The 71213-nt window shown below is 39.6% G+C and overlaps 6 protein-coding genes and 1 non-coding gene across 12 annotated transcripts; 4 read left to right on the top strand and 3 right to left on the bottom strand.

Annotated features, from left to right (window-relative positions):
• Positions 1-11173: 11173 nt before the first annotated feature.
• Positions 11174-27480, bottom strand: LOC110798958 (uncharacterized). Of its 4 annotated transcripts, none has more exons than XM_056840227.1 (8): positions 27170-27480; positions 14061-25980; positions 12721-13560; positions 12479-12637; positions 12086-12403; positions 11871-12011; positions 11693-11800; positions 11174-11606 (listed from the first exon to the last, which is right to left on the bottom strand). In XM_056840227.1, the coding sequence occupies exons 3-8, from the start codon at positions 12871-12873 to the stop codon at positions 11526-11528; spliced, it is 960 nt and encodes a 319-aa protein (XP_056696205.1). In that variant the 5' UTR covers positions 12874-13560; positions 14061-25980; positions 27170-27480; the 3' UTR covers positions 11174-11525. The 4 variants fall into 4 exon arrangements, with proteins under 4 accessions (XP_056696205.1, XP_056696203.1, XP_056696204.1 ...); XM_056840225.1 differs by having other exon boundaries at positions 14061-24559; XM_056840226.1 differs by having other exon boundaries at positions 24304-24559.
• Positions 27481-29918: 2438 nt separating this feature from the next.
• LOC110802208 (uncharacterized) lies at positions 29919-35684 on the top strand. The gene is made up of 5 exons (XM_022007647.2): positions 29919-31830; positions 33527-34217; positions 34308-34849; positions 34970-35062; positions 35145-35684. Exons 1-5 carry the CDS (start codon positions 30091-30093, stop codon positions 35205-35207), a joined length of 3129 nt encoding a protein of 1042 aa, XP_021863339.2. The 5' UTR covers positions 29919-30090; the 3' UTR covers positions 35208-35684.
• A 4156-nt stretch (positions 35685-39840) lies between these two features.
• Positions 39841-41795, top strand: LOC130469658 (protein FAR1-RELATED SEQUENCE 5-like). Its single transcript, XM_056839068.1, has 2 exons — positions 39841-39978; positions 40668-41795. The coding sequence occupies exons 1-2, from the start codon at positions 39940-39942 to the stop codon at positions 41793-41795; spliced, it is 1167 nt and encodes a 388-aa protein (XP_056695046.1). The 5' UTR covers positions 39841-39939.
• A 37-nt stretch (positions 41796-41832) lies between these two features.
• Positions 41833-43545, top strand: LOC130469657 (uncharacterized). Its single transcript, XM_056839067.1, has 2 exons — positions 41833-42592; positions 42929-43545. Exons 1-2 carry the CDS (start codon positions 41908-41910, stop codon positions 43543-43545), a joined length of 1302 nt encoding a protein of 433 aa, XP_056695045.1. The 5' UTR covers positions 41833-41907.
• A 297-nt stretch (positions 43546-43842) lies between these two features.
• Positions 43843-59749, bottom strand: LOC130469656 (uncharacterized). Its single transcript, XM_056839066.1, has 6 exons — positions 59633-59749; positions 59454-59528; positions 57528-58493; positions 44568-44903; positions 44071-44478; positions 43843-43974 (listed from the first exon to the last, which is right to left on the bottom strand). Exons 1-6 carry the CDS (start codon positions 59747-59749, stop codon positions 43843-43845), a joined length of 2034 nt encoding a protein of 677 aa, XP_056695044.1.
• LOC130470909 (small nucleolar RNA R71) lies at positions 55244-55350 on the top strand. The gene has a single exon (XR_008931625.1). It is a non-coding gene; the product is annotated as a small nucleolar RNA R71 (small nucleolar RNA).
• A 2481-nt stretch (positions 59750-62230) lies between the features above and the next one.
• LOC110778049 (WUSCHEL-related homeobox 4) lies at positions 62231-64258 on the bottom strand. Of its 3 annotated transcripts, none has more exons than XM_021982611.2 (3): positions 63567-64258; positions 62799-63110; positions 62231-62670 (listed from the first exon to the last, which is right to left on the bottom strand). In XM_021982611.2, the coding sequence occupies exons 1-3, from the start codon at positions 63810-63812 to the stop codon at positions 62521-62523; spliced, it is 708 nt and encodes a 235-aa protein (XP_021838303.2). In that variant the 5' UTR covers positions 63813-64258; the 3' UTR covers positions 62231-62520. The 3 variants fall into 3 exon arrangements, with proteins under 3 accessions (XP_021838303.2, XP_021838300.2, XP_021838301.2); XM_021982608.2 differs by having other exon boundaries at positions 62799-63122; positions 63567-64252; XM_021982609.2 differs by having other exon boundaries at positions 62231-62658; positions 62799-63122; positions 63567-64248.
• Between the last annotated feature and the right edge of the window lie 6955 nt (positions 64259-71213).

Genomic DNA, 71213 nt, shown 5'->3' with positions numbered 1-71213 from the left:
TCGATTTATGGATCGATTGCGACAGAACGCGTGATCAGTTTTGCAGCGTGAGGCTTAGGCTTAGGGGTTTAGAGTCAATACTCAGAATATAATTGTGTGTTGTTGTGTTTTTTTCACGTCGAACTTAGGGGTCTATTTATAGGAAAGAGTGGCGTAGAAAGATAGATTTTTAGGAATTTGAATACGAAACGGATGAGGAAAAGAATCCGTCCCAGGTATTTTCGGCGCCCAGCTCTGGGCGTCAAAGATTTCGGCGCCCAGGGCTGGGCGTTGAAAATAGGGTCTGGCAAAATTCTTTGTCAGATTGGACTCTAGAGTACGGAGTTCATTAAGAGACTTAATCCGAGTTATTTGGTGCGTATCAATTTACGACGGAATGCGTCTGGGCCCTTTACGAACTCTAGGTTCGTTATGAGTTTAATTAATACGTTAACTCTTTTATCGAACTGCGATAGGAATAGAATTCCTTTTACAATTTCTATCTCTTTTAGGATTTATGTTGGAGTGAAACACCTAATTCTGACAGGTTTCTATCTTTTTATTCTTACTACTTTTAGCAACTACCCTTTACGGCAGTTACTATTTTTAGCAAGTTTCCATAAATAGCAGGCTTCGGGTGAAATGAAAAGGGTGATTGAGATTCGTTATTTTATAGGAGATGCGTTGCCAAGTGGAGATTTACGTTTTCATCATCGAACCTTCCCTTTCGGGAATGGGGACAAAAGTAGGTGTCTACAGTTAGCCCCCACTTTGACTGAGTCTTGGAGTAGACGATGGTCAAAGTACTAGACGGAGTGCTCCACACAAGCCATGGTGACCTATTTTTGCGAGGGTCTCACGAGCCCCCGAGTGATAACATTTGACTTAAGGGTCATCACTTGAAGTGTCGACATATCCCTCACGTGTCATTGGGATTTTTCAACGGATAGTATAGAAACTCCCTCACTTTGTCATTGGAAGTATCTAAAGAGGCGTAGAAACTCCCTCACTTTGTCATTGGGAGTAGCTACAGATGTTTTCGAAATCAAAGCTATAAAGTGTAATTGGGCCTGGCCAAGCCCAACCACGAGGTAAAAATGTTTTTAAAGATTCTCATTTTCAAGGCTAGTTAAACGAGAAAACCCCCTTGTTTTTATGGGACGTAAAACGAAGGAAAATCCAGCACATCGTTCTTTTTTGGAAAAACGGAAAACCAATCCTTTAATTTTTGGAAAAAAGGGAAAACCAATCTCATCGTTCTTTTTTGGAAAAACGGAAAACCAATCCTTTAATTTTTGGAAAAAAAGGAAAACCAATCACATCGTTCTTTTTTGGAAAAACGGAAAACCAATCCTTTAATTTTTGGAAAAAAGGGAAAATCGGTCCTTTAATTTTTGGAAAAAGGGAAAACCGATCCTTTAATTTTTGGAAAAAGGGAAAACCGATCCTTTAATTTTTGAAAAAAGGGAAAACCGATCCTTTAATTTTTGGAAAAAGGGAAAACCGTTAAAGGTTATCGCTGCAGCGACTAAGGACCTGCGCGGCTAGTGGCGCAGACCCCGCCGGCTAAAGATGGCGAGCCTGTCCGCTAAGGGTGGACACCCCGTCCGATAGAAGTGGACGAATCTGTTTTTGAAATTTGAGAATAAGGACCTACGCGGTTTGTGACGTAGACCCCGCCGGCTGAAGATGGCGAACCTGTCCGCTAAGGGTGGACACCCCGTCCGATAGAAGTGGACGAATCTGTTTTGAAATTTATTTTGTGTTTATTTTTTGAAAATAAGGACCTACGTGGTTTGCGCCGTAGACCCCGCCGGCTGAAGATGGCGAGCCTATTTCATTTTGTTTTTTGAAGATTCTATTTTTCGAAAACTGAGGATCTGCGCGGCTAGTGACGCAGACCCCGCCCGCTGAAGGTGGGCGAGCCGTGTCCGCTGAGGGTGGACGTCCCTGAATTCGTTTTTTCGTTTTGGAACTCGCGTGGTTCGGTCTTGCCTTGATTGAGGTGGACAAGTCCCTATTTCATTTTTTTTCTTGTGATTTCTCTTGGGGATTTCTTTTTATTCATTCTTGTAGGAGCGAATTCTTTCGAGGGATGCTCGGATTTAGTTGCAACCTGAATGTGGGTTGACAACGTTCTTAGACGGCCCATTGTCTTGTGGTCAACATCTTTCCATGGTTTTGAGCTAGTTTTTACGGCTCAATTTTTCCACTACCTGGGTCCTTGATTGGGGGACCATGTATAAGTATCAACGGCGACCTTTGTCTTGAGGTCGTAAACCGGTTCTTTTTCTTTTGAGATTGTCCAAACACGGGACTTTGTACAGCGTAGTCTGAGAATATTGTTTTAACTTTGCATACTTTCTTTTGAAATATATATTTTCTTTCGAGCCACCAAGCACTCGTGCTTGACAGTCATTTCTTGTCAAAGGGGTTCCTTGGGGATACACAATTTGTGATGTCCTTGATCATGTTTGGGATTGTGCTCGTAAGTGCGAGCGATCTTTGTAGTGTTGTGCTACTCTTGACAATGTCGTGAGGTGCGACTTTCAGTAAGGAAATCGGCAATTTTCGAGTCGAATGGATGCGGCAGGGCCCTATAGAAGTCAGAGCTGTGTTTTGGGCCTGGGCTCATTTTCGGCGCCCAGGCCAGGGCGTCAGAAATGATTTACGCCCAGGTGGGGCGTTGAAAATGTTGTTTGGGCCGGTCTTTTGATGACAAAGTTGGCCTCTTGTTTTTTCGTTTATTTCACTTGGAAGTTCTATGTATTCTCTTTTCTTTTGTTTTTTTCTTTGTTTTTAGAACGTGATGATTTTCTTGAGAAGTCGTAGCCGATTGGTGGACTACGGTGCTTGTCGCTTTGGGGCGATTATTTTAAGGAACTGTTGCTCTTAAGGCGTACAGTTATTGCGACAGTTGGGCGAGTCTATACGGCCCGAGAAACATACCTTGAGGCGTAAGACTTTGACCGCTCTTGTTGTTGTATATTCCTTTTGAACACGTTCGTGAATGTTCGATACTTAGAATGATGATATGTATGTGCGAACGAGCGTTCATAGAATGGCCGTTGTTTGCGGTCCATTAATCAGTTTGCTTGAATCACTTTTTTTGAGCAATGACTGATTTTGAATAGTTTGCTTAGAAGCTTGATAGGGTTCAGGCCCATTCATGAAGTGGGCTCAAGCATCGTGCCCTTCTTGATCGTTAAAACATTTGCTTCGAGTTTTTTTATTTTGCTATGGTCGTTCCGTAGCTTGGAGTCCCCAAGTATGCATGTTGGGATGCTTCCTTTTGGCGTACGATTTTTGTAGGTTCTTTCGAGGAAGCTGCCTTGGTGTTCCGCTCGTGTAGGTGCGAGCTATCCCTTCCGTGGTAGGTAATATTTTGCTACCTTTAATCCTTAGTGTAGGAGTCGTGTGGCTTGCATTTTGAGTTTGGGCGATAAGTAGTCTTTGCCTCTTTTACACATGCTCTTTGGTCGTGCCCGCATTAGTGCAATATGCCTTACTCTTTTTTTTTTAGACTTGTACCGTGGGATGGTTGAACTTACGGTGCGACGTAGGCTTGTGTGGCCTAACCGCATGTATTAGAACATTTCTCCAGGTGTTGGAATATCATCATTATTTTTTGCATTGGAGTACTTCATCACGCCTCGTTCAGGTGCTCGAACAAGTGTAGCACCTTCTGCGTGGGTTTGCATGGCTTATTACTTCGTTCGATGCGAGGATTCATAGGTGTTTCTTTCTTATTTTTATATCTGGGCAAAACATGGCTAGCAGAAAGATTCAGCGCCCAGGCTGGGGCGTCAAAGATATCGGCGCCCAGCTCTGGGCGTTGAAAATGATTTCTGGGTATTGTAGACACCTACTTTTGTCCCCATTCCCGCAAGGGAAAGGTTCGATGATGAAAGCATAAAAACTCCACTTGACAACGCATCTCCTATAAAATAAACGAATCTCGATTCCCCATTTCATTTCACCCGAAACTTGCTATTTATGGAAACCTGCTAAAAATAGTAACCGCTGTAAAAGGTAGCTTCTAAAAGTGGCAAATCATAAAAGATAGAAACCTGTCAGAATTAGGTGTTGCATTCCAACATAAATCCTAAATGAGATAGAAAACTGCGAGAATCCTATTCCTAAAAGGATTCGGAAATAAGAGTTACGTATTAATTAAAATCCTAACGAGCCTAGAGTTCGTAACGGGCCCAGACGCATTCCGTCACAAATTGATACGCGCTAAAAGACTCAAATTAATCTCAAACTCTACGGATTTTAGAATCCGAATCTGACTAAACAAAAAAACTGCCCAGACCCTATTTTCAACGCCTGGCTCTGGGCGCCGAAATCTTCGGCGCCCAGGCCTGGGCGCTGAAAATAACTGGGTACGTTTCTTTTCCTAATTCTTTGTGGATTAGAACTCTGCAATTCTATCTTTCCACGAACTCTTCCCTATAAATAGACCCCTAGTTTCGACGTGAAAACACACAACAACACATAATATATTCTGAGTATTGACTCTAAACCCCTTAGCCTAAGCCTCTCGCTGCGAAACTGTTCACGCGTTCTGTCGCAATCGATCCATAAATCGAACATAACGTATCCTGTCCCATAATCGAGATTCGTTAAATAAAAAGGAGAAATAGCAAAGTCAAAGTGGTTAGTTTTCTGAGAACCCTGACGCACCTCTCAAGGGTGCGTCGTAATGTATCCCTCTTCGATGATTTAACTGCTTTCCTCGCCCCTTTTATGAACTGTTAAACTAACCTAATATGATTGTTCTATCACGCCTAATAAATATAATATTTTTGGGAAATCGGATTATCATGCTAGGTCCCTTAATGCTATTTAAATCAGATAATCACGATCGAATTAGTATTATATGCTGCATGTTGCTAAAATCAATTCAGATTAGTTTAATAGTTAACGCATGCCCCTTCAATTATTTATGCTGAGCTAGTAAGGATATCCTGCCTCTGGAGTTATCGACGAGCAAATTACTCCTCTCGGTAGTTACAGTCCCCCGAACCCTCAATCTCTACCTTGCGGGTGTATATTGAGAGATCCCCACACCAAGGATCACAAGGGAACCTACGGCCGTCGTGGTCAAACATAATTGCACTCCCTTTATGTCACGATAACCGGGTTTTGTCAGTTTTTCTCATTGTCGTTAAAAACTGAATGGCGACTCCTATATTACTAGTCAATTGGGTGTATACTCACAGGAAATCCAATTACACTTGATTGAATAAAAAGAATCGTCACACCCACGAGGGACAGGTCACGCATTAGCCTCGCGCTTTTTCGACCCCCTCACAGTGGCGACTCCACTGGGGATAGTGAAGGAAATACTCGTGCTTGTAGGTAATCAAAATAGCCGAAGGGTGAAACGATCCTACCCCACGTTTATTTCCCCATCAAGTTGGGATGTCCTGAAAATCAGCATATTAATGTGAACAGGCAGAACATCATAACGAATCTCGGCTCCCTCGGGAGTTGGGACTAAGGATACCTTTTTCGCCAATAGGGGGGTTCATACGCCGCGCATGTTTCCCACTCGGTACTTGTGCAGGTAGTACACCTATCCCGAACCCAATCGCTCGCCCATTAGGTCCCTCTCGCCTGCATGCCCCCTTGGCTTGCACTTGCGAGTTGGCCTCTTGAGCGAAATTCGTCTGTTGAAGACACTACCTCGACCGGGGCATGTGTTGGATCTACGATAGAAGCGGTACCAAGCCAGGCGCAAATAAACTGCCCATAGAAGCCTATCATAAACTACGTGGCATATTTAATTTTCAAATCCATGTTTGTAATGTAGTTATGTGTAGCGAAATATGTGATTGTGTGACACACTATCCTAGAAACCCAATGACCTTAAAAATTGCCCAAACATTCATAGACTAATTTGCCAAAGAGTTATACCGAAGCACGTGTTCCGCAAACCCGAATGATCGCCACAAAACAAGCGACGCTCGGGATGGCCTGTAACGAATCCCACAAACGCTGTCACGCGTAAAGGACGTTATTAGGCAAGCACGCAAATCGAAGTCGCATAAACAGAAAACAGAAAACGAGAACCAGCCAGGGACGCATTTTAAACGCCCCTGGTTGGGCGCCAAAATTTCTCACGCCCACTGCTGGGCGCTGAAGTTGCTGCTTGACTTTCTAGTCAGGTGCAGCGGCCTCGGTGCCCAAGCAAAAAGAAAGTACGTAGCACAAAAAATATTCATCAAAAGAATTGCTACGAGGGCGTAAGAAAAGCACTCGATTTCAAAAAGCGACTCGCGAAAAATTAATAACTCTTTGCGTCATTGTTAGGCCTCCTACGATGGCAATGCTCGACACTAAAAGTCGACCATGCAAATAATCATGAATGTCACACGGGCAGAGATTTTCAAGAAACATAAAGAGTTCAAAGTGCACACATAACAGTCCAAATATACTAGTCCGACTTAAGGGTAGTCATAGAATGCCTAAAAACCGACTCACGAAACGAACTAATGTGTCTCCTACTCCACAACAATAATGCAGGGCCCCTGAGTACTTGCCCGTGATAGCCATCAAGAAACGCGATGGAGGAAGCATATCCCGAACATCTGTACCTAGAGGTCGCACAAACCCAAGAGATGCATGCTCTGGGACACGACCCTTTACGTTCTCAAAGGCCACTCGCCCCAAAGAACCATGTTATGCCAAAAACGCTCCCCAACCCACATGCTTTCGGGCTATTGTTTGGGTTAGAAAAGAAAAGAGCGAAGAAAGAAACAGAAATTATGGCACTAGCTCTCCAAGATGAAGTGTTTGATCCTACTAAGTTGATCGCTCCATCACCCGCAAAAGATGACCAAATCCAACGAGGGTGGCGCAAGACTTTCAAATGGACTAATGCTCGTGGGATAAAATTCAAGATATCTGCGGGAGAGGGTCCGGTGTACGAAGAATTAGAGTCTGAATCCGAGTCTGACTCCGAGGCCGAACCTAGCAAAATTGTAACCCCTCCCAAAAATAGTTTAGACCCGGAAATCTCTACTCCGGGAGATCTTTTTGATGTAATGCTTCATGACTTTAATAAGATAAACAAAACTCTTGAGTATATGCCGCTTAAAAATCAGAGTAATAATGCAGAATGTCTCGCCACTAATGAGCACGAAAAAGAGCCGGAAGAAGAATATACCGAACTAATAAAAGCTGTAAATGAACAAGAACTCAAAACTCCTATAATTGAGGACACAGAATCGGTAAATATTGGAACAGAAGAAAATCCTAAAATTATTAAAATTGGCCTCACCTTAACTCCCACTGAAAAGGCCGATCTAATCTCCACTTTGCGGGAATTCGAGGGTGTCTTTGCTTGGTCCTACAAAGACATGCCGGGAATAGATCGAGAAATCGCTGAGCATAAAATTCCGCTAGATCCCAAAATGACGCCAGTAAAACAAAAGCTACGGCGGCTCAAACCAGAGATAGCCTTGAAAATAAAAGAAGAAGTCACTAAACAATTAGACGCCGGCTTTATAAAAGTCTCCAACTACCCAGAATGGGTGGCCAATATTGTCCCCGTAGCTAAAAAAGATGGACGAGTGCGAATGTGCGTAGACTTTCGAGACCTCAATAAAGCCAGTACTAAAGACGACTTCCCTCTACCTCACATTGACATACTAGTAGACAACACCGCAGAACACGCGCTCCTCTCCTTTATGGACGGGTACGCCGGATATAAACAAATACTAATGGCAGAAGAAGACATGGAAAAAACAACTTTCATTACCCCTTGGGGAACATATTGTTACACTGTAATGCCTTTTGGTTTGAAAAACGCGGGGGCCACCTATCAAAGAACAGCCACCACGTTACTCCATGACATGATACATAAAGAAATCGAGGTCTACGTGGACGACATGATCGTCAAATCTAAAGACCGGCGTGGTCACCTCCCGGCACTTAAAAAATTCTTCACTCGAATCTTGAAATATAACATGAGACTAAATCCACAAAAATGTGTGTTCGGGGTAACCTCGGGAAAATTGCTAGGATATGTTGTTAAGTACGCGAGGAATCGAGATTGACCCATCTAAGATCAAAGCCATTACCGAAATGCCCCCACCAAAAACTGAAAAACAGATAAGGGGCTTCCTAGGAAAGCTGCAATACATTAGTAGGTTCATTTCCAAGCTTACTATGACTTGTGAGCCAATATTCAAAAAATTAAGAAAAGAGGAAAAGGCCGAATGGGATGAACAATGCCAAACTGCCTTCGATAAAATCAAAGAATACCTAAGCAAGCCACCCGTCCTCTCCCCACCTTTGCCTGGAATCCCTTTACGCCTATACTTTACCGTCACGGATACTGCAGCAGGAGCTATGCTCTCACATTGTGTACATGGATCCGAGCGAGCCATTTACTACTTGAGCAAGAAGTTCATACAGTACGAGACGAGATACACAGAACTTGAGAAAACCTGTCTCGCCCTCGTCTGGGCATCCAAAAAACTCAGACATTACCTATTGGCCCACACTGTTCATATAGTGTCACAACTAGATCCCTTAAAATACGTGTTCGAAAAACCCGCCCTTAGTGGTCGCCTGTCCAGGTGGCTAGTCATGCTCTCAGAATTCGACCTAAAATTCATGCCGGAAAAAACAATCAAAGGAAGAGCGGTAGCCGAATTCCTGGCCGAACATGCCACGAATGAGGAAACCCCGGAAGCTTACCTCCTCCCCGACGAGGAACTTCTGATGATACAAGACGACTATTGGACACTATACTTCGATGGCGCTTCCAACCAAAAAGGATGCGGCGTCGGAGTTCTCCTAATCAGTCCCGAAGGAGCCCATATACCAATTTCCGTCAAACTTGACTTCGAGGCCACAAACAATGCCGCCGAATACGAGGCCTGCATAGTTGGGCTAGAGGCCGCAGTTAGCCTCGGAGTCAAATACCTACAAGTCTTCGGGGATTCTTCCCTAATAATCAACCATATATCCAAAAGATGGAAGGTCCGAAGCACTAGTCTCTCAAAATATCAAGCTCACTTGGACCAAATAGTCGAGCGATTTGAAAAAATCGAGTATACGTACTTGCCAAGAGACGACAACCAATTCGCGGATGCACTAGCGAAGCTAGATTCAATGCTCAACATCCCGAATGAATGGGACGGAATGACGCTTCGGGTCGAGCGAAGGAAAGAGCCGGCTTATTGTTGTGCCATAGACTCCGAACCTGAAAACACCGAGGAAGAACCATGGTACACGGACATCCTTCGTTACAAAACAAGTGGGGAATTTCCCCCAAACACTTCCCCACGAGCACAAAAGGCCCTGCGCCTCCTCGCTTCACAATATAGCATAATTCTGGGAGAACTGTACAAATACACGCCGAATAAAATCAAGTTACTTTGTGTCCATCAAAACCAAGCCCAAAGACTAATGGAAGAGTACCATAACGACGTGTGCGGACCCCATATGAACGAAAAAATGCTATCCCGAAAAATATCCCGCTCAGGGTATTATTGGACCACTATGGAAACCGATTGCCATCACTTTGTAAAAACTTTCCCAAAATGCCAAATCTTCAGTAACCTTAACCATTTACCTCCCTCAGAACTATACACCTTCACTTCTCCATGGCCCTTTTCCACCTGGGGTATAGATATAATCGGCAAGGTAACACCAACAGGCGTAGGGGGACACGAGTACGTTTTAGTTGCAATTAATTACTTCACTAAATGGGTAGAGGCAGTCTCCTATGCAAAGTTAACAGCCAAACATGTCGCCCGATTCCTAGAAAAGAACATATTCTGTCGATACAGGGTTCCACATGAAATCATAAGTGACCAAGGTTCCCACTTCAGGGCCGAAGTCCAAGACTGCTCAAAAAATATCATGTCAAACACCATAAATCCTCTCCCTACAGGCCGCAAATGAACGGCGCGGTAGAGACGGCCAACAAAAATAATAAAGTCATAATCGAAAAAATGGCCGAAAATTATAAGGATTGGCCCAACAAATTACACTTCGCATTATGGGGCTATCGAACCTCAATCTGCACCTCCATTGGAGTAACACCCTACTCTTTGGTATACGGAATGGAAGCAGTCCAACCGGTCGAGTTGGAGATTCCCTCCCTCCGGATCGTCCTAGAAAGCAAGCTACCCGAAGCCGATTGGGTTCACGCTAGGTACGACGAACTCGTCCTTTTAGACGAACGGAGGTTGAGAGCTCTACATCACGTGCAAGTGTATCAAAAGCGCATGGCAAGGCAATTCAACAAAAGAGTCAAAACTCGAAACATCAAAGAAGGCGATTTGTATTAAAAGAAGTCCGCGCACCTACTACGGACCCTCGAGGAAAATTCCGGCCTAACTGGACAGGACCATATTTTGTAAAGACCATCCTACCTGGCGGAGCAGTCCAACTAGCCGACATAGATGGAGCGGAATTCGCTAACCTCACGAACTTAGACCAATTGAAAAAGTACTATATTTAATAAAATTCAGTCCGGAGTTAAGGCATCTAATAAAACACATTAAAACTCATAAGCAAACATTCTGCGCATTACTCTAAACAAACGGCATAAAGTAGAAGAAGAAGGACAAAACTTCAACGCCCAGGACTGGGCGCTGTTATTTCTAACGCCCAGGCCTGGGCGCCGATATTTCCTTCGCCCTAAATCGGGCGTTGTTCTCTCTTGCCACCTACCCTCCCGCTTCTACAAAGTGTTCGTACTCCTTTTTCTAACCCTCAAAAGAACCACGAACACTTGGCGGGGGGAAGCAGACGAGTAATGAACACCCTTTCAAAAAAGTTTTTTTTTCAAAAAAGCTAGAACTACGCGCGACCTAATTCTGACAAGATACGTAGGCAATCCTTCTCAAGGATTCGGTCCAATAGAAAATTATAAAATAATAAAGTCATGCAACACATCAAGAAGAAAAGATATCGCAAAGGGCACTCTACCCTAACCCATGCACGGGCAAGACCAAATAAAATAAAAAAAGCCACAAGAGTTTCCAGGAAAAAGCCCAACAAAGGAGTATGACGCGAGTCGGCAAAAAAACAAAAATAGTGAACATGCATATGTAATACCCCAAGTAGTCGGTTAGTCTAAAAATTTATGTGCACTCTTATATGAACTCATTATTTTTACGAAAGTCTTTTCCTTTTAAAAATTCGTCGTAGGTTTAGGAAGCTAATATTGCTATAATATGTTAAAACAAAGCCCACGGAAGGCTCAAAACATTCTTGCACCAAAAATCGCAAAAATTATATATATACATGCGGAACACAAGAATGAATATGCATAAAGCAAGGAGGTAAGCCTAAGACTCGTCATCGGCTCCATGTCTCCAAGCCTCGCCGGTCCACCCACTCCACTCCCCGTGGTATGAGGGACCCCAGCCAGAGTCACCCCAAAAATGAGGCTGCGACTGCAACTCGAGGCTAGGCTCTCGGGCCACCGACACGGAACGTCGCCGACGCTCCGGCTCGGACCTCTCCCCGGAAGAACTCGCCCCCGCGTCAGAACGGCGATGCCGTATGGGCGAGTGCTATGCTCTCTCTCTCGCGCGACGACCGTGTCCCCCGCCCGAGGGACCCGCGTCGTCGGCCCCAGCACGCCCAGTAGCCGTCTGCAAAAAGGGACAAAAAAAAGAGTGAATAACCGAAAGCCAAACCAAAGGTACAGATCAAAAGAAAAAAAAAGAGGGCACATTACCCGAGTAGAGTGGGGGCTCCTGCAAGAAAGTGCAGACCGAGTTCGAATCAACGCGGACTTTAACCGGTTGATCACTCCCACCATCGCATTGGCCGTATGGGCCGGAACCTAAAACAAGAATGTCAGTAAAAAAGAAAGAAAAAATATAAAGAAGAGTACACAAATGAAAGGTGCATACCGCCTCTACTCCCTCAGGGAGCGGAGCATGGAAAACCCGGTCTTCCGGAAAAGTCTCCACAATCTCGGATCCACTCTCTCCGGTATACGAGATCCGAGCATCGGGAAGCACCCATCCCCCCAACAAAGGGTCAGGACCCTCCTGCACAAAACACAGTAGGCATAAACACATGGGCACGAACATGAAAACACTAAAAAAGAGAGGAGGCAACTTACAGCGCCAGGCTCCGGGAGACGAAAAGAATCCTGGATAAACAGGTAATAGCTAGCTCCCTCTACCACCAACTCTGTCGCCGGCACACCAGTCCTCGAGTGGACCCTCCACGACTCGCCTATCGAGCGAGTAGACAGCATGGTCGCAGGCGGAGGCCTCGGCACCGAAAAAACCCCGACCGTCTGCATACGTACCCGCTTTCCTAGGTACCAGACAGGGTCCCGGCGGCCAACGAACAAGACCCGCATCTGGCTCAGGGCATAACTCTCCCTGACCGAAGCATGGGTACCCCTAAAAGAGAGCCATGGGGTCCAAACCACCTGTTTTCAAAACGCAGTCAGATCTCGTACATGAAAAGAATGACGAAATACGAGATAGAGGATAAGATTCTGTACATGCTTAGGGTTCCCGTCCCGGATAAGATCCCACACGGTATCGGGCGGCGGACGCACTGTCAGCTTCTTCTTCCAACCCCAACGGCGACCGGCAGGGAACTCCAAAGGCCTCTGCCCCTTTCGGGTAGCCAGCCAGGGTAAGTGCTCAAAGGCCCACAGCTGCAAAAGAAAAGGATAATAAAGTGTTAAAAAAAAGAGGCCGGATAAAAGCAAGAAAAACAAAAGAAAGTCTAGGCACATACCTCGATCAAACGCGGCACTCCCGCTAATGTAATCACAAAGTGACGTATACTCGGGTCCGTGACGCGCACCGACAAACTCATCTGGCCGACAAGTGTCGCATAGCCCAAATCGCCCCAGCGATAGTCACCCAGTGTAGACACGTCCTCCACCATGCCTATCCACCTCGGGTCAAAGGTGTCAGTCGGACCCGATAGAAAAGTGGAAGTGATAAAATGGAGGTAGAACAGCCGAGCTGTCTCGAAGGCGACTCCTCTACCCCGTGCTCCAAAGCCCACATCAGGTCAGCGAAAGGTATCCCACGGGGCTGGTACGAAGGTAACCTACTACCCATCCACGAGCCCAGGAGCCTGGTACCCTCAGCAACAGTCGGCGATGGGCCGTCCGACCTCAGACGAACGGGGTCCCCTGTAAAGGTCAAACCCGTCAAAGCTGTGTAGTTCTCAAGAGTGATCGTCATCTCGTCCCAAGGAAAATGGAAGGTGTTGGTGGTATCCCATCACCACCTCATGAACGACCGCAGAAAGGACAGGGAGATGTTGAGCCGCAGTATCTCCCAGAAGGTCTCAACCACCGGAAACAGTGAGCTCGCCATCACCAAGGCCTGGGCGTCCGAGCTCAGATAGCTGAAAATGGTCTCGCTCGTCGCGGCGCCATAACCGCGAACCGTAGTCTGTCTCCTCGCGTGAAGGCGGGAGGTCACATGGTGCTCTAGGTCGTAGTGTAGATCACGACCATCGTAAAACTCAGGGCCCACCCATAGGGGACCCGGGCCAGTCGACTGACGCGTCATGCCACGCACTTCGTGGCCGCCAGGAGGGGGTAACGACTCGTCAGACATGCTGATCAACAATACAACAAGGCATTATACCTTTGACAAAATCGGCACTCATACCGATCCCTAAAAAAGAGTGCATTTCACTCATGAAATGGAGTCATACAATTTTTTGTTCCCTAAAAAACATGATACGAAGTTCATACTTAGCAAAATTCCCTAAGTAAAAATTAACTCCAGCAAAATCAAAATTCTTCCATAATTTGTCATTCATGAATTATGAGGAACGCAAGCAATATACCAAGAACACCTACATTATAAGAAAATACTAGATTCGTAGGTATACTTGGGGGCTAGCACGAAAATGCCCAAATTCAACAAAAACCAACATACTTGCAAAAATTAACATGCACAAACTAATTAACATGTTATGTGGAACATTTCCAACTATCTAATTGAAGAAAAGAGGCACAAAATCAAAAACCCCCAAATCAATTTCATGCACAAAAATACTTGACAAAATACTGAAATTGACAAAAAAGCTCGAAATTATTGAAAATCACTTACATTGGGAAGGTTAGGAAGTGATTTGGAGTAGAACTCGTGAAGAAAAGTGAAAGAAACGAGCAAAGATCAGTAGAGAGAAGTGGAGAGCTTGAGCGAAAATGGCGGAAATGGGAAAGGAAGGAGACGGTCCGCGAATTTAAAGACCAGTCCCCCTTTCGCATTTCAACGCCCAGCTCTGGGCGTTAGAAATTCTCGCGCCCAGGCCTGGGCGCTGAAAATGCTTCCCAGACAGCGAATATTCGCTGTCGGGCACGCGTGCTCCCCTACTTTATGTAAAGATATCCGTTATCTTATTTCTATCCCAAAAAAGACAAAAAACGGTATTTTGAAAAAATAATAATAAATAAGAAATAATAAAATAAAATATCGTTAAACAAAAAATATACACAATGTGGACCCACTTATAGGACACATCTAATCAGGAAAAATTACGACCCACCAACAGGTTGTAATCACAAAAGCCCTTCTACATAGGCAAAATAAGAAATTCAAAATGGGCTCGCCCACCCTCACCGGGCGGGGTCTGCGTCACTAGCCGCGCAGGTCCTCTGTTTTCGAAAAATAAATTCTTCAAATTTAAAATAGGCTCGCCATCTTCAGCCGGAGGGGTCTACGGCGCAAACCACGTAGGTCCTTATTTTCAAAAAAAAACAAAACAAAATAAAATTTCAAAACAGATTCGTCCACTTCAGCGGACGGGGTGTCCACCCTCAGCGGACAAGGTTCGCCACCTTCAGCGGGCGGGGTCTACGTCACAAACCGCGTAGGTCCTTATTTTCAAAAAAAACAATTTCAAACAGATTCGTCCACTTCAGTGGACGGGGTGTCCACCCTCAGCGGACAAGGTTCGCCACCTTCAGCGGGCGGGGTCTACGTCACAAACCGCGTAGGTCCTTATTTTCAAAAACATCAAACAGATTCGTCCACTTCTATCGGACCGGGGGTCCCCCTCAGAGGACAGGCTCGCCCACCTTCAGCGGGCGGGGTCTGCGTCACTAACAGCGCAGGTCCTTAGTCGCTGCAGCGATAACTTTTACTGGATTTTCCTTCGTTTTACTTCCTATAAAAACAAGGGTACTGGATTTTCCTTCGTTTTACTTCCTATAAAAACAAGGGGGTTTTCTCGTTTAGCTAACCCTGAAAATGAGAATCTTTAGAAAACGTTTTACCTCGTGATTGGGCTTGGACAGGCCCAATTACACTTTAAAGCTTTAATTTCGAAAACATCTGTAGTTACTCCCAATGACAAAGTGAGGGAGTTTCTACGCATCTTTAGATCCTTCCAATGAAAAAGTGAGGGAGTTTCTATACTATCAGTTGACAAATCCCAATGACACGTGAGGGATATGTCGACACTTCAAGTGATGACCCTTAAGTCAAATGTTATCACTCGGGGGCTCGTGAGACCCTCGCAAAACAGGTCACATACACCATGACTTGTGTGACGCACTCCGTCTAATACTTTGACCATCGTCTTACTCCAAGACTCAATCAAAGTGGGGGCTAACTGTAGACACCTACTTTTGTCCCCATTCCCGCAAGGGAAAGGTTCGATGATGAAAGCATAAAAACTCCACTTGACAACGCATCTCCTATAAAATAAACGAATCTCGATTCCCCATTTCATTTCACCCGAAACTTGCTATTTATGAAAACCTGCTAAAAATAGTAACCGCTGTAAAAGGTAGCTTCTAAAAGTGGCAAATCATAAAAGATAGAAACCTGTCAGAATTAGGTGTTGCATTCCAACATAAATTCTAAATGAGATAGAAAACTGCGAGAATCCTATTCCTAAAAGGATTCGGAAATAAGAGTTACGTATTAATTAAAATCCTAACGAGCCTAGAGTTCGTAACGGGCCCAGACGCATTCCTTCACAAAATGATACGCGCTAAAAGACTCAAATTAATCTCAAACTCTACGGATTTTAGAATCCAAATCTGACTAAACAAAAAAACTGCCCAGACCCTATTTTCAACGCCTGGCTCTGGGCGCCGAAATCTTCGGCGCCCAGGCCTGGGCGCTGAAAATACCTGGGTACGTTTCTTTTCCTAATTCTTTGTGGATTAGAACTCTGCAATTCTATCTTTCCACGAACTCTTCCCTATAAATAGACCCCTAGTTTCGACGTGAAAACACACAACACATAATATATTCTAAGTATTGACTCTAAACCCCTTAGCCTAATCGAGATTCATAAATCGAACAGAACGTATCCTGTCCCATAATCGAGATTCGTTAAATAAAAAGGAGAAATAGCAAAGTCAAAGTGGTTAGTTTTCTGAGAACCCTGACGCACCTCTTAAGGGTGCGTCGTAATGTGTCCCTCTTCGATGATTTAACTGCTTTCCTCGCCCCTTTTTATGAACTGTTAAACTAACCTAATATGATTGTTCTATCACGCCTAATAAATATAATATTTTTGGGAAATCGGATTATCATGCTAGGTCCCTTAATGCTATTTAAATCAGATAATCATGATCGAATTAGTATTATATGCTGCATGTTGCTAAAATCAATTTAGATTAGTTTAATAGTTAACGCATGCCCCTTCAATTATTTATGCTGAGCTAGTAATGATATCATGCCTCTGGAGTTATCGACGAGCGAATTACTTCTCTCGGTAGTTACAGTCCCCCGAACCCTCAATCTCTACCTTGATGGTGTATATTGAGAGATCCCCACACCAGGGATCACAACGGAACCTACGACCGTCGTGGTCAAACATAATTGCACTCTCTTTATGTCACGATAACCGGGTTTTGTCAGTTTTTCTCATTGTCGTTAAAAATTGAATGGCGACTCCTATATTACTAGTCAATTGGGTGTATACTCACAGGAAATCCAATTACACTTGATTGAATAAAAAGAATCGTCACACCCACGAGGGACAGGTCACGCATTAGCCTCGCGCTTTTTCGACCCCCTCACAGGTATATTTTGACAGTTCTTATCCTTGATTTTTTTCTTTCGCTTTTGTTTTGGAACGAGATAGACTGTGTAACGGGCGCTTGTAGGGCGAACGTTATGTGCAGTAGTTTGATCGGAGTTTTGGTGACTCGCGATTTTCAGTTACCCTTGTTAGTGGGGTGACTTTATATATTATAAGTAGCGCTTAGAATTTGGGAGGGGTTGTAGCCACTCTAAGGTTCGTTTTACGCGATTAAAGCTTAGGATTGTGCCCCTATGACATATGTATAGCATTAATGTCGAGAATTTGCGATGAAATCGTCATTTCGAGCATTTTTAGAGTGTTTTTCTCAAGCCTCCAACTGTAGCTACGGGATTGGCTTGGTGCTATAATGCCTTGCATACGTTTTTATGCATTCATGGTGACATGGATCATGAATAGTTTGAACCAGACTCGTTTAGTGCGAGGTACGTTCGAGTAATGATCTGCTACTTCTCTTGTAAATGTCGTATTAGGCGACATTGCCATGGTCAAGGTAGTCACATGTTGAAGTATGCCTTGACCAAAAGCTAGGTGCCTTTCTTTACCCATAATCATATTTAGTAATCTTTTTGACTCACTTGCAATATCGAGATAAACACATACTTAGCTTTAAACCAACGACACTTTATTATGTTCGAAAAAGTCTTTGAAATTTATTTGAAACTTATTAAAAAATCCGAGTCCTACTATGTACAATCTGAGGTGTCCTAGGCAAGTTGACTTATAGAAGGGTTCGTACAGGATCACATGAGTGAATCAGAATACTGTTACGATTTTTGGAATGCTATCTAAGGATTTGCTGGAGGCCAGGGTGCAGGCGTCAAGATACACTTGTGCCCGTTTGGCATATGCTTTAGGCTTTTAGGGCCATTTTTTGCGGGAATATAAACCGTTTTCAAATCGACTTAGATTTACTTGGTGTATGTCTGCACAAAATGTCAAGGTATACCTAGTTCTTTCCCTAGATCTTTCATTTCAATTTTTTAGCCCCCAGTTGCTATTATGTCTTCCCATTAATGATATGCTTTTAGATTTTGATTTTAGATGTCCGTGCTACATGTCTGAGTAGGGTGAGCCTTGGTTAAGTGCCAAGTCCTATTGACAATGTCTGTTTCTTTTTCAAAGGGGATTCGCAAGCAATTGAATTACCATGAACGGGTGCCCTGAGTTCGAAGGAACGATGGGGCGATGCCGTAGAAAAATCCTCTTCTTTGCAAGCTTACTGCCTTTACTACTTGTTGGCGATTATGACTGTGTCTAGTGGGGAAAGAAGGTTTTTAAATTAGTTAGTTTGCTTTAGGGAGGGTCAAGTCGAGTATTTTAGAGGTCATGGACGCTTGCGCTAGCCCCATTCAATTGAGGCAAAGCGGTCTTTTGAGTCTTGGCTAAGTGCCTAGGAGTGTGAGTGCTCCTTCTGGCAAGGGTACGTGCCCTTATTATTTTTCGATGTGTGCTCGTTTTGGCATCTTGATGATTTGGATTCTTCCTTTGACTCAAATTTTTCTTTCGACTTGGGTTGCAAGTAATTAAATTTCAATAAGGGACTTCTATTTTTTATTCTTGTTTTTCTATAGGCTTTAATATTTTTGCAAATTGGTTGGACCGAATCATGGATTGCCTACGTATCCGCCTTAAATAGATTTAATTTGAAATCAGGTCTTGCGTAGTTCTTAGCCTAGAAAATGGTTTCTTAGAATGCCGAATTTGATAAGTATGTTCTGAGGTGGAAACATATTATTTGAAACGGTAGAATAAGTGAAGTTTTTTATTATTTAATCTGCTGCCTTGCCATAAACCAAAAATTTGTTTTATATTTTTTTGATTGAGTACATGTATTTATTTTTTTTTGGTGGTACGTATATCTGAATACGTGTTGTACCCCCCCAACTATTCGTTATTGTTCCGTGTATGTGCGGATAAAATGACTAGCACTTCTGGACAAATTTTAGCAGGCAGAAGATTCGGTGCCCCAGCAGGGGCGCTAAAGATTTCGGCGCCCAGCTCTGGGCGCTGAAAATGACTTCTGGGCGGATCTTTTTTTTGGTGCGCTAAATGCTTCTTTTCCTTTTTAGACTAACTTTAGGGGCGCTTTGCAAAGTTTGCTTTTATATTATTTACATTTTTTGTACTTTTCATTTGTCTTTTTTTTTTTTTTATATTCGTGACTCAAGACGGTTTGAAAGATGGGTTGAATGAGATAGGATAATTTGTATAGCTAGTGGTCAAGCATGAGGATTATATTTGCTAGGGCTCACAATTTGCAGCCTCGAACTAGTGTCATGAGTTTACATCAACCAAGGCCAATGAGTAGCATGGGGACGGCTCAAGGGAATATCAACAAGCTGTATTCAAACAAGTTATATGGTCATTAAGCTAACGGTGGTGTAATATTGGGTTTGGGCTTTGGAAATAACGGGTATGACGCACGTGTCAATGGTCGTGCGTGGTTTGCAAGAGTCGAGGTAATGGTTTCTTGGGTTATGGCAATGAGAACATGGATGGGTTAGATGAGCCGAACAGGGGCCGCAGAGCGAAGGCGTCTAAAAACATAAGGATTGGAAAGGGTAGATATCGTAGAATTTTATGATTTGGATTGGTTGACTCAATTCTTTTCCTTCGTTTACTTGGGTAGATTTCGCACTTTGGGAGGTACGGGCTAAGTATTTCCTGGCTCTTTTCGCTCTCCCTTTTCTCTTTCTCTTTTTTCTTTTTGCTTGGGATTTCTCCCCAACATAAATCCTTCAATCAATTTTTTTGTTTGGGCTAAAAGGTAGATGGTTGTGGTCTTTGAGTCACGAGGCGAGACTGAGTGAGCCTCGTTTGGTAGGCCTATAGTGGACCTTTAATTTTAGTAGGCCTAGGGTGGACCTTTAATTTTAGTTGGCCTAAGGTGGACCTTTAATTTTGTCTTACTTTGCAAGCGTATTTAGTCGTTTCTTAAAATGTGCAAATAGCGTAGATTCAAAATGTTGTTTTTACCTTATTGAAATTTAACGAAAGAATTACATCGAAAATAACTTTTTTGCTTCTTTTCAGATTCCAGTTTTCGGAATTTAATTGGAAGTTGTGATTTAGACTCGAACTTTCATTAATTTTTCTGATTGTAACCCGTGTATGAATATAAGGAGGTGGCCTAGACTCAAAATAATGACGTGGCATAAGCCTATAATACTTGACCAAGCGACTCTCAGACTTAGGCTAATTGGACCATAACTTTTGTTGGTTGACACTTTAGATTTTAACCCTTGGGTGTTCATTTGTCATGCGCCATTTTGCTTAATGTTGGCAAGGTGGTTAATTGGGGAGATCGAATTTTTATTTTTGCAAGACTAGAATCATTAGTGCGGCTTCTCTCTTAGTGTGTATTGCTTTACCCCAATGGTAGCCTTATGGTATGCCGATTTGGGTATTTTCGTGGTTGGTCATGTTGCATTCATGGAAAATCTTTTAGTCCGTACTTAGTAGTATTTCAAGGAGCGAGTGACTCGAGAGGACTATGATAGTCGTGACCCAATGTGATTATAAGCCTTGGGGCCATTAATTTTTTCTTTGACAATGGTAATAACACCTTAGGTTCACTTTGGGGGTTGTGCGACTATGGGGGAATGATTTTCAGAATGTGACCGTTTCCATTTTACAAATACTATAATATATTCTTTTTATCGGTGAGAGAGAGTATTGAGGCCGTAGACTCTTAGCAAGGGATGACAATTACATATGGGTGCTTATTGATTTAAATGTTAGGAAGGGAGACTCAATATGTTTTAACCTTTTTATTTGCAGAACGACACCAAGCATTAGGACCGATTCTATGGATAAGACAACTAAGACTTAGGATTTAGATTGTATTTTGGCATAGCCTAGTCTAGACTCTGATTTATTTTTTTTATTCGAACATTATTTTTCCTTGAAGACTCTATTTGAACATTATTTTTTGAATACTTTGCCCATGTGACATTCAAGGTCATTTAATTAGCATGCTCGATTTCGGAGCCGAGCATTGTCGTCGTAGGAGGCCTAACGACGACACAAAGAGTTATTTATTTTTATTTTTTTAGTCGCTTTTAGAACCGAGTGCCTTTTCATACGCCCTCGCAGCAAATTTTTTCGAAAAGTTTTTTTTTTTTGCTACGTATTTTCTTCACGTGTGGGCACCGAGGCTGCTGTGCCTGACCAAAAGGCCAGGCAGCAACTTCAGCGCCCAGCGTAGGGCGTGAGAAATTTGGGCGCCCAGCCAGGGGCGTTGAAAATGCGTCCCTGGCTGGTTCTCGTTTTCTGTTTGCGTCTACTTTTGTTTACGCGACTTCGATTTTGCGTGTTTGCCTAATAACGTCCTTTACGCGTTGTGCAGCGTTTGTGGGATTCGTTACAGGCCATCCTGAGCGTCACTTATTTTTGTGGCGATCGTTCGGGTTTGCGGAACACGTGTTTCGGCATAACTCTTTGGCAGATTGGTTTATGAATGTTTGGGCAATTTTTAAGGTCGTTGGTTTTTCTAGGACAGTTTGTCACACACAATCATATATTTTGCTACACATAACTAACATTCCATCATGAGGCAATAATAATATGTCATGTAGTTTATGATAGGCTTCTATGGGTAGTTATTTGCGCCTGGCTTGGTACCGCTTCTATCGTAGATCCAACACATGCCCCGGTCGAGGTAGTGTCTTCAGCAGAAGAATTCCGCTCAAGAGGCCAACCCGCAAGTGCAAGCCAAGGGGGCATGCAGGCGAGAGGGACCTAATGGGCGAGCGATTGGGTTTGGGACGGGTGTACTACTAGCGAAAGTGCTGAGTGGACAACATTCGAAGCGTATGCACCCCCCGGTTGGCGATGGGTATCCTTAGTCCCAACTCCCGAGATGAAACACCAAGAGAGCCAAGATTCGTTATGCGGTTCTGCCCGTTCACATTAATATGCTGATTTTCAGGTCGACCCAACTTGATTGGGAAATAAACGCGGGGTAGGATCGTTTCACCCTTCGGCTATTTTGATTACCTACAAGCACGAGTATTTCCTTTACTATCCCCAGTGGAGTCGCCACTGTGAGAGGGTTGAAAAAGCACGAGCCTAATGCGTGACCTCGTCCCTCGTGGGTGTGACGCTTCTTTTTTGTCAAATCAAGTGTAATTGGATTTCCTGTGAGTTTACACCCAATTGACTAGTAATATAGGAGTCGCCATTCAGTTTTTAACGACAATGAGAAAAACTGACAAAACCCGATTATCGTGACATAAAGGAAGTGCAATTATGTTTGACCACGACGGCCGTAGGTTCCCTTGTGATCCGTGGTGGTGGGGATCGCTCAACGTACACCCGCAGGGTAGAGATTGAGGATTCGGGGGACTGTAACTACCGAGAGGAGTACTCGCTCTTCGATAACTCCAGAGGCAGGATATCCTTACTAGCTCAGCATAAATAATTGAAGGGACATGCGTTAACTATTAAACTAATCTGAGTTGATTTTAACAATATGCAACATATAGTACTAGATCGAGCGCAATTATCTGATTTAGATTGTTTAAAGGGACCTAGCATGATAATCCAATTTCCCAAAAATATCATATTTATTAAGCGTAATCGAACAATCAGATTTTAGTTAGTTTAACAGTTCATAAAAGGGCGAGGAAAGCAATTAAACCATGGAAAAGGGACACATTACGACACACCCTTGAGAGGTGCGTCACGGTTCTCAGAAAACTAACCACTTTGACTTTGCTATTTCTCCTTTTATTTAACGAATCTCAAATTATGGGACGGGATACGTTCTGTTCGATTTATGGATCGATTGCGACAGAACGCGTGATCAGTTTTGCAGCGTGAGGCTTAGGCTTAGGGGTTTAGAGTCAATACTCAGAATATAATTGTGTGTTGTTGTGTTTTTTTCACGTCGAACTTAGGGGTCTATTTATAGGAAAGAGTGGCGTAGAAAGATAGATTTTTAGGAATTTGAATACGAAACGGATGAGGAAAAGAATCCGTCCCAGGTATTTTCGGCGCCCAGCTCTGGGCGTCAAAGACTTCGGCGCCCAGGGCTGGGCGTTGAAAATAGGGTCTGGCAGAATTCTTTGTCAGATTAGACTCTAGAGTACGGAGTTCATTAAGAGACTTAATCCGAGTTATTTGGTGCGTATCAATTTACGACGGAATGCGTCTGGGCCCTTTACGAACTCTAGGTTCGTTATGAGTTTAATTAATACGTTAACTCTTTTATCGAACTGCGATAGGAATAGAATTCCTTTTACAATTTCTATCTCTTTTAGGATTTATGTTGGAGTGCAACACCTAATTCTGACAGGTTTCTATCTTTTTATTCTTACTACTTTTAGCAACTACCCTTTACAGCAGTTACTATTTTTAGCAGGTTTCCATAAATAGCAGGCTTCTGGTGAAATGAAAAGGGTGATTGAAATTCGTTATTTTATAAGAGATGCGTTGTCAAGTGGAGATTTACGTTTTCATCATCGAACCTTCCCTTTCGGGAATGGGGACAAAAGTAGGTGTCTACAGTACCTTTGTACGAATAGTACTAGGCTTGGTGTTTTGTATTTGTTTGGAGGTTAAGGCATTATTTTGCGTCTAAAAACAAGTCTTTCTCGGGTTTTGAATTCCGGTTTTACGGGACGGGACCCGGCATGCTCGGTTTTGCGGGTCGGCGCCCAAACTTGACTTGCCTTATATGATTTTGAGTGGAAAAGGCCTAGTAAAACCAATTGGATGGTCTACTAGATGAGATTGTACTTGGATTTTGAAATTGGATTTTGAAAGTTGTGCTTTGTACCGAGAACCGAAAGGGGAACGGCCTCGAGAATTGGATTTTGAATTTTGGAAATGTTCTTAGCAATTGGGATTTCCGCCTGGAGTTATTCCAACCGCCTAGTAAGGATAATGGTATCGTCATCATCCCAGAGGGGAGACACAAGGTGTCTACAGAAAGTGAACCATATCTAACCCATAATACTCAAACAACAATGTATGTTAATAAAAAAAAATGGACTAGATTGCACTGAAGTAAAGTAGGCACTTGAGGTAATTGCTCGAAGGAGTCTTCGGCACGGGTTGTATCGGCTTAACCAAGGAATAAAGGGTGAAATTATATATATCAAGAAAATAAAAGAAAGTAGTATTGTTAGTTAAGGTCGGGTAATGTAGAGCTTATTGGTAAACAAAGAGAAAGTGCTCAACTATGAAATTATAGGGAGGCATATTACAACAGGTCAGCAATGCATGATAAGTACAATAAGTAACAGAAAGCCAATCAAGATCATAGTAAGGGAAAATGAATACCTTATTGAACCAATAAATATGCAAGCCAGATCTAGCCACAACTGCTAGCTCAGCTACCATAATCTTCCATGTATAAGATACCAATAATTAATCATATAAAACAATTAAGGAACTGTAACAGTGCATACACGTAACTTTACCATCCTGCCTTGAAGTATCAAAGTTAGTGTGCTTTTTCCCATGAACAATTGGTTTTAGATAACTCCTTTATAAATATAAAGTTAATCAGGCTTACCGGCTTTAGCGCATAAGATATCTACACATTTAAATTTCATCTAAGTGTTAGTACTTCAACAGTCACAAGAAATAACTCATCAAGCATCAAAGTTACCTTAAACAGTGAATTTTAACAACTTCAATCAACAATTTAGCAAAGCTGCTACAATAGATAAAATATTTTAAAACAGACCACTCATATCATTTATGTCATTTGCAATTCATGTCTAACAAAGAAAGACCAAACAATTGAGGTATTTTACTGTAAAATCTTAAAATATGGTAAAAAGGTTGATAGACGAGCTACAAATAGGGATCTTGAATGCTACCTCACTAACACAATGCCACAATCTTTTTTTACTCACAGTAATGTTTAGTTATCAGAATAAAGGCAATTATTCCAATACCGTAATCACAAAATCAATTGCAATAAAAAAATTTAGAATCAATAATATATAGAAATTGAATGGCTCAACATCATAAGTAACTCACATTACTTTGAATGTCCTTTGGACATGGTATTTCAGGTGTATCTTGGGAAACCAACATCATGAATTGGTACTTGAATTTCTACTCAGAAAGTCTAACAAGTAAATTTAAAGATCTATACTATCCACTGGCTAACAAGCTGAATGTTTAAAAATTTAAGCAACCAAAAGTAAGTCCTTTTATTCTTTCTAATAAACCTGGGGACCAAGCTATAAAACAAGCAGGCTTATGTAGTGTTCTCCATTGCAATGATGTTGATACATTTCACAGACTGTTGTATTATCTTATGGGACAAAATCTTGAACTACAAAAATATCATAATGCAACTACAACTAAGTTTAAGATTTGAGTAAGAAATACCATCACTACAAAAAAAATCTCGTATAGAGGCGGATTTATAACTGTTTCTAATTTAGAGACGGAATACTCATCATCCGTCTCTAAATTTATTTAGAGACAAATATTGTAAATCAGTCGCTACTTTTATCCAGCGATTTATAAATCCGTCTCTAAGTTAAGGACGGATATCAAAATCCATTTCTAATTTAGGGACGGATTTCAAAATCCGTCTCTAAGTTAGGGACGGATTTCAAAATCCGTCTTTAAGTTTGGGACGGATTTCAAAATCCGTCTCTAAGTTAGGGACGGATATCAAAATCCGTCTCTAAGTTAGGGGCAAATTAGAAACGGAATTTTAAAATCCGTTCCTAATGTGTTTTAGCAATTTCTCTAAATTACAGACGGAATTTTAAATCCGTCCCTAATTTAGAGACGAAATGTTAAATCCGTCCCTAGTTTAGAGACGGATTTTCTAGATCCGTTTCTAATATTTCTTTTCACTATTATCAATTTCACACATAGAAGTATAGAAGTTGTACTTGGTGTAGTTGGTTGGAGTTTCTCCTTGTGACTTTGAGGTCTCAAGTTCGATTCCCCTTATCCCTTCCCCTTGCAAAGCTGGACCGGGTTGACCTATGCGAGATTTAGAACCGGTAATGGGACCGATTTGAACCCACATCTAACAATAGGTAGCAATTATTTTTACTTGCTAAATTTAGAGACGAATTTTTGAATCCGTCCCTATATTTTAGAGATGGATTAAAAAATCCGTCTATAAATATTAGATACAGATTTTATGGAATCGGTCCTTAAATTGATTAGCGACAAGGTTTTTAATAACGGATGTAATCCGTCCCTAAATCCTTCCCTAAGCACATATAGCGACGGATTTGACCAATTTAGAGACGGATTTGACCAATTTAGAGACGGATTTGGTCCGTCGCTATATGAGCTTTTTTTGTAGTGCATGACAAAAAAGAAAACAATATAAATTAAAGGAACAAACACAGAAGATAACTTAAATCAGAAACTTGCTACAACTTAATTTCACAAAGAACACAAAAAGATGAAAATTTTGTCTACAACCCAATTGAAGAATAAGAACAAGCTAGAAATTGTCATGGCGGTATAAAATTTCAGAACTAAGATCATTCAAAATTATCCCATCATACACTTGATTGATATTATTGATTTCATACAAAGTAGTTCTCTAATTAAATCATACGAAAACAATCACTTAAAGCCCTTGACTGACAGTGTGGACTAAACTTAAAATTCCTTAATTAAATCATTCGAAGAAATTATTAGAATCATTAAGAACAATCTAATGTACTCCCTCCGTCCCATAATTATAGTCCAATTTGACCAAAAACACGGATTTTAAGAAAAATGTAATATAGTACATGAAAAAGTGGAATAAAGTACAAATGATGATTGAGTTGTATGGAAAAGTGGAATGAAGTGCATGTGAAAGAGAATATAGTACATATGAAAGTGGAATATAGTACATGGGTGGAGTTTTTAATACAAATTTAATTAATATAGTACATGAGAAAGTGGGGACCTTAGTAGCCAAAATTAGAAACATGACTATAATTTTGGGACGTCCGATTTAGAAAACAGGACAATAATTTTGGGACGGAGGGAGTAATTTGCATCAACGGTTCAACACGCATCTTAAAACATACAAATTCCCTAATGAAAAGAAAAACCCTAATTTAATCCTTAAACCACACAAAAATCTAATTACAATTGGAAACTTAAACTGCATCTTAAATTGTGAAACATAACACTAGCTTTGAAGAGAAAGCTATGAACAAACCTTGTTTTTCTCGCTAATTCCGAAACGCAAATTACCAACTTTTCTTATTGGCAATTCACAGACCCAATCTCCAGTGAAAGAGACCTAATCGCCAGTAAAAGAGACCCATTCTCCAATTCGCCTGCTTGAAAGAACGAAGATGAAGAGATCGAACGTAAGGGGATGAATGATAACGAAAAAAATGGTTGTTTAAGGGTTTAGGGAGATATTGAATTCTGAAAACTTGGAAGGGAAAAGCAATAGTCATTTTTCCATTTTATTTTTTATTTTACGATTTTTAGAAGCTTGACATAAAACGTTGCTATAAAAGTACTTTTAATTCATTCGTCCAAAATTATTGGTACAAGTTTTCTACAGCAACACTTGTCCAGATTCCAAATCTACTAAAAAGAATAATTATTTACAATTTCACTTGCATGGACCCGGTCCACCATAAGATTACCATGGATCAGGGTAATTAGGTAATTTTAACAGTGAGTAAATTATAGAAACTGTAGATTCTGTAAAGTAACTATATCTCCAGAATAATAACTATGAACATAATAATGATAAGAATAATTATTCTATCCAAAGAGTAACTGTATCATATAGAAAAGTAATTTTAACTGTAAAACAATTACTACTATATATTCATTCTTGCAGACAAAAAGAGTAAATTATATAAACTATAGGTTCTGTAAAGTAACTATATTTTCAGAATAGTAACTATGAAATAAATAATAATAATAATATAGTAATTTCGATGAGAACAATTATTCTATCCAAAGATTTACTATATTATATAGAAAAATAACTTTAGCTGTAAAACAATTACTATATTATAAAAATAAACAATATGATATAGATGGTTTAGAGGTCATATAGTAATTTTTTCTATTATATATCACATAATTACTGAAATATAAAAGAGTAATTGTATCAAAAGTAACAGTAATTATAACTCTTGAACAATAATAAAGAAAACATTAACTACTTGGTTAGTTGTTTTAGCTACGACATTCTAATTCTTTGCATCTATTAAATAAACCATGTTAAACTCAAATGTTTTTTGAACTAAAAAATACTAATCGACACGTCCACGTGGACCACGTCTCTTTTTTCCACCAACACATCATGTCCTCCCTCTGCCACGTTCTTGGTTTCCATTGTTGTCATGATTTTCTTCTTCTCCTCCAGCTTTTGTTTTCCTTGCAGAATTTATTCTTTGCACGATTTCAATTCTGGGTGCATCATCTTTGTATTTCTGAATCAAAAATATTTAAACTAAGTTAATAATTTAACATTTAAATATGAAAAAATAACATAGTAACTATGTAAAACGTGTAGTTTCTATTATGCATCATATAGTAACTATTACAATTGACGATGGTAAAATACTTGCAGAATTGCATATATAGTTATTGTTATTGTTATAGTCATATAGTTACTGTCAAAATAATATAGTCACTTTTATTAATAATAACATGGAGTACAAAGAAAGATCATAAAAAGAACATAATGATAAGATAATAACTATTAAAAATATATAGTTACTATTATACATGATATAGTAACTCTTAATATTAATGATAGTCATATACGAGCAAGGTTGTAGATATAGTTATTGTTATGATCATATAGTTGTTGTGATCATAACATAGTAACTCTTATTACTAATAACATAGAAGACAACAAAGAACATGAAAAGAACATTATAATATACATAAAAAACTATACCAAACATATAGTTACTATAATACAAGATATAATACCTATAAATATTATTGATGGTCATTTAGTCACAGAGTTGCAGACATAGTTGATGTGATAATAATATAGTAACTCTATCCATAATACAGTAACTATATCATTAAAAATATAGAATAACATAAAAACATGCACATAACATAATAAACTAACATAGTACCTTTTTTACATATGTACTATTAATCCCACCTTTGGCCGGTTTTCTTTAATTAATCCCACCTAAGCGATATTTTTTAATAATCCCACATTTAAGCCCTAACTACTTTAATTAGACCTAATTGACTGGCTACCGGCAAAAAAGTCAACGTCTATTTCGTTGACAACCAACACTTTGATTTCCCTCCTAAAATGCTTGACACGTCGGTAATTAATTGCCAACTATACTCTAGGTTTTCGAAATTTTTTTACCAAAAAAATTTACAACTCTCTCTCTTCTCTACTCTCCCGTACTTCTCTCTCCTCCATTACTGAACCTTCAACCACAACTGTACTTCATGACATCATCTGCGAGTAACCTGTCGAAATAGGCTTCTTCATCAACGCGCAATCAATTTTCGTCCCCACAATCGTACAATTGAGGTGTGACCTACAAACCCTAGCGTTTTTCTTCCCTGTTTTGGTAATTTTTTAATTCTTGGTTTTGCTTGGTTGTTTGTTCGTAAAAACCCTAATTTTTGCAATAATTTGGTAATTTAGTTGTGGGATGCTGGTAATTTTGGGTAATTGTGATAATTGGGGTAATTGTTGGTAATTGACGTTGAATTCGTTGAAAAGTGGAAACTTTTTGTTCTTGAATTTATTTGGGGTGGGTTAAGAAGTCTTGCTGAAAAGTGGAAACTTTTTGTTCTTGAATTTATTTGGGTAATTGTTGAATTGATTTGAAATCTTGCTGATTTTTCCTTATTTATTTGAAAATTGTTAGGATGGCTGAGGGTACTCTGAAAATTTGGCATGGAGGTGTGTTTAAAAAGGTTGCTAATGGTGAGACAATCTAGGAGGGAGGACGGGGTAGAACCTTTCCTGTTGATGTTGATGAGTTGTGTTGGTGGGATTTAGAAGTTTTAGCTAAGAAATGTGGGGGGTATGAGAATATCGATGGTCTTTTCTACTTGATTCCTGGGCTTAGCTTAGCAAATGGTTTGAGGAAAGTGTATGAAGATGTAGAGGTTTTGAAGATGGCTGAATTGGTGTTGAAGTACAGGTGTGTTGAGTTGTATGTATATCATGGTACTGAGTTACCAAACCAAGAAACCACAATCACATCACCACAAAATGATGTCATGTCATCACCCAAAAAAGGTCATGCCCTGTCATCAACATCTAAGACATATCCTGCCACCTCACAAGCTACCAAAAAAGATTATGCTACCTCATCAGCTGCAAAAAAAGATGCTGCCACCTCATCAATATTACCTACAGATACCCTAGCAAACAAAAAACAGGCCCATACACCTGGAAAATCTAAAAACCCAACCAAACCACAAAAAACAAAGTCCACTCCAAAAAAATCCAGAGAATCCATCAAATCCCCCCCTCAACCTACTGAAGAAGAAATCAGCATCCCCACCCTTGAAGCTAATGAAAATGATTTCTTAGAGAACTATGAATGGGAAGACCCCAGACCCGAGAGTCCATTGAAGTTCACAGATCTGTACTCTGACATAAGTGATGAAGATGATGATGTTGATCCGGACTTTGAGCTAGAACTTGCATCCTCTGATGGTGATGGTGATTATGTTGATAAATTGGAGAAGGAATTAGAGGATGAGGAGATTTTAGCTGATCAGAAACTGTCAGACACAGATGAAAGTGATGAGGAGTATATTGCATCTAGGGCAAAGACGAGGAGCTGTAACAACAAGCTTGTTGAACTAGCTGAACAACTTCAAAGGGAGGCAGCTGAGGGAAAGTTAGGTGGTGTTCAGTCAGAGGCTACAACAGGAGAGGGAACTAGTGCTGCAGGGGGTTATGTGAGTGAGTACGAGGATAGTGAGGATGATATACACACGCCCCCCGATAGTGGTGATGAGGATTTGAGTTTCGGGAGGAGGAGAAGGAGAGCTTTTTTGGTAGGTGAACACACTGACTTCTCTGTGTTCAGGTGGAAAGTTGGGCAAAGGTTTCCCAACAGGGCTGCTTTCAAAGATGCAGTTGCTAAGTATGCTGTTCTACAGGGGAGAAACGTTTTCATACAGTCTAGTAACATACGTAGGCAACAAAGGGTAGGGGTGAAGTGTGTTGAAGGTTGTCCGTTCTACTTGTATGCGTCTTGGGACTCTAGGAGAGCAGTACTTGTTGTGAAGAGGGTAGAGGGTGAGCATACTTGTCATAGAAATATGAAAAAGAATCGACAGTTAAAGTCCACTTGGGTTGCAAAACAGTTTCTCGAGGTGTTCAAGGCTAGACCCCATTGGCCAGCTAAGGAAATCATGGAGACTATAAGGAGGGCATTTAAGATTGTAGTAAAAAAGGAGTTTGCGTATAAGGTGAAGTATGCTGCACACACGTTATTACATGGTTCGATGCACGAGCATTACAAGAAAGTGGGAGGGTATGTGGCAGCCATAAAGAACAGTAGTCCTGGTACGATGGTGGAGCTAGTGACCGATGTCAGTAAACAAGCGTTTCCACCTGTTTTCCAGAGGTTTTACACATGTTTTGAAGGATTGCAGAGGGGCTGGAAGCAGGGTTGCAGGAAGGTGATAGCGGTTGATGCGTGTTTTCTGAAAACCTTCCTGGGTGGGCAGTTGATGAGTGCTATAGGTAGGGATGGCAATGACCAAATGTACCCTATTTCTTGGGCCGTAGTAGAGGGGGAGAATAACATGTCTTGGGAGTGGTTTTTTCTTCTGCTTCAGAGGTCCCTCGATCTAGGTGAAGGAGAGGGAATTGCTATCATCTCCGACGAGCACCAGGTTTGTTATCATCATCTTATCTAGTTGTCATTATTTGCATTTCTGATTTGGTATGTTTGTGATCTTTTATGTATGTACATCAGTCAATACAATATTACAGTGAGATGTGTTAGTATCTTGCATCTTGTTTCACCTATGATTGAACAAACAAACACTAAGCAAATGGCTATCTATTTCACCTGTCATTGAACAAACAAACAATATGCAATCTATGTGAGTTTTTGCTGCTTTGCTGCTATATTATGTCATGTAAATCAGTCAACACATCATTCCGATGAGTTGAAACGATCGTGGTCATATTTACCTAAGTTGACCTAAGTTGATTAAGAATTGCCCAATTTGCCTAACTTGATCAAAATTTGCCTAATTTGCCTAACTTTGACCAAATTTGCCTAATTAGACCTAAGTTGACCTAAGTTGATCATAATTTGCCTAATTTGCCTAAATTTGACTAAATTTGCCTAACTTTGACTAAATTTGACCAAAATTGACTTAATTTTACCTAAGTTCAAACGATCGTCCTAAGCGATATTTTAGTTGACCTAAGTTGATCATAATTTGCCTAATTTTACCTAATTAGACCTAAGTTGATCATAATTTCACTAATTTGCCTAATTTTGAGAAAATTTGCCTAATTTGCCTAACTTTTACCAAATTTGACCAAATTCGACCTATTTTTACCTAAGTTCAAACGATCGTGCTAATCTTTACCAAACTTGACCTAAGTTGATCATAATTTTCCTAATTTGACCTAATTAGACCTAATTTGCCTAATTTGACATAATTTGCCTAATTTTGACAAAATTTGCCTAATTTGCCTAACTTTTACCAAATTTGACCAAAATCGACCTATTTCTACCTAAGTTCAAACGATCGTGCTAATCTTTACCAAACTTGACCTAAGTTGATCATAATTTTCCTAATTTGACCTAATTAGACCTAATTTGCCTAATTTGACATAATTTGCCTAATTTGCCTAATTTTGACAAAATTTGCCTAATTTTTTACATAATTTGCCTAACTTTGACTAAATTTGACCAAAATTGACTTATTTTTACCTAAGTTCAAACGATCGTGCTAATCTAATCTTTACCTAATTTGCCTAATTTTGACATAATTTGCCTAATTTGCCTTATTTTGACATAATTTGCCTAATTTGCCTAACTTTGACATAATTAGACCTAAGTTGACATAATTTGCCTAATTTGGACCAAAGTTGACATCTTTACCTAACTTGATCAGAATTTGCCTAATTTTACCTAATTAGACCTAAGTTGACATAATTTGATCATAATTTGCCTAATTTGACATAATTTGCCATAATTTGCCTAATTTTGACATTATTTGCCTAATTTGGACCAAAGTTGACCAAATTTGCCTAAAGTTGACCAAATTTGCCTAATTTTGACATAATTTGCTTAATTTGACCAAAGTTGACCACATTTACTTGGGTGTTTGTGTTATGTTTTGAATCTGTTCTGATTTCAGTTTGAATCTGTTTTTAATCTGTTTTAATCCTTAATTATGTTCTACATGTACTTGGGTGTTTGTGTTATGTTTTGACTCCATTTTACATGTTTCTACTATGTTCTGAATATGTTTTCATTGATTATGTTGTAATCTTTATTAAGTTTTGAATCTGTTCAGTTCTAAACCTTTCCCCTTACCTAATTTATTATTGTTTCATATGTCCAAGGCTATATTAAATGCCGTTGCAGCAGTTCTCCCAAAGGCAGAGCATAGACACTGTGCGAGGCACATCTTTGCTCATTGGCACAAGACTTGGAAAGGTGATGAGATGAAGCTTTTATTCTGGAAAATTGCCAAGGCTTACAACCTTGCTGACTACAATGATGCCTTGGAGGAACTCACACAGTTGAATGTCGATGCTGCCACTGCGTTTAAGGGCTACAAACCAGAGGTTTTCTGTAGAGCTTTTCTAGATACAACAATGAAGACTGATGCCATAACATCCAACATAGCTGAAACATTCAATGGATACATCATTCAGGCAAGAACCAAACATCTGATCTTCATGTTAGAAGACATCAGAAACAACTTGATGCAAAGATTGGTGGTGAAAAGACAGCAAATGGAGAAGTCGACATCAATCCTTTGTCCAAGAATACAACAGAAGCTGGAAAAAGAGAAGGCAAAGGCTAGCAACTGTGACGTAATACCGTCAACGGATACATTGTTCAATGTCAATTATTATCTGGATCAATTGGTGGTGGATTTGGAAGCAAGGACATGTTCATGCAGAAAGTGGGACATGCTTGGCATTCCATGTTGTCATGCCATTGCGTGTATCTTTTTCCAAAACAAGGAGGCCGAGGAGTATGTTGATAAATGCTACTGGAGGCAAGAATACTTAAATGCATATTCAGGTAAAATTGTTGTTTCAATAGCTAAGTTGTGTGTATTCTGTGATTTGCGTGTAACATTCTGTTTGTGTATGTGTTTGTGTGTGTGTATAGGTTCAATTCCACCCATTGATGGAGAGAGGTATTGGCCAAGGATTGAATACCACTTGGATCCTCCTCCCATCAAAATAGGGCCAGGCAGACCGAGGAGAAATAGGATCAAGGATCCCTTTGAGAACCCGAAAAAGCCTGGTCACCTATCGAGGACCGGGATAGAAATGACTTGTAGTGTGTGTCAAGTCAAAGGGCATAATAAAAGACGATGTCCTAACAGAGAGAGTGCTGTTGTTGCAGAACCAGCCCCAAAAAAACCTAGGGGTAGACCAAGGAAGGATGGTCAGCCCCCTCACTCTCGTGCTCCGTCTGTTACTGCCCCATCTACCATAAGTCAAACGACTGATTCAAGAACAAACACACCCACCTCTGCAGTTGTATCTTCTCGATTCACTCGATCAACAAATGCTCAGCTTCACTCTACTTCATGCCAACCTAGCCAACTTGGCAGAGGCGGGAGGATGATCCTAGGTGGTAGGGGTTCTAGGGGTGGAAATACTGGAAGGGGAAGGGGAAACAATGGAGGGAGGGGTAAAGAGAAAGTAAGCTTTGATTCTACATTCTAATTCTCATTTACTCTCCCTTTTTTCTTTCTGCCTATGTTTGTGTGATGTTGTTTTCTGTTTGGCTTTTTTTTCATTCTCATTTACTTCATCAAACAGGTACCTATTGGTGTGGGAATGTATGTTGCCTCGGATGGGACTGCAAAAACAAGTGGAGGCAGAGGGAGAGGGAGAGGGAGGGGTAAAAATCAGGTATTATTTCATTAAGTTGTGGTTTGTTAACTTGCTGAAGCCTTAAGTGTCTTCACTCATTTGGTTTACTTTCGTCACATAGGTTGCAACATTTGTCGGAACACAGTCGAGCCAAGTTTCCAGTGCTCATCAACCAACTCAGTAGGACAAGTGAAGATGAATGAACCTACTGCCAGTAACTTGACCATTTTGTGCTGGAAATCAGAAGCTTACAGTAGCAGTAGCAGTTAGCTAACAGTAGCAGTGGCAGTCAGCTTAGCCTAATTAACTTTCAACTGTTTGGCCTTTTTTGTGTAGTTTAGAATTTAGGCCTTGAACCAAGCTTACAGTAGCAGCAGCAAGCTTACAGTAGCAGCAGCAAGCAACTCTAGAAGCCAACTCCAGTAGCGTCATTTCATGTTTTTGTGTAGTTCAGAACAAGCAATGGCTACTTATAAGTCAACTCTGCCTACATAAAAGTCAACTGTGAGATTTTTTGGGGTAGTTAAAAGTCAACGGTGGGATTTTTTTGGGTAGTTAAAAGTCAACTGTGGTAGTATTTTGTGTAGTTAATTGTGGCCTTCATGTTAGCAGATTTTGCAAACAACCAAGTCATATGCCATCTTTTGTGTAGTTCAGAACATGATATGGAAAATTTGTGACTTTAATTCATGCGCATTTCACAACTTACACTAGTATCATCTTCAATTTACGCAAATTATTTTAGTGGACCTATGTCGGTGCAACTAACATCCACTTATGTTCATCTAAAGTGAAATTGCACATTTTTTCATATCTTATGCTCCTATCAAACTTTGATATTAGCATTGTCGTTTCAAGTCCACTCTCGTTCGTTTCAAGTCAACTCTTGCTCGTTCGTTTCAAGTCAACTCTTGCTCGTTCATTTCAAGTCAACTCTTGCTCGCTCGTTTAAAGTCAACTCTTGCTCGTTCGTTTAAAGTCAACTAATTGTCATAAAATTAGTTATATAAGTACGACTACGCAAATGTGTCAAAATAACTCACACTTTAAAGTCAACAACCGAACCTTGATAATTTTATTCATGGTAACATTGTCATCTACTTCAACCAAAATACAACAAGGGAAAATATCAACTTATTGTCATCTACTTCAACCAAAATACAACAAGGGCAAAAATCACCCATGATAAATACAGAGCCATTGTACAATTCCTTTCGTTCCTTGAACTCTTCATCAACTCAATACGCATTTCGCAAAGTTCGTTCTTCATTTCATGTGCATCTTCCTCTAGATTTTCCTTTTTAATCTGCAATTTCCTTATCTTTTCCTCCAGCAACTTTTTCTCATACTCCATCTCAGCTATAGTCGTATTAGCTTCCAAAACATGAACTTGAAGGTTGTCAACTGCATTGCTATCAGGAAGAATCCACCTGAAAAATTCACACTTCGTATCCTACGATACGATTACAACAACCAAAATAATCGACCAAACCATCAGAATTTTATCAACAAAACCCAAATCAATCAAACCCACAACAAATCAATTAAACACAAATTCACCCCACAAAAATCAATTATACCCAAATTCGTTATAAAAATTGTACCTTAATTACCCTAATTACACCTAATTGCAAAGTTCATAGACTTACTCACCCTCTACCCTAAATTCGTCAATTTTAGGGGAAACAAAATTGAGGACATTCAGAGACCTTACCGGCCATAAAGGACAGCCATGAAACTTCATTCCAACATTAGGGCCGCGCTTAACAGTACGCACAACAGCTACATTTCCGCACTCACATATCAACGACGGTACAATTCCTCCCTTTGAATTTGATGAAGAACCAGATCCCACAGAAAATGTGTTTAACCCAGCCATTGTAGTGGGCGAACTCTTTTTTCCAAATCCCAAAATTACAGAACAATTGAGAAAAATGGTGGAGGAGAGAATTTGAAGATGCAAAAATGGTGGAGAAATGAACCAGAGGAGCGCGAAAAAATGAGAAGGAAAGAGAAAGAGAAACCTGTTAAAAAGATAAACAAAAAAAAAAATTTTAATTTTGCAACGGATATATGCCACGTAGGACATTTTACCGGATAAATCCGGTTTTTGACCTGCTAGGTTCAATAAAAGTCAATGGGTACTTAAGGTGGGATTATTAAAAAATATCGCTTAGGTGGGATTAATTAAAGAAAACCGGCCAAAGGTGGGATTATTATTTACAAATTTTCCATTTCAAAAATATAGTAACTATATAAAACGTACAATAACTATTAAAGAAAATAAACATATGGTAACAAGTCATGATAAAATAAACATAATATCTATTTCAAACATATAGTAACTATATAAATAATATAGTAACTATATAAATAATATAGTAACTATTGAAGAAAATAAACATATGGTAACACATCATGATAAAATAAACATTGTACCTATTTCAAACATATAGTAACTAATATAATAATATAGTAACTATTGTACACATATAGTAACCATTATAATCACACAACAACTAGCTTAATATATAGTGGCTATTATTATAATATAGTAACTATTGTACAAATACAGTAACCATTATAATCATAAGTCACTATCTAAGAAGCAGACAAAAATATACTCGAAATAACATATTACATAATGTAATCGTATAGTAACTATTATTTATCAAAGAATCACTATAAACTGTTCTTAACATAGTAACTATCTTAAACACATAGTTATTGTTTTAAATTTATAATAACTTTCTAAAAAATATAGTAACTATTTTAAACACATAGTTACTGTTTTAAAGTTATAGTAACTTTGTAAAAAATATAGTTACTCTAAAAACTACTACTAACATAAACACAATGAATATTCCAATGACTATTAAAAACATTATTTCGCAACATAAATTAAAGGTAACTATATCATTTATATACTAACTATATGAAACACTAACCCTAATTTCACCCAAACAACAAACACTATTTCTACCTCTTGTGCTTTGCTGCATCAATTCTTAAAGTTCACAGCCTTTGTCTCTTTTTTCTAAATTTAAGGCATTATTTCTTCTTATACAAATGATATTGTAAAGTATTTTTGGAGATTCGTCACTAGATAGTGCAACTTTAGGACTAATATCAAATATATAGTAACTATATAAACCATATAGTAACTATATAAAACATATAGTGACTATTATTAAAATATAGTAACTATTGAACACATATAGCAACCATTATAATCATAACATGTGATTGATACTTCGTATTATTTTCTTATACAAATATCAAATATATAGTAACTATATAAACCATATAGTAACTATATGAAACATATAGTGACTATTATTAAAATATAGTAACTATTGAACACATATAGCAACCATTATAATCATATAGTCACTATCTAAATAGCGGACAAATACATACTCTAAATAATATAGTACATAATGTAATCGTATAGTAACTATTATTTATCAAAAAGTCACTATAAACTGTTCATAACATAATAACTATCTTAAACACATAGTTACTGTTTTAAACTTATAATAACTTTCTAAAAAATATAGTGACTATTTTAAACACATAGTTACTGTTTTAAAATTATAGTAACTTTTAAAAAAAGTATAGTTACTCTAAAAACTACTACTAACATAAACACAACGAACATTCCAGTGACTATTAAAAACACTAATTCGCAACATAAATTAAAGGTGACTATATCATTTATATACTAACTATGTGAAACACTAACCCTAATTTCAACAAAACAACAAACATTTCGAATCACTCAACAAAATAATAACTATTGTACACATATAGTAACTGTTGTACACATATAGTAACCATTAAAATAATATAGTAACTATTGTACTATATTATTAATCATTAAAATTACATAGTACCTCTTTAAACCATATATATATATAGTATTCATTAAAATTACATAGTACCTCTTTAAACCATATAGTTACTGTATTACTCATATAGTTACTATTTAAATCGTGAAGTCACTGATCGAATTCGCGAAGTGAAAACGATACTTCGGTAAAACACAAACATTAATTTCTTCAAAACAACAAATATTTTCAATTTTAAATAAAAATAGACTTAAAATTCTTTAAAAAACAACAAACCGAGATGTGATCTCTAAAAATTCTTGCGAAGATTTGTAGGCGAGCGGAAATTCTTCGATTCGATTTCGGCAACGACGAACCTCCTTCTTGATCTACTACTTCCTCCAATTTTTCCTCATCAAATAGATCCAATCATATGAATTATAAGATAATTACGAAAAAAATCGAACAAAACCTATAAATTTGAGCTAAATTTTGAAAAGCATAGAGAGAAAATGAAGAGAGAGAAAATGAAAGAGAATGAACAGAATGTAGATCTGAAATTTTGAAAAATAAAAAAGTTTAAAACGTATATAAAGTGGGCTAGACACAAATCGCATTAAAATTCTTCAAAACACATAGTAACTCTTTAAAACACATAGTTACTGTAATACGCATATAATTACTATTTAAAATTACAAAATAACTGTCACGTGACAGTTACATATGTTACCCTTAAAAATTACTCTGTTTCCCTGGTCCACGCTAAGTTAGCATGGACCAGGTTTATATTAGTGTAAATAAATTATTTATGGGGCTTACTATTTACCGCCCCACATTACTCAAAACCGCCCTAATATTTTACCTATATAACCCTCTTTATTTACCCCTTTATTTTTAACATTTACCATTACCATTTTTAACATTAACATTTACCATTACCATCACTGCCGGAGCACCACCGCCGGAGCGCCGCCACCGGAGCACCACCGCCGCCACCGGAGCACCACCGCCGCCACCGGAGCACCACCGCCGCCGCCGGAGCACCACCTCCTGCCGGAGCACCACCGCCGGTGAAACAACTTTTACATGGCCGAGACTAACGGAGTAAATTCAAATTCACAAGAGGTATTTTTTTTTCCCGGAAAAAAATTTAATGGACTTATGCAATTCTAGCTCCAACCATGGTACAAACTTATGAGTTTTAAGTCTGTACCATGGTACAGACTTATGCAATTCTAGCTCCAACCATGGACGGAGCTAAAACTTCATAAGTCTATACCATGGATGGAACTAGAAATTCATAAGTCCGTTAAATTTCAAGTTTTTTATTTGTTGTTTAATTTGGTTAAATTTTTCCGAAAAAAAACATTAGTGACTTATGCATTTTAAGTTTGTACCATGGTACAGACTTATGAATTTTAAGCTCGTACCATGGCTGGGGCTTACAATGCATAAGTCTACACCATGGTGTGGGCTTACGATACATAAGTCTGTTAATTCACATGATTTTTTTTAAAATTTTTGTGTACTTAAAACAATTCATAAACTTATGCAATTCTAGCTCCGACCATGGTACAGACTTATGCATTTTAAGTTTGTACCATGGGACAGACTTATGTGTTTTAAGCTCATACCATGGCAGGAGCTTAAACTGCATAAGTCTACACCATGGTTTGAGCTTAAAATGCATAAGTCCCTACCATGGCATAAACTTAAACTGCATAAGTTTGTGTCATAAAAATAAAATTAGTATTTTTCTTATATATTGATTATAAAAATTACTTTGTTTAAAGTTTTTTTTTTTAAATGGGCAGGTTCCGTTACTAGATTTTGGAAGCGATGGTATTAATTATAATCCAAAATTCGTAACTTCTGAAATATTTTCGAGTGATGATGCTGCTGTTGAGTGGGCTAGAAACATTGCTATTAGCAATGGTTTTAAGCTTGTGAAGTCCTCATGGAAACGAGGAGAATTGTACTTGAGATGTAACCGCGGTGAAAGAAATAGAGGCAAAGGAAGAAATTTGGAAACTGCGGAACAACCAAACACGAAAACTCAAGCATGTGGTTGCAAGTTTTTGATTAAGGTGGCACCATGCAAAGATGGTGAAGGTTGGAATATTGTTTTGGGTCCTGAACAACATAGTATTCACAACCATGAATTAATTACATATCGAGAGTGCAATCGGCAGATGAGCAGCCTTAGTCTAGGCGCAAAGCAACTTGTTCGTGATATGTCTTCCGCTCAAGCAAGGCCAAATGTCATATTGGCGGCTATCCAAGAACAATTCCCTGAGGAGAACCCCAATAGAAGACACATCTACAATTTTAGAGATCGAATGAGGAGGAATGATGCAGAAGGAAGAGATAGTATAAGTCAATTTCTTCATCTTGCTAAAGAGAGTGATTACTTGCACTACATTAGGGAGGAGGCTCATGTCGTGACACATGCATTCATGGCACACCCTACATCGGTGAAATTGTTACGCACATATCCATGGGTCATTGGCATGGATTCTACGTACAAGACGAATATATACAAGATGCCATTCCTTGAAATTTGTGGGGTTACACCGTGTAACAAGAATTTTCTCATTGCATATGCATTCATGAAGGACGAGACTGCTGAAAGCTACGGGTGGGTGTTAGATAAACTAAGGTTGTTGCTTGGTAATGAGGTACATCCAACAGCAATTGTGACAGATCGTGAGTTAGGTCTTATGAGACCTATTCGCGAAATCTTTCCTCGCTCCAAACACTTACTTTGTTCGTGGCATATCAACAAGGATGTAGAGGCGGCTGTGGGGAATATATGTGGAAATAAAATCATGGGTGAGAGATTCAAGAATGGAAAATGGAAGAGAATAATGGAGGCTCCAACTAGTGTTGAGTATGATCTAGCTGTGTTGAACATGCAGGATTCCTGGCGGGAAGGTAATTGAGTATTTGAATGGTACATGGTTACCCCATGCGGAAAAATTTGTCTTAGCATGGAAAAATAATGTGCTTCACTTTGGCAACATCAACAATTGTAGAGTAGAGAGTGCACATTCGATGATGAAGAATTGGTTGTCATGTGCTAATGGGTCTTTTGACACCGTGTGGGGGAAGGTCAATGCAGCGATCAACTCACAACTCACAGAGATTAGAAACACCCTTGAGGCGTCGATGCGTACTCATGGTCAGATGTGGACCCGACTTCCGTTCCAGCATTTGAGTGGCCATGCGCCCCACTACTGTTTAAACCTTTTGGTGAAGGAGGAAACACGGATGAAGGCGTTAAGTCATGAGGTTCATGTACGTTTTGGATGTGCGTATAGGACAACACATGGTCTTCCTTGTGCGTGCCAGATTTTCGATGCAATTCACTCAGGCACATATTTCGCTCGGCAACAGATTCATTCATTTTGGAGGACACTTAAGATCAATGATGGAGATCACATAATTGAGTTGGCCGACATAGATCCCTGCGCACAGGATACTCAGTTTTTCCAGTCTCTTGTCGATGAAGTGTCTTCTAGCGATCCTGCAGTGATACGCCACATGTCCCGAATGATGCATAACTATCTACACCCAGATCAGGCCGGTTACATTCAACCCGAACCTAATATGTCAACAAGAGGTAGGCCAAATACTCGACGCAATTTCAGTGCATGGGAACACATGGGTCGTGGCCGAGGTCGTGGCCGAGGTCAAGGTCGTGGTCGTGGTCGTGGTCGTGGTCGTGGACGCGCTCGTGGTATGATTGTCATTTAGTACTTTATTTAATAATTTATTTACTACGTTTATTTTATTTACTACGTTTATTTATTATTTTATTTACTACGTTTATTATAATTTATTTACTACGTTTATTAATTCTTTATTTACTACGTTTAATAATTATTTTATTTACTATGTTTATTAATTCTTATTTATTACGTTTATTTATTACGTTTATTAATTCTTTATTTACTACGTTTATTTATTATGTTTATTAATTCTTTATTTACTACATTTATTAATTCTTATTTATTATGTTTATTTAGAACTTTTGCTTTGTTTATTTTATTTTATTTTATTTATGTGTCTGCAGATGGTCCTCAAAGGGACATATCGGAGTTTCGCTACCTAGACAGAATTCCGGGAATTATTGTGGATTTTGTAGAAGATTGGATCGATGTAATGGGTGATGGAAATTGTGGTTTTCGTTGTCTTGCTGATTTTTTCCTAGGTGATCAAGATAAATATGTGGAGGCGAGGAAGATAATTGCGAATGAGGTAGGGGCCAATAGATGGAAGTATCAACATATTCACCATGGTGGTGTCGACGAAGCTATGAGACGTATCAAATGGCCCGGAGGGCATTGCACATCAGATCATTATATGAAAGTGATGGAAGACTTGTTCCCTATTGCTCAATTCTGGAACTGTGCGGTGATTTTGTTAGGAGTGCAAGGCGGTTCCTTGTATCCATGTATGACAGTTTTGCCTTGGGATGCTGAGTGCAACGTGACACAACCTAGCAGAGAAATTTTTATTCTCCATCTAATAGAGTATAACCATTTCATTCGATTGGATCTTTTACCTGGTTGTCCTATTCCTCCTTTAGCTGACTTGTGGTTTATGGTTCGAGAGCCAAGTGTCATTGGTTGGGAGCAAATATTTCAACATCGGATAGCAGAATGGCAGCGTTTGGAGACTTTGGTGTAATTGAAGACATTGTACTTTTATTGAGTGTTATATCATCAACTCTTTTTCTTTTTTTAATTGAGTATATTGCTACAAATAATATCCAAATGAAATCAAAGTGTCTAAACATGAATCAAAGCCCACACACAATATATAAAAGTCCAAATGAAAAAAAAACATAAACGAATAATATCTAAGTGTCTAAACATGAAATCAAAGTCCACATAAGAAAAAGTAACTACACATAATCCAAATGAAAATAACATAATCGAACATCTAAAAGTCCAAATAAGAAAAAGTAACTAAACATGAAATACATCATTTAGCAAACATGTTCCAATCATAGATGATCTGCTCAACATCATCCACAGCTGCTCTAGACTCCTCAGACGGCATGACGTCTCTAGCATCCAACAAAGGCTGTATAGCCCTAAATAGCCTCTCCACCCACTGCAATATCAAATAATATGTTAGTGCAATATCAAATAACATAAAAACTTTCCTATATATGTGTTCAAATACTTAAATAAATATAAAGACACTCACATATGGTGCATTTGTCCGATCCGGAAATGCACCTGCATGATCCACGTTAGCTACACGAGGATGCGAATACCGAACTAACCAAGGAAGGTAGTCAGAGGAACATGTGGATGGATCAAACTCCGCTATCTGAAACTCGGCTAAAAATAGCCTGAATCCTCTCGGGAACATCTGCCAAGCCGACTCAGTGGAGGCAATGGAAAAGCGAACCTCATACAAATGGCTCTCTATCGGCCTATATGCAAACTCTGGTGTCAAAATAGGGGATGGAATGACCTGGACATACCCTAACTGACGTAAAACACGGTCCGGCGTATATGGCTCAATAATATCACGATATCGAAGCCAACCACAAAATGTAGTCCTCGGAACAGTCGATGCAGGATCAGGACCGTAAGGCAACCAAGTCACCTATAGTTACAATATTAATTGAAAATCAAAATCAGAAGTTATATTGCAATTAGTTGCAAACGTAATACATATGAAAATAAATTATTTACCTCTGCAGATGTCAACCGATCTATGGACCTACGAAAGGACTGTAATCGAACTAAACTCTTGCCCTCATTTCGGATGCTCCACATGACGGCACGAGCTCTACCAGGCTCACATGTAAGTCGAGAAGTGTGTGGCCGAAAAGTAGGGAAATACTCATATATCCATGCTTGCAGAAGCGTCAAACATCCGGCGATGCCCTGAGCTCCACCGCGACTAGCCACCCCAAGCTGGCGATAAAGATAGCATAGGGTCGCGGAACCCCACGAGTACTCAGCAATACTCTCTACACCACCATCCTTAAGCTCAAGTATGCTCGCTGGTCTCAGTCTACTGACAGGCTAAATCGCACTCCTATCAAAGATAAACCTAACGTTCACCAACTAAAAATATAGCAAGGGAAGCAGGGATCGTATCCACAGGGAAACAATGTTCTTTCTACTATTAATTAACTAATCTAGACTACTGGTAATAAAGAATTGGATTGGTTTGTATATTAAGCTAAGGCAAATAATCAAACTGGAATATAACAATATTAAGGGAATCTAGGACAGCGGTTCAGCATAAATGCAGACCGGGATTGGACAACGGACAATAACAATTAATTAACAATCATAACTAGGAAAACATGCATCTCTCGAATCTTATGAATTCCTTAGGATAGAACAACTAGCGGGCTCTCGCTACGTACTAGAAATAATTCCTATCTAATAGCCACAGACCAAAAACATCAGATTTATACCTCTCGGCGCATAATCTAAGGTTAATCAAACTCAAATCAAAATAGTCCGGCAGAGCAGAATTGACGAGCAATAATAATAAGCTATAGAAATTATAATCAATCAATCAAATAATCAAGTCCACATATAATCCCAATCATGCATTCATGGATCCCCTAAACCCTAGATATTAAACTACTCACTCATGATAACTAATAACAAAGCGATTAACATAATGGAAAACATGATCAAAGCAATAGAATAAATTAAAGTAAGAAGCAGTACCTAATTCTCGAACAATGGAAATTGAAAGCTTGTGTTTTTATATAAATCGAACTAAGTGTTTGAATTAATGTAGAGAGGAAATAAAACTTAGAGAAATAAACTAAGGGTTTAGTGCTGGAAAATAAGATGCCACTAAAAATAAAAGGGGCTAGTATTTATAGTTTGCCCAAAATATAGCCCAAAACCGGAAATAAAAACTCGCGCATAAGTGCTGGGGTTGGCGTCGCCCGATCGGGCGTCGCTTCGCCCGATCGGGCGATCCACTCGATAGTCGGCCCGATCGGGCCAAAATCCGCCCGATTGGGCGGTTTGTGAACTCTCCATACAACCTCCAGATTGACCGCCCGATCCGGATCGGGCGAAATGCGCCCGATCGGGCGCGCGTTGATGATTCCATATTGCTTATAAATCCGCCCGATGGTTGCATTTCGCCCACAGCTTCCAGGGCGATTTGCAATCTTCAATGTAGCTCACCCATATCACTGAGTCTAACTCCCGGGGCTCAACCATAAGCATCCAAGGCTCCCGAAAGTCGACGATGGAGGTCCCGAACTTCTCGGACTCATATAGTGGCCTAGATCAACAATGAAACGGGTCTAAAACGACCAATTTCTCATAATCAAACCTGAAACTCAAGGCACACTCAATAACACACATTAGTAATAGAAACGGCTCCTAAGAGCACGTTTGACACATAAAAGCACTAAGGGACGGGGGTAAAAATACTATATAAAACATGCATATCAAACCTCCCCAAGCCAGATCCTTGCTTGTCCCTAAGCAAGGAAATCATCGATGAACACAAAACCAACTTCACCCCCGACATAATTCAAAATGAAAAACATAATTCGAGGCAAAATCCAACAAGCATGCATCAATGTTAACCAATCAAATTCATTCAACCGCCAATCCACCTCAACAATCGTCACGCAAAGCGAACCACAAGTGTACAATGGAATTCAAGACTAGTGCTCACACACTCGTCACTCATTTATGTGGCGGATAAAAAATGTACCCGTTCGCTCCCCTCCCAACATATATGTGTACAATGCCCTCCCAAACTCACAACACTCGTGTGTCTAGAAAAACATGCACTCAACCTAGTAGTCGATTCGGAATGTGTCATGTCATAACTTGCATTGATAAACAACTACTTTCACATTAATATGACTCTATGCACAAAGGTCGGAAGGTCTTCAAAGCTTGTAATGATAGGCTTAGGTAGAGGTGCGGTAAATTTGGGTAAAACGTGAGCTTAAAGCCTTGGCTTTGGGGAGCATAAATCCTAGCAAAACCATGGTCAACCACAAATGATGACCACAACCACAACTTCCACTCAACACATGATGAAACAACAAACAAACCACACTATACTTTCTTGCCTTTCTTTCACAATTAAAATCAATCACTCATAAAGATAAGAAATTACAATACTTGAGTGAAACAATGCTTTGAATTTTCTTGAGAATAACGATTTTTCCTTCTTATTTTTTCTTTCTTGCTCAATCTCATTTTTTTTTTCTTTTTTTTTTTTTTTTTTTTTTGGAACCTTCACACGATTTTTTTTTTATTCTCCTCATCTCATTCATTTTTCATTTCATTTTTTTCAACAACAATCATGATAAGAAGAACTTCCCTTTTCAATACTCAATATGCTCAAAATGTACCACACTACAACTCCCTCACCTCACTACTATTAGCTCCCCCAAGCTAGGCTTGGGACTAGTAACCAATGGGGAATTTACGGGATTGTAATGTGGTTAGTCACCGAATAAATGGCACAAGCACAACATGGGAAGAAAAAGAGGGAACAAACGTATCTAATTTCATCTGAAGGCTACCTAAATAGAAAAATGCCTTCGTCCTCCACAATGTGCATGTATATGAGTCATAAAACATTACTAATAGTTGCAAACCAATACTCAAAATCAATGGCACACCAGGAAGCTATCACACATCCTAACCAAGTCAACTAGTCAAGCACCAAGTCCACAAGTAGTTAGTCGGAGTTGACTCATGTTTAGGCATCAAAACAATCGAACATCAAATCATGGCTAACACATCTACATTGCCCATCATCAAACACCAAGAATCAAAACAATTTTCAATCAAAGGGGCACAGGGAAGCATGATTTTGCATTCATCGGAACGTATTTTTGTATATTTTTTTTTAAGCAATAAACTAATATAGAAAGCATTAAACACACCAAAATAAAGAAATGCGAAAAGAAAAGAAAAACATACCTACAATGTACAAGTAATGTGAAACCCCCCCCCAAACCAAATCAGACAATGTCCTCATTGGCTCAAGGGTATCGAACCAACTCGATCTCATCTCCATCATTGACGGCCATTGCCGCCATCATCATCATCATCACCATCATCTCGGCCACCATGCCCACTAGGACCCGCTCCCCACCCTCCGTACTGGGTGGGTGTGAAGGTGCCCATAGAACCCGGAGCTCCATATCCCTCCGCGGGATAGGTATACCAGGTAGGGTGCTCGTAATCTGGGGCAATATAGCCCTGCCTGGCATACTGATCATAAAATGGGAACATGGTCCTCTGGTGATCAGCTGCGAACTCCCGGAACCCGAGCTCAAGTCTGCTCAACCTCTCATCAATGGACCCCTGATCCTCATGAACTACCGGGCCACTCTGGGGCCTCCCCGTGTCTCGACGCCCCCTCCTGAAGTAGGTGCGAGGCTCTGGCTGTTACTGATGGGGCTCTAGCTGAGGGTCAGGCTGAGGCTGGGGGTCAGGCTGAGGCTCTTGCTCAAATCCAACAAATAGATAATGAGCCTGACCGGGTCTGAAACTATTGCGGCCCTGAGGGTCAGGCAAGGTGAAAAGCCTGTTTCCCTCGAACATCCAGTACATGGCTCCCGGCCTAAATAACCCATGCTCCCCCTGTAGCCTACGGAGTCCAGCAAAATAAGCCAAATCAAGCAAGTTGCTACCCAGAACTGGAATCTGGTTAGCCTCAGTAAAATTGGCCGTGGCCATGGCTATGTGGGTGGTCAACCCACCAATGGTAATCTTGGTAGTATGTGTGGAGGTGGCTATGGAGTAAAATTGAGAGGCCATGTGATGTGCAAGGTTCATTTTGTAGCTCTCATCTCCTTCGGAAACGTAGCCACCTAGGATCTCTAGCTCCGTACTCCTAATGTTCTGGGTCTCATCCCTACCAAAGATTGTAAATCCTAGGAACCTGTAAAAGACAATGGGTACCGGGTGTTGTATCTTGGAAGCATGCAAATGTTGCATACTCCCGGGATTATCATTGCCCGTAAGCTTTCCCCACATGGTGCAGTTGTTATGGGTCTCCTTAGGTTTCCTACTATATGTGGTAGATAATCCAAAAATCCTACCAAAATCAGATAAGCTCATGGTGTAGGTTCTATTCATCACACGAAATTGAACCGATGACACGGTTCGATAGCCATCCCTACGCACATTAAAACTACTCAAGAATTCTAGAGTCAACCGTCTAAATGTGAGACGGAGCATACTATACATGTTACTCATACCAACACCAACAAAAACACGTTTTACATCACGCTCAATTCCCATTTCATGCAAGGATTTCTGACATATAAAGCGAGTAGGGATTACCTCCCTCAATTTGAGGTGCATGAATCGTGCTCGTTGCTCCTCCGTAATAAAGATGACATCCGGAAAATCCGTGTCGGGCTCGAATTGCGGTGGTGGAGGTGGTGGTGTTGGTTCCCGAGCTCGGCTTGTGGAAGCCTCATGTTGATTTCTTGGTACCCTCGTGCATTTTCTTTGTGGTCTATTTGCCATTGATGAAAAATCTGAATTTTTGAGTTTTTTTGAGCTTTTTGGGTGAATTTGGGGATTTTGTGGGGATGAGAGAAAACTTAAATCGGTTAGGTGTAGGTTGTAGAGGATGATGAGAGGATGATTTTGATGAAAGAATTGTTGAATTTGGTGGAGATTTGAGGGAGATATGGTGGTTTGAAGTTTTTGGAAGTTGGGGTTTAATGGAGGAAGTGAGAGAAATTTAGGTTGAAGATGAAGAGGAAGTGAAGAAATAAAGGTGGAATCGTTGGTTTATTGCTGAAATCGCATCGCGCCCGATCGGGCGACATTTCGCCCGATCGGGCGAAATGCGATCCTTTTCTTTTCATCCGTGCGCGCCCGATCGGGCGCACCTCGCCCGATCCGGATCGGGCGATTTGCGAATGCTCATTTTCTTGACTTTTTCCTGCCCAGAATCATCCTTGACTTTTCCTCGAAAATTTCATCAACCACCCGATCGGGCAAAATAATTTCGCCCGATCGGGCATTCCACTCGTCTTTTGCGCTCGATCGGGCAAACTGACGCCCGACTCGGGCGTTCCACTCGCAAAAGCGCCCGATCAGGCGAAATTATTTCGCCCGATCGAGCATTCCACTCGCCGGACCGCCCGATCGGGCATGCTGCGCCCGATCGGGCGGAAATAAACTGCAAGAAACTCATCCGTGCGCGCCCGATCGGGCGCACCTCGCCCGATTCGAATTGGGCGGTTTGCAGCGTGCTTGGCCTTGTGCGTAATTTCACTTTTTCGAACTTGGAGCTTTAGGCCTGCACTTTATTAAACACCCAAATAGCGTAATGCCCTCTTCTCGCCTCACTAACACCAAAAACAATACTTAAACACACTTAGGTATGGAAATACTAACTAAACACACAAAAATAGAATGAAAAATGCAAAAAAAAAAAAAAAAAAAAAAAAAAAAATCAAACTTATACTACTTAAAGCGATAAAATACGGGTTGCCTCCCGCAAAGCGCTGGTTTATTTCTAGGTCCCGCTCGACCTTGTTACCTTGAATATGCAGTTTATGAGGCGGAGGGATTGAGGTGATGGACCTCAACCACTCCTACAGTAGCCCCATCATGGTACAACTTCAGACGTTGCCCGTTGACCTTGAATCGTTCACCATTCCCATTCTCTACTTCAACAGACCCAAACTTGCTTACCATAGTCACAGTGGATTTAAGTTTTCCAGGAAATAACTTAAGCCTAGAGTTAAAAAGTAGAACCTTGTCGCCCACCGCGAACTCTCTATGCAAAATGTGATTGTCGTGCCACTTCTTGGTCTTTTCCTTGTAAATCCGGGCACTATCATAGGCTTGTAGTCGGAATTCATCGAGCTCACCTAATTGAAGTAACCGCTTCTCACCGGCTAGCTTTGCATCCATGTTGAGCTGTTTGATTGCCCAATAAGCCTTGTACTCCATTTCTACTGGTAAGTGACACGCCTTGCCATACACCAACCGATACGGGGAGGTACCAATAGGTGTCTTAAAGGCGGTTCTGTATACCCATAGAGTATCATCTAGCTTATTGCTCCAATCCTTCCTAGACTTTGCCACCACTTTCTCAAGGATAGATTTGATCTCTCGGTTGGAGACCTCAACTTGACCACTCGTCTGAGGGTGGTAGGCTAGTCCAGTGCGGTGATAAACTCCATACTTGCGCAGGAGCGCATCCAGATGCTTCTCATGGAAGTGTGACCCTCCATCACTGATCAAAGCGCGCGGAACCCCAAATCTAGGAAAAATGATCTTCTTGAACAGGGAGATGACTGTCTTAGCATCGTTAGTAGGTGAGGCAAAGGCTTCCACCCACTTTGACACATAATCTACAGCAACAAGGATATACAAGTTACCTTTGGACGATGGGAATGGTCCCATATAATCAATTCCCCACACATCGAAAATCTCAACCTCAAGGATCCCGTTCTGTGGCATCTCATACCTCCTCGAAATAGTGTCGGCCCTTTGGCACGCATCACAAGCCATAATAAAAGCCTGTGCATCTTTGAACATAGTAGGCCAGTAAAAACCACATTGTGACAGCTTAGCATTTGTTTTCGACGGTCCATGGTGGCCACCATAAGGTGAAGAATGACACCTACTGATAACACCTCGAACTTCCCATTCTGGAATACAACGCTTGTATAACCCTTCAGCAGTCTCACGAAACAAATAAGGATCGTCCCAAAAGTAGAACCGGACATCATGTAGGAATTTCTTCTTCTGTTGATATGAAAGATCGGCCGGAAGAATTCTACCTACAATGTAGTTAGCCAAATCTGCGAACCATGGTGACTGACTGGCAAGTGCAAGTAAATGATCATCCGGAAATGAATCATCAATCGGTGTAGATCCCTTACCATTGTCATACCTCAATCTAGACAAGTGATCTGCAACCATATTCTCAGCCCCTTTCTTGTCGCGGATCTCTAGATCGAACTCCTGTAGCAGTAGTATCCATCGAATAAGCCTAGGCTTGGCTTCCTTCTTAGAGAGAAGATACTTAAGGGCCGCATGGTCAGTATAGACTATCACCTTGGATCCAATCAGATAGGTGCGGAATTTATCCAAGGCATAGACTATAGCTAGAAGCTCCTTCTCAGTAGTTGCATAATTAACTTGAGCTTCATCCAAGGTCTTACTTGCATAATAGATGGCATGTAAAACCTTCTCCTTTCTCTGACCCAGCACTGCCCCAACTGCATAATCACTTGCATCACACATTATCTCAAACGGAATATCCCATTCGGGAGAACGGATGATGGGAGCCGAAATCAGTGCCTGTTTAATCCTGTCAAAGGCTTCAAGACAAGCATCAGTAAACACAAACGGGGCATCCTTGAGAAGGAGCTGGGTAAGTGGTTTAACAATTTTAGAGAAATCCTTGATAAAGCGGCGATAAAACCCCGCATGACCAAGAAAACTTCTAACACCCTTCACATTAACTGGAGGGGGTAATTGTTCAATCACTTGGACCTTAGCTCGATCCACCTGAATGCCCTTATCAGATATCAAATGTCCCAAAACCACCCCTTCAGTAACCATGAAATGACACTTTTCCCAGTTCAAGACTAAATTTCACTCTTCACATCTTTTCAAAACTTTAGTCAGATTTAGCAAGCAAGAATCAAAAGAAGTACCATAGACGCTAAAATCATCCATAAACACTTCCATGATAGACTCAATAAAATCAGAAAAGATACTCATCATGCAACGTTGGAAAGTAGCAGGTGCATTACACAGACCAAAAGGCATCCTACGATATGCAAAGGTACCATATGGGCAGGTGAAGGTGGTCTTTTCCTGGTCGTCTGGATTTATGGGAATTTGAAAGAAACCAGAATAACCATCCAGATAACAGAAAAACTTGTGACAGGCTAGCCTTTCTAACATTTGATCAATGAAGGGAAGGGGAAAATGGTCCTTTTTAGTAGCAACATTAAGACGCCTATAATCAATGCACATGCGCCAACCTGTGACTACCCTAGTTGGTATCAACTCATTTTTTCATTTCTCACCACAGTTGTCCCCCCTTTCTTAGGCACTACCTTAACGGGACTCACCCACTTAGAATCAGACACAGCATACACTATACCCGCATCAAGCAATTTCATAACTTCATCTTTTACAACATCTTGCATGACAGGGTTCAAACGACGCTGGGGTTGAATGCATGGTTTATGATTTTCATCTAGATGTATCCTATGCATACAAAAGTCAGGGCTAATACCCTTTAAATCATCAATACTGTACCCAATGGCCTTTTTGTGCCTTTTCAACACAATAAGAAGTTGGGATAACTGGCCTGCATCAAGTGCAGTACTGACGATCACAGGGCAAAGTTGTTCATTATCTAAAAACGCATACTTAAGGTTAGCAGGAAGAGGCTTAAGTTCGGGTTTCTTTACCTCTTTAACAGAACAAACCGGCCGAACTAACCTCTTCAATTTGGTGCTCTCCGGCTCAGATTCTCCACCATTAAGAGCCAACTCCAGAGCATCCACTTCAGCACTCCAAGAACTGCTATCACCTGCAGAAGACTCACAACAAAGCACTGCCTCCAAAGGGTCTCTTTCGAGAACTTGGGAGACGTTATCACGAGTAATAAAATCGACTACATCTATGCGATAGCATTGTTCCTCCTCTAGCATGGGACTTTTTAAGGCACTATTCAGATAAAAGTCACCTTATCATCCCCAACAGACAATGTCAATTTCCCACTTTTAACATCAATTACCGCCCCCGCCGTATGAAGGAAGGGTCTACCTAAGATTATGGGAATTTGAGAATCCTCATGCATGTCTAATACTACAAAGTCCACAGGTATATAGAATTTACCTACTCTAACAGGGACGTCCTCTAAAACACCTAAGGGGTATTTGACAGAACGGTCGGCCATTTGTAGAGTGATATTGGTAACCTTAAGCTCACCCATATTCAGTTTAGTACAGACAGACAAAGGCATGACAGACACACTAGCACCTAGATCACATAAAGCTTTATCAATAAATACGGTGCCAATGTTACATGGGATGGAAAAACTCCCGGGGTCCTTAAGTTTAGGTGGAGACTTGTTTTGCAAATAAGCACTACATTCCTCAGTGAAAGCTACAGTCTCTACCTCACAAAAAGCACGTTTTCTGGTCAAAATATCCTTCATGAATTTAGCATAAGCAGGAACTTGTAAAATTAATTCAGTAAAAGGAACCGTTACCTGCAAATTTTTGACCACTTCCAAGAATCTGCCAAACTGCTTGTCTAGCTTATTCTTGAGTTGTCGGTTTGGGAAGGGGAGTGCAATAGGTGGTACTTGTATATCCGCCCCCTTCTTAACCGCAGTTGTAGCCTCATTCTCATTGACTATCTTTTCAGCTGGTTCCTTTTCACCCATAACTATCTTCGGGATTTCCTAACTGACCAGATCACTAGCAGACACCCCGGAATCAACCTCAACCGGCATAGAAGGACCATCATAATCCCTACCACTCCTCAATGTAAATGCATTAGCAGACTCCCTATTTTCGGGCTGTGAAGGAAGTTGGCCTGGTGGCCTCCCTGCAATAGTAGTAGCCATCTGTGCCAACTGTGTATCAATGATCTTGTTATGAGCAGTAAGAGCATCGATTTTTGCATCCTTTTCACTTAGAGATTTTTGCATTTGTAGCATCATGTTTCTCATCTCTACTAGCATAGGGTCAGGCTGTGTGGCTTGAGGTTGTGGTTGTGGGGGTGATATGTGTTGTCTAGAGAACCCAGGTGGCCCACTAGACTGTTGGTTGTAGTTGTTTCGGGGTTGGTAAGATTGTTGGTGTGGGGGTTGATATCGTTGTGGTGGTGGATGTTGAACTTGGTGAGGGTTTTGGATGTTGTTGCTCCTGTAGGAAAGCAGAGGGTTATTTTTGTAGCCCTCATTGTAAGAGTTGGAGAATGGGTTGTTTTGTTTGTAGGATTGAAAAGCATTACATTGTTCAATAGAGCTTCTACATTCCTGTGCATAATGACCAGACATTCCACAACTTTCACAAATAGTAGTAGGTTGGGCACTCATAGCAGCTACACTAACAGGTTGGGCAGATTGAGCATTGGCCGCTTGCATATTATCGAATTTATAATGTAAAGCAGTCAATTGGGCAGTTAATTGTTCAATAGAATTTAAATCATGCTTACCACCCCTGTTAGATAGACCTCTAGGATTTCCATACTGGGCATTGTGAATGGCTATCTCCTCAATCACCTCCATAGCTCTAGGCACCTCAAGTTGCATGAACCTCCCACTGGCAGCTGAATCCAACAAACATCTAGACTCATTGCCCAGATCATTATAAAACTGCTGAATCAAGAACCAATCTTCCAAACCATGGTGCGGGCATTCTCTTTGCAAATCCTTGAATCTCTCCCAAACCTCGAACAAACTCTCATCCGCTTGTTGTGAGATACCTAATATCTGACCCCTCAGACGAGCCGTTTTCTCAGGTGGAAAATATTTAACATAAAAAGCAAGAGCCAAGGATTCCCAATTATTAATTTTCAAAGTCGCCCGATTCGACCCATTAATCCACAGTTTAGCTTTCCCACTCAAAGAGAACGGGAAAAGTATCTCCATAGTCTGCTCCGGAGTCAATCCCTTTTGCTTGATGGTGGAGCAATATTGGATAAAGGACTGAATGTGAAGATTCGGATCTTCACCTGGTTCCCCACCGTACTGGCGTCTCTCGATCATGTTAATCAATGCAGGCTCAATCTTGAAGGTCTCAGCAGCAATAGAAGGCATGATCGCCTTTGGTAGCACGGACAGACTTGGCTTAGAATAGTCCGTAAGCCGTGGGGTAGGTGGCGGTATCAGATTTTCGTCACCCATCTCTATCTCTGAAACTGAATCTGTATCTGAAGGAAAAAGATCGCCAATATTATGATCAGAATCAGAGTAATTCCCACACTGTGCAATGAAAGTTCTTCGTCTACGAAAGGTTCTTTCGGGCTCAGGATCGAATGGAGTAAGATTACTAGTACCTACGGTCCTCGGCATAGACAAAGACTACAAAACAATGTGAGATCCGGTCTCAAGGAACGTGAGTTCCTTGAGTAGTAACAAACAATAATCTAGGATAAGAAATCAACAACAGAAAATAAAACCGTTTCCCCGGCAACGGCGCCAAAATTTGACAGGCTAAATCGCACTCCTATCAAAGATAAACCTAACGTTCACCAACTAAAAATATAGCAAGGGAAGCAGGGATCGTATCCACAGGGAAACAATGCTCTTTCTACTATTAATTAACTAATCTAGACTACAGGTAATAAAGAATTGGATTGGTTTGTATATTAAGCTAAGGCAAATAATCAAACTGGAATATAACAATATTAAGGGAACCTAGGACAGCGGTTCACCATAAATGCAGACCGGGATTGAACAACGGACAATAACAATTAATTAACAATCATAACTAGGAAAACATGCATCTCTCGAATCTTATGAATTCCTTAGGATAGAACAACTAGCGGGCTCTCGCTACGTACTAGAAATAATTCCTATCTAATAGCCACAGACCAAAAACATCAGATTTATACCTCTCGGCGCATAATCTAAGGTTAATCAAACTCAAATCAAAATAGTCCGGCCGAACAGAATTGACGAGCAATAATAATAAGCTATAGAAATTATAATCAATCAATCAAATAATCAAGTCCACATATAATCCCAATCATGCATTCATGGATCCCCTAAACCCTAGATATTAAACTACTCACTCATGATAACTAATAACAAAGCGATTAACATAATGGAAAACATGATCAAAGCAATAGAATAAATTAAAGTAAGAAGCAGTACCTAATTCTCGAACAATGGAAATTGAAAGCTTGTGTTTTTATATAAATCGAACTAAGTGTTTGAATTAATGTAGAGAGGAAATAAAACTTAGAGAAATAAACTAAGGGTTTAGTGCTGGAAAATAAGATGCCACTAAAAATAAAAGGGGCTAGTATTTATAGTTTGCCCAAAATATAGCCCAAAACCGGAAATAAAAACTCGCGCATAAGTGCTGGGGTTGGCGTCGCCCGATCGGGCGTCGCTTCGCCCGATCGGGCGATCCACTCGATAGTCGGCCCGATCGGGCCAAAATCCGCCCGATCGGGCGGTTTGTGAACTCTCCATACAGCCTCCAGATTGACCGCCCGATCCGGATCGGGCGAAATGCGCCCGATCGGGCGCGCGTTGATGATTCCATATTGCTTATAAATCCGCCCGATGGTTGCATTTCGCCCACAGCTTCCAGGGCGATTTGCAATCTTCAATGTAACTCACCCATATCACTGAGTCTAACTCCCGGGGCTCAACCATAAGCATCCAAGGCTCCCGAAAGTCGACGATGGAGGTCCCGAACTTCTCGGACTCATATAGTGGCCTAGATCAACAATGAAACGGGTCTAAAACGACCAATTTCTCATAATCAAACCTGAAACTCAAGGCACACTCAATAACACACATTAGTACTAGAAACGGCTCCTAAGAGCACGTTTGACACATAAAAGCACTAAGGGACGGGGGTAAAAATACTATATAAAACATGCATATCATCTACTACCACTCTTGTCAACAAACAATGATGTACCAAGCATCAACAACATCCAACCAACCACACTCGTCTCAACGGAGCGCTGACTATCACGACAACAATCGACTATGGAATCAATGGCAACACCTCCACCACGCCAGTGAGACTGAGACTTCATATCTTCCACACTAACTCCAAGTAGCTCAATCATATCAACCTTTAACTGCACGGAGTCACTTTGGGCAGAAATCAATCGCCCATCAACTGGAATGCGAAGGATATGCCATACATCATGCAACATAATAGTCATCTCCCCAAAAGGCATGTGAAAAGTGTTCGTGTCAGGCTGCCAACGTTCAACGAACGCAGAAATCAAAGGCATATCGATGTGTGCAAACATGCAATATGGTAGGTGGGCTAATCCAGTCGCATCTACGCGTCGCTTCAACTCCTGTGACTCCTTTGACTCTCTCCAGTAGTTAAGTGTCGAACAAGCCTGACTTCTATTCTGGCACAACAACACCTTTCGCTCTTCCCCATCCCAAATCTGTCGGGCGACATGCCCCCCAAAGCTAGGAATGACGCTTCCATCAACCGGGCCACCCGAGATATGAGACCTAACTATCCAAGACTCATTTGCCAATTGCTTCTGTCGTTTACTCATCCTCGCAGTGCTCGACTCAGATCTAACAAACTTCCCTCCTTCACCCTTCATAATCGAAACAACATCTGGTACAGAATCATCGTCACTAGCCACATCATCCCTAGCCACATTAACATCATCCCTAGCCACATTAACATCCTCCCTAGCCACATTAACATCCTCATCCTCCAAAGCCAACTCGGCCTCCAGCTCCTGCTCAAAGCCATGATCCACATCCTCATCATCAAACGGACGAGAAGACTCACTCTCATGCACCGGTTGCATAACTCGTGCAACCTGCTTCTCTCTCCTAACTGAAGCATCAATACATCGATCTCGAGTATGTCGAGCACCAGAGTCAACATCGCTAGTGAGATACACGGAGGAAGATTCCCCAACTTTTTGCTATATATTTGAAAATCAATAATTAATTACCATCAAAATAATTTATAATCATGAGTATATTTTTTCTTATTCTCATAACAAGTATTTTTTTTATTAGCATCAATGGAGCCAAATAACACTATCAATTTTGAATATTATTTCACTATTCATAACAAATGCCTAATATTTAGTAAACTCAAACTTAGGTATTTTTTATTAATATGATTATTTTTTTACATTTTTTCTACTATTTACGCTAGTTTTTTCAAGGTACAAGAGTGCTTATAGTAAAAAAAAAAAAATACATTTTTTCTACTATTTATGCTAGTTTTTTCATTTTTATTTCATTTAAATAAATTATTTAATATATATATATAGTCATCTTTTAAGATTATGTTTATAATTAATTAACAATACAAGTTTAAAACGTAATAATTATAATTAATAAACATAATAATTACAATTAATTTTATAGTCAAGACCATGGGAAAAAGGTGTCGATTTTATTTTTTAGAAAAAGTTGTAGACTTATGCATTTTAGGCTCCGCCCATGGAATGGACTTATGAAATTTAAGCTCGTTCCATGGCTTGAGCTTAATCTGCATAAGTCTAAACCATGGACGAAGCTAAAATCGCATAAGTCCATGACTATTTAATTTGTTAAAAAAAAATAGAGACTTATGCATTTTAGGCTCCATCCATGGATGAGGCTTAATTTACATAAGTCTATACCGTGGAATAGGCTCAATTCGCATAAGTCTATGTTTCCTAAACCCAAATTCGATTTCTGTACGCACATCCACAACAACATTAACATTCAACAACAAAACTTCAAATTCAACAAACAAATTTAAAAAATAAACCACACAATTCAACCCAATGTGATTTGCACTTTGTCGTTAAAATCGAACTAATTGAACAAACAATAAACCACAAATATCATCCCAAAACAGAAAATTGAAAATCAAAAAACAACAGTACATCAATTCTAGCAAATTGCAATACAGAAAAACCCAACAAATTCGCAGCATCTAATTGAACAAAAAAATGCATCATCTAATTGAACAATAGGTTCACGAATCCAGAAAAAATCAGACTTACAATAGGTTCTAAAATCCAGAAAAAATCAGACTTAAAATCAGACTTAAAATCAGACTTACAGGTTGTGCTTTGCTCTTCCTCGCCGGTTTTTTAACTCCCTTCGCCGCCGGTTGCTTGGCTCTCGTCGCCGGCGGTTCTTTTCTTGGCTTCGCAGGATGGTTTCGGCGACCCGTCATAAGATTCCGCCGGTGCTGCTGCTGCTAGATCCAAAGGAGAGTCGGACGTGAGCTACCGTCGTCGCTGGGTTGTTCAACAAGGTGGGGGTTGTTCGTCGGAAACTTGGCCGGAAACAACGACCTTAGTGGCTGGGACGTGCTGCTGCGAGAAGAAGATCGAGCAACAGGAAAGGGGAACGATGGACGACGGGTTGCAGCGAAGAAGATCGAGCAACAGGAAAGAAGATTGAGCAACAGGGAAGGGGAACGACGGACGACGGAGACGGTGGTGGTCGGCCGGCAAGAAGCGCCACTGGTTTTCCGACCACCTTCACCAGCCAAAGGTGTTGCGGCCCCGCCCTCTGACTGCCGGCGTTGAGTGGTTTTACGTTTGTGGTGGTTGTGGGATTTTCTCTCTCCAAGATGGATGAGGTGAAAGTTGAAAATCAGATTTGGGAAGTTGAATTAAGTAAGGGTATTAAGGGAAAAAAGTGAGAAATATTGGGGCGGTTTTGAGTAATGTAGGGCGGCTTTTAGCGCTCCACTTATTTATTTTATAATAGCCATACTATAGCAACGCCGATAAAACTGTTGCAGAACAGGGCGTTGTTATAATCCTTTTTTCTTGTAGTGATACTTTATGATGTGTGCCCTCCTTTACTGCTCCCAACCCGAATAAGAACAAGTTAGAACTCCAAACGTCGTTCCTCCGTAGAAAGTCCACAGCACGTTCGGATGCGCCTTAGTTTCAACCAATTAGGATTTAATCTAAGGTATATTGTATTCGTGATCTCACTTTAATCTGATAGGCAAAAGTATGAAAAAACTCGTGTGTATATTATGATCATAGACCACATATATATAGGAAATAGAAAAATATAGGTTGCCAAAACCCTAATTAGATTTTAGGCGGTTTTAGGAAAAATCCCAAAACCCTAAAATAATTAAGGCAACCGGCCATGTGCTTGGTGCACAAGCAAAGCCACGCATGGGATTGATGTGCACCAGCCATGCGTACGTGCTGCTTGCTGCGTGGGTTGGCGTTGCTTGGGCTGGCGCTACGCGCTTGCCTTATGCACATGCACTGACCTGTGCGCATGCCATGGGCGTTGCTCGCTTGCCGCCCCTTGGGCGCTAGCTTGCGTGATGGCTCCTCGAGCAATGGGTCGACGCTCATGGGTTGGCATGTCGCTCGTCGTGCTTCCGATTTTTTTTTCGATTTTGGAATTATTTCCGACTCGAACAATATTTCCCTTTCCTATAATATTATGTCTATATTCCGATTCCGGTAATATTTTCGTTTCCGGCAATATTTCTATTTCCGATAATATTTTCCGTTACAAATCATATTTCCGTTTCCGGTTATTTTCGACTTCGATAATATTTATATTTCCGATATGAACCATATTTCCATTTTCGGCAATATCTTCAATTCTGGCAAATATTCTTGTCTTGCCTTTTGATGGTTTTTTTAGCTCCCACTGAAACCAACATCCATCATTTATGAACATCTATTATTAGAGTATTTACTGAATATAATATTCACCTAAATACTTGATCCGTTCACGTATTATTTGGGTGATACTACGGGTTCAGTCAAGAGTAAGTTGTTGCATTAATAATATTAATTACACTTGAACTGAAGTAGTCTCTAACTAGGCATTCAGATCACTTGATCTCACTAAATACTTAACTAGCTTAATTAATACTGGACCTCATTGGACAATGATCGAGTGACCCTAAGGGTTGGTAACCGTTTCAGTATTTAATTCTGATTGGTTACAAATGCATTGAAACTTTACCTACAATTCTTTCTCTCTCCAATTAATTATGCTTATATATAATTTTATGTTATATGTATCTTAGGGGTTGCTAACCCTTAGGGTCAACCAAACATTTCCCCATTTTTTAGACTTAGCATTAAATGCAAACTTTGACCAAGTACATATTTCCTTCACCTACTATAATCATTCAAAATTTAATGCAACTTGATAAAAATAGATGGGTATAAAAATTGACTTAATTAGATATAGTCGAAAGATACACTTATTAAAAATAAACGGGAAAGGATAACTTATTTCCAATAATTTTTAAAAAAAAGAAATGCTATATTTTCCTCTCTATTTCATTATATTACTTTTTCTCTCCTCCTATCCACTATCTCATTACCTCCATTCTTTTTTTCTTTTATTTTTATCAATAATCATTCCTGTAAAGAAACAAATAAGGAAAACTATTTCACAATTGAGTCTTCCTTGAAAATTATTTTGCATGTAAAATAATTACATTTTTCTTTCAAACACAGGAAACCTAGCTAATAAACATATGTATTTAGGTTGATGGAGTTGAGTGTTATTGATCTTTAGCAGAAAGCAATAATAAATCTGAAAATCTTTCATTGATGAACTAAATTCTTATAGTCAAAAGGATGAAACCCCATCAGAGCAACAAGTATGAAAAAAGTGAGAAAGACAGTTGCAATGCACTTTGAGCCTTAAAAAGTCAGAAAATTCAATTCTGGCATTAAGAAAAAGAGCATAATAACATAAAACTAACTATTATTACAAAGAAAGACCATCTTGTCTTTCTTCTTATCCTGTAGTAGAAAAATGGGAAAAGAAGAAAGAAAAGCGCATCTCTATCATAATTATGGTACGTAATTAACCAAATAATACTAGTTATACTAGTACGTACTACATTATTACTACATACTAAAAGATCGATCATTTTCGTGACCATACAACTAGGTTGTATCTAACAAGATAACCCTGAGGGCTGAGTACGTTTGCTTATCATCTTCCCTCCGGGTGTAATGGGAAGAGCTCAAGGGTTTTGTCTTCCTTCTGCGGGTTCTCGTCCGAGCTTTCAAATGTCAGCCAGTTCCTATACTTCCTCTTGTATGGACTCATCTGTTGCTCCTCTATGTCAGCCTGTAATGAAAACTATACAATGAATGAATGCATGATTATATTGAACAACCCTTGATTACTATTCAAAGAGTAGTCCGTAAGTATGTAAGTAGACGTTACACATAACACATAACACATATGACATATACAATTATACATACCTTAGTATCTAGAGTTAAGGTTATGGATGTGTCAACTTGAGTAGTAGCAGTAGCAGCAGTAGCAGTAGCAGCTGTAGGTGTTCTAGGATAGTGACTAAGGCCAAGGTTGGTGCGTTTCTGCTTTTGTCTTTCACGAGCTTTATGATTTTGAAACCAGTAGAACACATTCTTCCCTTCGATCTTACCGTACTTGCTTAACTGTTCTGTTATTTGTTCTATCTGTTGCGCGTTCGGAGTCCGCATTCCTCCTCTGTATAACATCTCCAAGATCCCTATCTGTTCTTGTGTTGGATTCCATCGTGTTCCTCCCGCCTGCGATTCCACCTACCACATATAATTCAATTCACCTTTTTTAATTACTCTTTTGTTTTTGTTAGACTCCTTAATTAGGAAAAGGCTACATGTACACCACCATTAATTTGTTGACACATCATCAAACCCACTAAAAAATGAGAATGAAAGACAATAAATATGTCATTTCAACCAATAAAAAAGCATGGTGTACACTAGGTGTACATATAGTAGGATCCCCTTAATTAAGAGTTGAGAGTATGGGAATGGTCAAACTCACTTAATTTCCTGAAATATTGCTCCATTTTACTTTTTACGGTATTCAAGACATGACTTAAAACGTAAATAGGTTTAACTAAGGATATTAACATAGTTAAGAACATAAATTGGCTATTATTATGGCCTATCATTCAAAAAAGTTGTTAATATATAGCTAAACTAATAGTATGATGGAGCATGCATTTTAGAAAATATTACCTGGTGAGAGGGTGAATGATTATTGAGATGACAAGGAGAAACATGGTTTCTAGGGCCGTTGTCGGGTTTAATGAAACTCTTGAGATCAAAACAAGGAGTAGCAACGACATTGTTGGTGTTAACCTTAGGAGCAAGAGGTCGAAACCGCTTGCAACCGAGAGAAAAGCCAGCTTGAGGGTCATGAGATTGATGATTATCCCAAAACCCACGTGCAAATGGGTGAACCTTCATGCTACTACTACCCATGACTTCCAACTTAACAAAACAAATAACGAAGCTAAACTAAGGATGAATTAAGAAAGGCAACGTGCTTATTTTCTAAATTCTAATTATATAGAGAGAAATTATTAGTTTAGTTATGATGATGAATAATGATAATTATATATGGTAAGAGATGATATAAAGAATTGAATTAAAGGACAAGAGAATGAAAGAAGATTTATGATAATAAAGGTATGAAAAACAAGTGGGAAATGAGGTGGTGTTTGGAAGAAACAAGACCAAATGATGAACTGAGGTTGACTTATGATTTCAAATTGCCAAAAAGAAAATAAAGTTGGATGAATGAATGATGGGAATTGAGCGTGTGGGTAGAATGTATGCGTGTGTTGTTGAGGAGTCTAATCATCGGCCCGATTAGGGGTCGTGTTTTTCTTGCTTTCATCATCATTTTTGTGTGTGCTTTTCGGTGCCCTTTCTTTGCCTCTCACTTTATTATGTGCACATTTATAGTAAAGTTGTGACAATCGAGTACTTGATTTGATTACCTACTAATGGACTTCATTTATTTTAAACATAAATCTCGAGCCAAAGGTCATGTTGTTAGGTTAAATTAGTAGTAACGATTAGGGAGCAACTTTTGAATTCTTGGGTTTTTTAGGAGCTGCACGTAGCTGTCAAATTAGTGGTTGATAGTTTTCAATTCTCATCACATGCATGTATGATGGAGTAATTAGATAAGTTGAATGGGCAAGTCAGGTCCTGATATTTTATGAGCCCGAAAATCATAATAACAGAGCCTTTATAATGTTATATACCGAGTGCATTATATACACTAACTGGGTACAATGCTTTGTTTTCTTCATTTTTTTTAAATAATTCAACCGCGTAAGATATCTATTTTAGATAGAGTGTAAAACCAAAATATTTATGAAAATAGAAATAATAACGGTTTTTTCATGAAATGCCCATGGGGTTTGCAAAAACGCACCAAATACCCTCGCATCTTTTGAATCACATAATATACCCCTATTTTTTCCCAAGTTTGCACCAAATGCCCCTAAACCGACCTACCGTTAGTCCTCCGTTAAGTCGTGTTTATAATTCACATAATACCCCTATTTATAAACTTATTGCACAATATACACCTATTTTAAAACTAAGTTGTACCAAATACCCAAACTGCTTTTAGCCTGCAAATTTGATTTCCACAAATCGTTCACCTAATTAATTATCAACCTAAAAGTTAAACCTAAAACAGAAATAGAAGTAATAATCAAAGAAAATTGAAATGCTCAAACAACAAATCCAATAAGAAATTGAATTGAATTGAATTATACTGTTGGTATACATATCGATTAGTGCATTAGTCACTGCAATACTACATCTAAATCCAGCAGCCACCATTGAGGAACGAACTCTCTTCCCAAGTGCAAGCAAACCAGACTCATGAATTTACTTCATTATCTTATACGGGAAAACTAAACTGATATTTTTATAGTAACTGAACTTGATGCAACTGTTCGAGAAGCTGCTTTACAGGGTTTGTTGGAGCTAGTACGTGCAAAACTTGATGAGACCACTTGACAGTCAATGAGTGAAGATAATAAATTGAAGCAGCTGCTTGAAGAACGTATTCAAGGCATCAGCTTGATGTCACAGGAAGAGAGGCAATTGGTTGATTCATTGTGGAACACTTGTTACAACAAGCCTTCTTCGCTTAGGGAGAAAGGTCTTCTTGTACTTGCAGGCGAAGGCCAAGATTTACCTCCACTTCATGTTTCCAGCAAACACTTGATTTCAGCTTGCCATAATCCAGGTGCACCTGGTAGGGCTAGTCCAACATACGCTCCACTTCCTGGTATATGATCGTCACAAACACACCTAAACAAATGAATATGAACCAGAGAATCATAGTGAATTCTAAAACATTGAGTCTGAAAATTGGAAAACTATATTATTATACAAGATTAATGTCTTTATAAACAACATGTCTTGGATTAGTAATTTGCCACTGACTTTACCCCGTTGATCAGGTTTTGGAAAATCTTCTGAAGCCGGGAAACTATAGGGCCAATTTTTAGTTTCTACTACCAACTGAAACGAGAAAACAGAAAAATTGTCAGAAACTGATGAATATGATGTTCATAACTGATTAAAATTGTCAGAAACTAATGAAAATGAGTAAACAGAAAACTTGTCAGAAACTGATGTTCATTACTGATTAATAAGGATTCAGAAAAAAAATCAAACAAAGCATTATTTTTTTAGGTTAACCTATTTTTTAGCATCTTCTCAAAGAGAATGAAAATCAACATCTTTCGACAAGAATTGCAGTAGATGAAAATGGGCCCAAATTACAATTACTTTGTTTTTTGTGCAACTCTGTCTAACATAATTTAGCTACTGAGGAATTAACTTGATTGAGGAATTACAGAAAGTGGACATCCTTCACTTGTTGTTCGAATTGCAAGAGGATTAACTTGATTGATGAATTACAGAAAGTGGCACATCTATCCATACCACATGATTTAGCTACTGAAGAAGCCAATCATATTTGATGCAGGCATGCGTGAAATACAATGTGTAATCAAAAGAACTAATCAACAAGATCAAGAAATCAAACCTAGCGGAAGAAATTGCAAGAACGGTCAATCCTTCGATCAAAATCAAGACTGAGGAATGAGATGCCTTGCTCCAAACAACAAACCCAAGAATCACAACCAAACCACCGATCAAAATCCTGTCAATCCTTCGATCAAAACGCTGAAGAACGCACAAACAAACCCGACGACCTTTAGCTAGATCCTGGGCTGGATCTGGTTTAGTATCCTTGCAATTCGATGGCGATCGAGCCACTATACTTCAAAATCGTGAGTTAAGCTTTCCGGCGACCAGAGATCGGCCTCCGCTGGTGACCATAGAGCGGAGATCGAACGCCGCCGGCGACCAGAGAGCGGGAGGAAGAACATCGGAGAGGAGAGAGAAAGAGAAAGAAGTTTAGATTTTTTTTTTTGGGAATTTATGTCGAAAACCATGTATTAAGGGCAAAATTGTAAACTGCAGCTAACGGAGGACTAACGTCCGTTAACTCCAAGTGCATCTCATGAACAGTACGCAAAAATAGGGGTATATTATGTGATTCAAAAGACGCGAGGGTATTTGGTGCGTTTTTGTAAATCTCAGGGGTATTTCATGAAAAAACCGAAATAATAATGTGCTACGTATTCCCTGAGAATCATTTTCCATAACTAAAAAATACACTCCTTATAAATTTTAAAAAAAAATCAGGAAGCAATTATGTTAGAGATTTAGAGTCACCAAGAAAATCACCTAAAAAATTAAGGACAAAAAAACTCTTCTTATCAAGTTATCAACAAAAGAAGCACAGGTGTACTAGTAATTCACATAAGACCAATAAATTAGTAATACACTATTAAGAAGGAAGATAAATAAAAATATATATATAAAAGAGAAATTGGTAAATGAATACAAGACAAAGAAAAGGGAAAAGGAAAACATAACAGGTGAATGGGCTAAGATTCGAACTTGAACAAGTTTTATGGTTTTATCCCTCCTTAATCAACGGAACAACTATGCATTACAATAGATTTATGTGCAAATTATCTACTTAACAGACTTTCAAGTCTTAATTAAGACTAAAGAAAATAATGCCCTTGGTCCAAGTATGCATTCAATACTAAGTCTAATAAATGCGGTTCAGTATTAATTATATATGCAAGTTAATAATTCAGTGAGATCAAGTGAGCTGAATGCCTAGCTAGAGGCTGCTTCAGCTCGAGTGGAATTAATCCACAGCTTACTCTTGACTGAACCCGTAGGGTCACACAAATAGTACGTGAACGGATCAAGTATTTAAGTGAATTAAATACTCTATTTATGAATATTCGGAATCGACGGATCTCGATTCCAGTGGGAGCTGAAATCGTCAAAAGGCAAATTATGAATACTCCGGAAACGATGATATTGCCGGAAATGGAAATATGGATCGTATCGGAAATATAAATATTATCCAAGTCATAGATATTGCCGAAAACGGAAACATGGTACGTATCGGAAAATATTATTGGAAATGGAAATATTGCCGGAATCGAAAATATTGCCAAAATCGGAAATATTATTGGAATCGGAAATATTAAATATTTGTTCGAAACGGAAATAAATTCCGGAATCGGAAATATTAAATATTGTTCGAATGGGAAATGGATTCCGGAATCGGAAAACGAATTGGAAGCGCGAAGTGCGAAATAATCATCGGACGAGCTTGCTAGAAGCAAGGCCCAGGATGAAGCTAGGCCCGCGCCTAGCGAAGCCCGCGCAAGCAAGCAGCAGCAGCAGCGAAGCCCAGCCAAGCAAGCAGGCCCAGCCGAGCACGGAGCAAGGCCAGGCCCAGCGAGCAAGGCAAGGCAGGCTGGCAGCAGTGCCCAAGCAATGGGCCGCGTGACTGCCAGCGCTGCTGGGCCGAGCCACACGCACAGCGCGCCCCTTCGTGGACTGCGTGTGTGTGTGTGTGTGTGTGTGTGTGTGTGTGTGTGTGTTCGTGCAACGCTACGAATCCTTAGACGCCTAGGATTGTCCGATTAATTGTTTTCCTAAATCCACTAGAGTTAGTCGTTTGATTAAACACTAAAAATCAAAGGATTAATTTAATTAGAATTCTAATCGAATTAGTAAATTGAATCTTAGTGGAAATCTAAGTCCGATATTTCCTCCTTATAAATAGGTGATACATAATCACAATTTATAATACATCAATCACAAGTATTCATATAGTTTAAGATTAAACTAACTTAATAATTTTCCAAAATAATAATTTTCCAAAATAATTAATTTTCCAAAATAATTAAGCTTTCGAATAACATAAAACCTTAGATAATATTCTACTTAATTGAATCTAAAGCGGATCCGAACGTGCTGTGGACTATCTACGGAGGGGCGACATTTGGAGTTCTAAACTTGTTCTTGTTCGGTTCGGGAGCAGCTAGGGAGGGCACGCGTCACATGTATGTATCCTAAATTATGCTAATTGACTATGTGGCAATTAATTTGGATTCCTGGCTTTATGGTTTTTCCGCATGAAATATATGTTTTATATTTTTCATAACCTAACGAAGACTTCGTGGCCCCTTTCCTAGCGGGGCCCAGGGCGGTGGCCCCTCAATTCATCCCTCGGGGCGGCACAATGAATAGGTAGCGTATTTATTATCAATGCGCTACTACATACATGCATCAAACCGCAAATTTCTTTAACACTAGTTGTTGGATCGTGCGCTAACGCGCACGATACCCCAAGGTATACAAAATTATATTTGTAAAAATGTTACTTAAAAGCTAGGAACTTACAATTTATGGTAAATGCTAGAAATGATATGTTAAAGTTAGATGTTGGATTTACATGTAACAGGAAATAGAAACCATATGCGTTTTAATTGATAATCGAAGGTACAATATATAGGAAATTATACCCAAAGAAAACAATACATTTTGTAAAGCAATGGAAGGGTGAAACCGTAAATGCTCTATTGTTAAGAATAAGACAAAATAAAACAAAGAAGGAAATGAGGGGTATGCACGTAAATGCACTATTGGGTGAATAGTAATCAAAGTATGAAGCTTTATAAGTATTAGGATTTGTGAAAAACTACTGAAGTATTATCTCTAGCAGAAATAGCTACTTAAGCAATACGGTATAAACATCTTACTTACCCCAATTAATGTTTTTTTAATCAGAAAGTGAAAATATATTATTCAAGTTTTAAAGAGTCATAACAAACACCATACAGAGACTCCAAACCAAAACCCAAAGTTGGAAAAAGCAGCTCTACCTTCTAGGAAGGCCTCCCCAACTAGTGTTTTAACTTAGTGAAAATGTTAATCGCACTACAAAAAATTGTACCATTAACGACGAAAAATCCCGTCGTTAAGGCCAATAATCATTGATTAATGATGGGATTTCCTGTCGCGAACCCGTCATAAAAGGGGGCCGCTGTTAATGGAAAATCCCGTCGTTAACCCGTCGTAAAAGACATTTGCGACGGTTGTTCCTGTCTTTGTTGGTTGTTAGCCCCGTAACAAAAGGCTTTTGCGACGGGATTTTTAACCCGTCGTAATTAGGTTGTCGTTAAAGATACAAATTAATTCTTGTAGTGTCGCCTGCCTAAAACGCCTTTGGGATACTAATCACTACTTAAATACACAATAATTACTAATTTTTGGAGGGCATTTACGTTTTAAACTTAAAAATGCAATTCCACTTAAATTCTCATTAGTCCGAGTTTAGGGGGCTCACAAATCTATATTATTATATATTAAAAGACATTTTTACAAACGTCTACATGTCACGTGGCTCTCTCCCTCAATCGATAAGTCCATGCTATCAATCCATTTTCATTTAAAAAAAATGAGAAATATGGTTTGCATAAGATTTGAACCCGCAACATCTATTTTCAACACTAGAGAATTATCCAATTGAGCTAAAGCTTTTACATGTTATCTTTGCAATATTAATTTAAATATAATATAAAATAATTATCTTGTGAAAAAAAATTAACATAATTTCATTAAAGAACTTAATAATTGTTTGCTATTCACATAAGAACCCAGGGCATTGCCCGGACCCAAATACTAGTTCTTATTCAAAGGTGGTGTACGATAAATATTGTAATTTGTAGTAAAAGTTAGGAAAAATCATTTTTTACCACCTACAAAAATCGAAAAATTGTTTTTTACCACCTAAAAAAATTAAAACTTGTATTTTACTACATAAAAAAAATTAAAACTTGTTTTTTACCACCTTAAAGCGGAAAATTAGATAAATCCTTTATGTACGGCTATCTAATTCAACTTCCCTCCAACTTTTTACACTCCCTATGTGATTTTCTTTAACTCTATCACCCTTCTTGCTTTAGTTTCATTAAATTTTGTCAATTTTGTGAATTAATGGTGGTGAAAAATTATGCAAATTCATGAAACATAAGGAAGTTGGGGAAGTGAATAGAGTTAAATATATGAAATCATGGAAGAATAGAACATATAAGAAGTATTACCGTTATTTTCGCCCCCTACGTAACATTTTCATACATTTTTCCATTTTTCAGGTGGTAAAAAACATGATTTAAGTTTTTTTAGGTGGTAAAATACAAGTTTTCGATTTTTTTAGGTGGTAAAAAGTAATTTATCCTAAAAGTTAACTTAAAATTTTTAAAAGTTACAACGACATATGTAAAAATTATTTGTTGATAAAAATTTTCATTTCAATAAAAATTCTTCTTTTAAAATGACTAATATTGTACTCCAAGGTAACCAAAAGTTACAAAAAATTAGATAAAAATATCCGATATACGATAAATTTATTGTATAACTTGTGCATGCAAAATCTTTAGGACGTTAGCATATATAGTAGATGAG

The sequence above is a fragment of the Spinacia oleracea genome, chromosome 3 (genome assembly GCF_020520425.1).
Source record: "Spinacia oleracea cultivar Varoflay chromosome 3, BTI_SOV_V1, whole genome shotgun sequence".
NCBI lineage: Eukaryota > Viridiplantae > Streptophyta > Magnoliopsida > Caryophyllales > Amaranthaceae > Spinacia > Spinacia oleracea.
Note: the sequence above shows the minus strand (reverse complement) of the source record. Positions and strands in the feature narration are given on the sequence as shown.

Excerpts from the sequence above, each read along its gene's own strand:
- LOC110798958 (XM_056840227.1), bottom strand. The coding sequence starts at position 12,873 with ATGGTGGAGGACGTGTCTACACTGGGTGACTATCGCTGGGGCGATTTG. Across the intron at positions 12,404-12,478 it reads GGGACGGGAACCCTAAGCAT|GTGGTTTGGACCCCATGGCT; the intron begins GTACAGAATCTT and ends TTTTGAAAACAG. Across the intron at positions 11,607-11,692 it reads GGAGCCCCCACTCTACTCGG|ACGGCTACTGGGCGTGCTGG; the intron begins GTAATGTGCCCT and ends CCCTTTTTGCAG.
- LOC110802208 (XM_022007647.2), top strand. The coding sequence starts at position 30,091 with ATGGCTGAATTGGTGTTGAAGTACAGGTGTGTTGAGTTGTATGTATAT. Across the intron at positions 31,831-33,526 it reads TCATCTCCGACGAGCACCAG|GCTATATTAAATGCCGTTGC; the intron begins GTTTGTTATCAT and ends CATATGTCCAAG. Across the intron at positions 34,850-34,969 it reads GAGGGAGGGGTAAAGAGAAA|GTACCTATTGGTGTGGGAAT; the intron begins GTAAGCTTTGAT and ends TTCATCAAACAG.
- LOC130469658 (XM_056839068.1), top strand. The coding sequence starts at position 39,940 with ATGGCCGAGACTAACGGAGTAAATTCAAATTCACAAGAG. Across the intron at positions 39,979-40,667 it reads TAAATTCAAATTCACAAGAG|GTTCCGTTACTAGATTTTGG; the intron begins GTATTTTTTTTT and ends TTAAATGGGCAG.
- LOC130469657 (XM_056839067.1), top strand. The coding sequence starts at position 41,908 with ATGATGAAGAATTGGTTGTCATGTGCTAATGGGTCTTTTGACACCGTG. Across the intron at positions 42,593-42,928 it reads TGGTCGTGGACGCGCTCGTG|ATGGTCCTCAAAGGGACATA; the intron begins GTATGATTGTCA and ends ATGTGTCTGCAG.
- LOC130469656 (XM_056839066.1), bottom strand. The coding sequence starts at position 59,749 with ATGACGGGTCGCCGAAACCATCCTGCGAAGCCAAGAAAAGAACCGCCG. Across the intron at positions 44,904-57,527 it reads GCTCCGTTGAGACGAGTGTG|CCTGTCAGTAGACTGAGACC; the intron begins GTTGGTTGGATG and ends AGTGCGATTTAG. Across the intron at positions 44,479-44,567 it reads ATCGGTTGACATCTGCAGAG|GTGACTTGGTTGCCTTACGG; the intron begins GTAAATAATTTA and ends TTGTAACTATAG.
- LOC110778049 (XM_021982608.2), bottom strand. The coding sequence starts at position 63,812 with ATGGGTAGTAGTAGCATGAAGGTTCACCCATTTGCACGTGGGTTTTGG. Across the intron at positions 63,123-63,566 it reads ATCATTCACCCTCTCACCAG|GTGGAATCGCAGGCGGGAGG; the intron begins GTAATATTTTCT and ends TATATGTGGTAG. Across the intron at positions 62,671-62,798 it reads CCTTAACTCTAGATACTAAG|TTTTCATTACAGGCTGACAT; the intron begins GTATGTATAATT and ends TTCATTGTATAG.